This window comes from Mustela erminea, chromosome 12, assembly GCF_009829155.1.
Source record: "Mustela erminea isolate mMusErm1 chromosome 12, mMusErm1.Pri, whole genome shotgun sequence".
Taxonomy (NCBI): Eukaryota; Metazoa; Chordata; class Mammalia; order Carnivora; family Mustelidae; genus Mustela; species Mustela erminea.
The window spans coordinates 60,390,291-60,462,379 of NC_045625.1; the positions used below are offsets into that span (position 1 = coordinate 60,390,291).

The following is a 72,089-nucleotide window of genomic DNA, read 5'->3' on the forward strand; positions in this document are numbered from 1 at the left end:
TCCTGAGTATTTTTTGACATGACTCAGAAGTCTTTGATAGTTACTTTCTTTTCCAGTACTAAATGATGTTTCAAGCTCACTTTACACATTTCTTGTCCTATATCGAGAGCCAGCCATTTCTTAAAAAAACACAATATCCTTTTAATGTAAGTGGAAGAGATCATAATCTGGGCATTAAGGGTAGACTTTGCTATTGGGCTAGTCATTATTTTAAAACATTTGCAGTGTACAGAGATAGGAAAAAGATTCTAAAGATAAAATACATCACTGATTCATATTGGTAATTATAATTCAAACTGCAGTTTATAAAGTTTTGTATTTTTTTAATAACAGCATTGTTAAGATCTAATTCACATCCATACAATTTATTCTTTTAAAGTGTACAATTCAATGTTTTGTTTAGTGTGTTCATAGTTGCATAATTTCACCATAATTTTAGAACATTGTCATTACCACCCAAGAAATCCTGTACACCTCCCATATCTCCACACTTCTCCTTCCCCTGCTCTAAGCAACAATCAATCTACTTTCTGTCACTATATATTTGTCTATCTTGGATATTTTATATAAGTGGAATTATAAAAAATGTGGTCTTCTGTGGCTGGATTCTGTTACATAGTATCAGAATTTCAAGGCTCAACCATGTTACAGCACAATCGGTGCCTCATTCCTTTTTATGGTTGAATAACATTCCATTGTATGGGTATACTACGATTTGTTTATTCATCAGTTGATGAATATTTGTGTTATTTCCTCTGTTGGGCTATCAGGAATAATGTTGCTATGAGTATTCATATACAGGTTTTATTTGAACATATGTTTTCATTTCTCTTAGATATATACCTAGAAGTACAATTACTATATTAAATGGTAACTCTATATTTAACTTTCTGAAGCACTATCAGATAGTTTTCCAAACAACTGCAGTAATTTACATTCCTACCCACAGTGTTGGAGGCAGATAGTTTTCCAAACAACTACAGTAATTTACATTCCTACCCACAGTGTTCGAGGTACTTGACAACGTTTATTACTATCTGACTTTTTTGCTACATCTAACCTGATGAGTGTGAAATGGCTTCCCATTTGGATTTGCATTTCATTGATGACTAATGATGGTGATCATCTTTCCATGTGCCTATTGACCTATTTTATATGCTCCCTGGTAAAAATCTATTTATATTCCTTAACTTTTTTTTTATAATTGGGTTATTTGTCTTTGTATAATTGAGTTTTAAGAAGTCTCTGTAGATTTTAAATATATATTCTTTATCAAATATATGATTGGCAAATATTTTCTCCTATTCTGTGGTTCATCTACAATCAGACCCAAACCTAACTGCCAGATTTTCCTGCCTCTACCATGGTGAACTCTATGGTCTAGCGCATGGCTCACTTTCTGGTCTTCTATTTAGAGTCCATAAATTCTAACTGAAATTTCCCCTCTACTTCACAACTCTAACTAAACTTTCAAAACAATGAAACCTTTTCTGGATGACCTCAAGAAGATAACCCAATCATCTTTCACATATGTATCTCCTGTATATCTAACCTGGTCTTTGTATGTAGTTGACACAAGTAAAACTTACCTAATTATGGAATATCTTGCATGCTATTGACTCTGAGGACAATGAAAGTTCTGAAAAAGATCATATAAATGTGGCTTATGGGAGTCAGAGAAAATATCATGCTGAAAGATGTAAAACTTGATCTAGAATCCTATATAAATTAGAGGTTACATCTTTTTAAATGTATTTACACATTCCAATGGTGAGCAGTACGCATCCTCCTGCCAACCTCATTTAGAGTGTAAATGTATTTTCTGAAGTATAGTCTTAAAAAGAATAAATACATAGCCTGTTTATATAAAACCTTATTAAATTACTTGCAGTCAATGTCTTTACTCCAGGTTCAGGCTTATTTCTCCAATTCTCAATCATGTTTTTTAAAGAGCCTACTTGGATGTTCCTGCACCTGATCCTACAACACTTAATCACCCTAGGAATATTGAATTATGCTTAGATTATCTAAGAATTGAAAATAGCCATCTAACTAAACCTTGTCCATTTACAAAGGGGAGATAATATAGCATGATCATTCTTTGGAGTGTGTTATCAGATTTGTCAGGCTTTCCAGAATCTTATCTTTTCCAATTTCCCTTTTTGAAATAACTGTTGCTCATTAAGACTTATCCCAAACTGATTCTGAATTTATATCTGCAAAATCTTTCAAGGTCCTGATATGTAATTTTTACAATTCAGAAGAAATACACTAATTTATGGCATCTAAGTTCTCTCCCACATCTAATCTTGCTTGAACTTCAAATACCCTTTACCATGTCTGTTCTACTCCTTCCAGAGTTGAAAAAGGAAATGAAGGGATCTGTCATTAGTAAAAAGATCAGTTACCTTTTTTAGGCTTCTTTTGGGAAGATGGTGGAGTAGGAGGACCCTAAACTCACCTTGCCCCATGGATCCAACTACATAACACTCACAGCTGTGTAAATAATCCAGAAAATGACTGAAAGACTGGTGAAATAAACTCCACAACTAAATATAAAGAAGAGGCCACATTGAACAGTGTCAAGAGCTATAAGTTTGGCCACTGGAGGGAAAGAGTTGCAGGCAGAGAATGATGAGAAACAGACTCTCATACTAGGGAAGATAAATCCCCATAGCATTTGTCTTTGGAAATCAAATTTTGTGAGTTCTTACAGCCAGCAGGACTTGAAGCTTGGAACTTTAAAAATCAGTAGTTTCAACTCTGGAGGGCAATAAGAAGTGGAGTCCCTGCCCCTAAAGAGATAGTACAACAAACAGCCCATGAAGATACAGCTTAAATGCTGCAGTTTGAAAAATGCCTGAGGCATACAGGAGGGAGAGTTAGTTACTAATCTCAGAGTTCACTGAACTCTCCATGAACAAAGGCACTTGTTCTCTATGAACAAAGGCATTTGTTCTCCATGAACAAAGGCTTGGCAGATGCCATTTTCCCACCCTGAACCCAGCAAAATCAAAGAACCACCTGTGAGAACCAGCAAGGCATTGTTATTCATTACCCAACTTTCTTACACTGTGCCCCACCCCACCCAGATGGACCTGTCTCAGTCCCAGCACTACAGGTCATCTCTCCCAGAAGAATGACACAAATCTTGCTGATCCTGCATCTCCTGACCTCCTTCAGAGAACATGCACACTTTCTTAAAACTGCACCTCACCCACACAAGCTTAGCAAAGCAGCCCTGGCTGACCATAGTCTCTTCAGCATCTGTGAGCCCCCTCAGTAGCTGTATTATCCATAGACACAGCTTGTAAGCATGACACCCACACTGATGAGTGGTTTGCAGAGCAGCCAGCCAACTTAGTCTCAGCAGCAGCAGCATGTCCCTTGTGGAAGAGGACCAACATGAACTTGTTAAAAGTATGCACCTCACCCACTATTTTCAAGAACAAGAGACATAGAGGATTTTCCTAAAGAAAGAACAGGCACGGAGTTGGAAAAAAAAAAAAAGATGAGGTGAGAGAGGAATATGTCCCAAATGAAAGAATGGGCTGAAATCACAGCCAGAGACCTAGGTGAAACAGAGATAGATAATATGCCTGATAGAGAATTTAAAGAAATGATCATAAAGATACTCACTGGGCCTGAGAAAAGAAGGGAAGACATCAGTGAAACATTTAACAAAGAGATAAAAAAGAACCAATCAATGATGAAGTACAGAATACTTGAAATTAAAAAAAAAAAGCAGAGGGAATAAATAACAGGCTACATAAAGCAGAAAAACAAATTAGTGATCTGGAAGACAGAGTAATGGAAAGTAATCAAGCCAAACAAGTGAGAGAAAAAAAATTATGCAAAATGAGAATAGACTTAGGGAACTCAGCGATTCTTCAAGGGAAATAAATAATGCATTATAGGGAATCCAGAAGAAGAGAAAGAAAATTTATTTAAACACACAATAGCTGAAAACTTCCTGAATCCAAGGAAGGAAACAGATATCCAGTCCAGGAGGAACAGAGCTACGTCAACAAAATCAACCCAAGGAGGTCCATACCAAGACACAAAATAAATAAAATGGCAAAAAATAGAGATAAAAATAAAATTTAAAAACAGCAAAACAAAAGGAGACAGTTATATCAAAGGGAAACCCCCATTAGGTTATCAGCAGATTTTTCTGCAGAAACTTTGCAGACCAGAGAGAGTGCCATAATATAGTCAAAGTGAAAAAAGGGGAAAATATGCAGGCAAGAATATTCTAACCGACAAGGCTATCATTCAAAATAGAAAGAGAGATAAAGAGTTTCTCACCAAACAAAAACTAAATGAGTACATAACCATTAAACCAACCATGCAAAAATATTAGGGAGGATATTTTGAGTAGAACAGAAAGACCATAAGTGAAAGTATGAAAAGTAGGAAACAGAATCAGTAAAATAAATATATCTATAAAAATCAGTCAAGGAATCCACAAAAATAAAAGAATTTTTAATATGACATCATATACCAAAAACATACAAGGAAGAGGAGTAAAGATTGGTTTCAGTTGTAAGCAGCAATCAATTTCACATGCACAGCCATCTGCAGAAGATATTGTATTCAAACTTAGTGGTAACCACAAATCAAAAACAAATGATAGATATGCAAAGAATAAAGAGAAAGAAATCCAAGTATATCACTAAAGAAAGCCAGCAAACCATGAAAAAGTGAAAGAGAAGACAGGATCAGAGAAAAGCTACAAAAACAACCACAAAACAAGTAACAAAATGTCAATAAATACACTTCTATCAATAATTACTTTGAATGTAAATGGAACAGATACTCCAATCAAAAGACATAAGGATAGACATAGTGGATTAATAAAAGACCATGCTTATGATGCTTATGAGATTTATTTAATACCTAAAGACATCTACAGACTGAAAGTGATGGAGAAACATTTGTTATGGAAATGGATGTTAAAAGAAAACCAAGGTAGCAATAATTTAATTAAACAAAATTAATTTTAAAACAAAGACCGTAATAAAAGATAAATAAAGGCGCCATATTATAATAAAGGGGGGAAATCCAACAAAAAGATATAACAAGTGTAAATATTTATGCACCAAAACATGGGAAGACCCAAATACATAAATAGTTATTAATAAATGTAAAGGAACTAATCAGTTGTAATACCATAATAGTGGGGAACACTCCACTTACATCAAGAGACAGATCATCCAAACAGAGAACCAACAAAGAAACGGTGGCCGTGGATGGCACACTGAACAAGGTGGATTTCAAAGATATATTCAGGGTGCATGGCTGGCTCAGTCGGTTAATTGTCTGCCTTCAGCTCAGGTCATGAACCCAGGGTCTGGGAATTGAGTACCACAATGAGCTCCCTGCTTAGCGGGGAGTCTGCTTCTTTCTCTCCCTCTGCCCTTCCCTCCCACTCATGCTATCTGTCACTTGCTCACTATCTGTCAAAAATAAATAAATAAATAAATCTTTAAAAACTAAGTAAAATATATTTGGAACATTCCTTCCTAAAACAGCAGAATACGAATTATTTTCAAGTGCACATAGAGCAGTTTCCAGGATCAATCACAGATTAGGCCACAAGTCTCAACAAATCAAAAAAAATATATTAATTTTTGAGCTCATACCATGCATCTTTTCTGAATACAGTGCTATGAAACTAGAAATCAACCACAAGAAAAATCTGGAAAGAGATTAAGATTAAATAACATGCTATTAAACAATGAGTGGGTCAACCAAGAAAACAGAGGTCAAAAACTTTATGGAAGCAAATGAAAATGAAAACACAATTATCCAAAATCTTTGGGATGCAACAAAAGTGTTTCTAAGAGGGAAGTTTATAGCAATACAGGTTTACCTCAAGAAGCAAGAAAAATCTCAAATGAACAATTTAACCTTATACCTAAAGGAGCTAGAAAAAGAACAACAAACAAAACTCCAAACCAGCAGAAGAAAGGAAATTGTAATAAAGTTTACAGCAGAAATAAATGATATAGAAACTAAAAAACAGGGGCGCCTGGGTGGCTCAGTGGGTTAAGCCGCTGTCTTCGGCTCAGGTCATGATCTCAGGGTCCTGGGATCGAGGCCCGCATCGGGCTCTCTGCTCAGCAGGGAGCCTGCTTCCCTCTCCCTCTCTCTCTCTCCACCTGCCTCTCTGTCTACTGTGATCTCCCTCTGTCAAATAAATAAACAAAATCTTTAAAAAATAAAAAAAGAAAGAAAGAAAGAAAGAAAAGAAAGAAAGAAAGAAAGAAAGAAAGAAGAAAGAAAGAAAGAAAGAAAAGAAAAGAAAGAAACTAAAAAACAAGCAATAAAACAGATCAATGAAACCAGGAGCAGATGTTTTGAAATCATCAACAAAGTTGATAAACTTTTAGTCAGCCTCATTATAAAGTGAGAGAGAGAGAGGACTCAAACAAACAAAATCACAAATGGGAGAGGAGAAATAACAAACAACATTGCAGAAATACAAATAATTGTAGGATAATATTATGAAAAAATACACCAACAAAATGGACAATATAGAAGAAATGCACAAATTACTAGAAACATGTTCCTCCCAAACAATTCCTCCCAAAACTGAGTAAGGAAGAAATATAGTATCTGCACAGACCAATAATCAACAATGAAATTGAATCAGTAATCAAAAACCTCCCAACAAACAAAAGTCCAGGACTAGACAGCTTCACAGGCAAATTCTCCAAAGTATTTAAGGAAGAATTAATGCCTATTTTTCTCAAAGTAGTCCAAAAATTAGAGGAGAAAGGAAAACTTTCAAGTTTGTTCTATGAGGCCAGCCTTACCCTAATACCCAAACCAGATATAGAAACCAACAAACAGAAACTACAGGCTGCTATCTCTGAAGAACATAGGTGCAAAAATCCTCAACAAAATACTAGCAAACAGGATCTGACAATACATTAAAAAAAAAAAAAAAAATCATTGACCATATTCAAGTGAGATTTATTCCCAGGAGTGTTTCAATATTTATGAATAAATCAACCTGTTCATCATACAAATGAGAGAAAGGATAAAAAACATGATCATTTCAATAGCTGCAGAAAATGCATTTCACAAAGTACAACATCTATTCATAATAAAAATCCTCAACAAAGTACGTTTAGAGGGAACATACCTCAACATAATAAAGGTCCTATATAAAAAACCCACAGGTAATGTTAGCCTAAAGAAGAAAATCTGAGATCTTTTCTCATAAAGTCAGGAACAAGACAAGATATCCACTCTTTCCACTTTTATTCAATATAGTACTGGAGGTCTAAGACATAGCAATCAGACAAGAAAAGAAATAAAATCCATTCAAACTGGCAGGGAGAAATAAATCTTTCACTATTTGCAGATGACATAGTACTATATATAGAAAGCCTGAAAGACCACCAAAAAACTACTAGAACTGTTAAGTGAATTCAGTAAGGTCACAGGATACAAAATCAATGTACAGAACTCTGCTGCATTTCTATATATTAACAATGAAGCAGCAGAAAGAGAAATTAAGAAAACAATTCCATTTACAATTGCACCCAAGATAACAAATACTTAGGAATAAACTTAACCAAAGAGGAGAAAGACCTGTAGTCTGAAAACTACAATACATTGATGTGCAAAATTAAAGATGACCCAAAGAAAAGGAAAGAGATTCTATTTAATGGATCAGAAGAACAAATAGTGTTAAAAATTTTATATTTCTCAAAGAGATCTTAGATTTAAGGCAATCTCCATCAAAATACCAATAGAATTTTTCACATAATTAGAACAAATAGTCCTAAAGTTTGTATGGAACCACAGATGACTCCAAATAGAAATCTTGAAAAAGAAAAATAAAACTGGAGGGATAACAATTCCAGACTTCAAGTTTTATTACAAATCTGTATTAATTAAAACAGTATGGTACTGGCACAAAAATAAACACATAGATCAAGAGAATAGACTAGAAAGCCCAGAAATAAACCCACAATTATATGGTCAACTGATCTTCAATAAAGTAGGAAAGAATATGCAATGGGAAAAAGTCTATTCAACAAATAGTGTTGGGAAAACTGGGCAGCCACATGGAAAATAATAAAACTGCACCACTTTCTTGCACTATACATAAAAATAAACTCAAAGTGGATTAAGGACCTAAATGTGAGACCTGAAATTATAAAATCCTAGAAGAGAGCACAAGCAGTAATATTTATCACACCCACCATAGCAATGTCTTTCTTGATGTGTCTCCTGAGTCAAGGAAAACAAAAGCAAAAATAAGATATTGGGGCTATATCAAAATCAAAAGCTTCTGCACATCAAGGGAAACAATCAACAAAACTAAAAGATAGTATACTGAATGGAAAAAGAAATTTGAAAATGACATATCGGATAAAGGGTTAATATCCAAAATATATAAAGACTTTATACAACTTAACACACAAAAAGCAAGTATTCCAACTAAAAATGAGCAGAAGACTTTTTTTTTTTCCCAAAGAAGACATAAAGATGGCCAACAGATACATGAAAAGATGCTCCAGATCACTCATCACCAGGGAAATCCAAATCAAAACCACAATGAAATATCACCTCAAATTTGTCAGAAAGGCTAAAATCAAAAACTCAAGAAACAACAAGTGTTGGTAAGGATGTGGAAAAAAAGGAAATCTCAGGCCGTGTCGGTAGGAATGCAAACTGGTGCAGCCATTGTGAAAAATAGTATGGAGTTTTCTCACAAAGTTAAAAATACAACCACTCTACCATCCAGTAGTCTCTCTCCTGAATATTTATCTCCAAAAGACAAAAACACCAATTCAATGGGATACATGCACCTCTATGTTTACTGCACTGTTTATAATAGCAAAATTATGGAAGCAGTTCAAGTGTTCATCAACAGAAGAATAGATAGAGAAATGACATATACACAATGGACATAAAAAAGAATGAAATCTTGCCATTTGCAACAACATGGATGGAGCTAGAGAGTATAATACTAAAGTAAGTCAGTCAGAGAAAGACAAATACCATAATACTTTCCTCATATGTAGAATTTAATAAAGAAAACAAATGAACAAAGGAATAAAAAAGAGAGAGATGCAAACCAAGACACAGACTCTAAACTGTAGAGAATAAACTGTGCTCACCAGAAGGGAGGTGGGTGAGGATAAGAGTGAAATAGGTAATGGGGAATAAAGAGTAAAAGCATTGAATCACTGTGTTGTACACCTGAACTGTATGTTAACTAACTGGAATTAAAATAAATCTTGATTTAAAAAAAGAGCAGTTAAAAAAGCATATAGTTTTCATTTCTTTTGATGGCTGCATAGTATTCCATTGTGTATATATACCACATCTTCTTGATCCATTCATCTGTTGATGGACATCTAGGTTCTTTCCATAGTTTGGCTATTGTGGACATTGCTGCTATAAACATTCGGGTGCATGTGCCCCTTTGGATCACTGATTTGAGGAAGTGGTGATGCAACATGGGGGGCTTAAGTGGATAGGAGAAGAATCAATGAAACAAGATGGGATTGGGAGGGAGACAAACCATAAGTGACTCTTAATCTCACAAAACAAACTGAGGGTTGCTGGGGGGAGGGGGTTTGGGAGAAGGGGGTGGGATTATGGACATTGGGGAGGGTATGTGCTTTGGTGAGTGCTGTGAAGTGTGTAAACCTGGTGATTCACAGACCTGTACCCCTGGGGATAAAAACATATGTTTATAAAAAATAAAAAATTTTAAAAAAAAAAAACCCCAAAAAAAAAAAAAAACCCAGAAATGAAGGATAAATCAGTTATTGCCATAAAAAAAAAAAAAAAAGCATATAGTTGAGAACCGGATAAATGAGGTGTGTGTGTGTGTGTGTGTGTGTGTGTGTGTGTGTGTGTGTTGTTTGTTTTTGTTTTGTTAATTCAGGCAGTCCCACCATGTAACTAACTTTAGGCAAAGCTCACAATCAGTATTGACTATTTCCTGATGTATATAAAGAGTCAGGAATAGGCAACTCATAGATCCTTCTTCCATGTTTGTCCTCAGAAAATGTACTTCCCACTTTCCAGTTTAGTCACATCCCTTTTTTTTTTAATTTTTTTAAAGATTTTATTTATTTGACAGAGATCACAAGTAGGCAGAGAGGCAGGCAGAGAGAGAGGAAAAAGCAGGCTCCTTGCCGAGCAGAGAGTCCAATGCGGGACTGGATCCCAGGACCCTGGGATCATGAACTGAGCTGAAGTCAGAGACTTTAACCCACTGAGACACCCAGGTCATATCCCTTTTAATATTCAAGTAGATGGCTCCAAGCCACCACCTTTTTCTAGTTAAGTCAGTTTTCTCCTATCCTGAAATTTTTTCAGCTCAAGTTATTGCTAGGAAACTGACAGAATGCTCATATAGACTATGAGTCAGGCATTTCCCTCACTCATATGTGATCATCTGCTTAGAAATCTCAGTCTTTTTTGCAGGAAGTTCTCTAAGATTGCTGACCTTGTTCCCCATCATTATTACACACCCCTGCCATCACAAATAATATGGGATCCCAAATAATATGGGAAATGTGAGAAAAAACAGTAAATTCCATGTGGTGCTACAGTCACAGAGCAGCCCAGAAATCAAAAGCAAGACTTAACAACTGCAAACCCACAGTGAATATCTCCTCAAGGAGCAGGGAAATCTATACTTCTCTCTTGGCCTTGTAAGTTCATGCAATAGAAACTGCTTGAGACCAAGTGCTACTACTCCCTGTTAACAAAATTCTTCACACACCCCCACATACATATAACAATATGTTGGGTAGAAGGTCTTTCAACATCAGACACAAAAACCTCTAAAACTAAGTGCCTCAGAAAACAGAAGAGTCCCTTCCTTCCCTTTGCCTGGAGCTCTCTTTATTGAATTTTGAAAGTTTTTTGATGTGTAACAGACATACAGTAAACAGTACTAAAAGATACAAATGTAGTGATCCAAAGGGGCATGTGCACCCAAATGTTTATAGCAGCAATGTCCACAATAGTCAAACTATGGAAAGAACCTAGATGTCCACCAACAGATGAATGGATAAAGAAGATGTGATCTATATCTATATCTATATCTTTATCTATATCTATATCTATAATGGAATCCTATGCAGCCATCAAAAGAAATGAAATCTTGCCATTTGCAGTGACATGGGTGGAACTAGAAGGTATTATGCTAAGCGAAATAAGTCAATTAGAGAGAGACAATTATCATATCATCTCTCTCATATGAGGAATTTGAGAGGCAGGGTGGGGGGTTTGGGCAGCATGAAACAAACTGAGGGTTGATGGAGGGTGGTGGGGGTAGGGATAGGGTGGCTGCATTATGAACATTGGGGAGGGTATGTGCTGTGGTGAGTGCTGTGAAATCTGTAAGCCTGATGATTCACAGAACTGTACCCCTGGGGCAAATAATACATTATATGTTATTTTAAAAAATGAAAAAAAAATATACAATTTGATGTTTTAAATTATGAACACACCTAAGAAACCATCAACACAATTAAGATAAAGATCATATCTGTCACATTCTAAAGTTTTTTCCAGCCCTTTAAATCCCTCCATCTTGCCTTGTTCTCATGCACCTCTTTCTTGTTGTAAATATTTACTGGATATGAACATCATTTGGGAGCGGGATCCAGAAAGCTTATTTTTAACTGGCTCCCCAACTGATCCCCCATATTACAAGGCTTGAAAACCATGGCCTTAGAGAAAAAACTTTACATCCTCTTGGAAACATTCTCACTTTGGAGCTTCTTTCCATGAAATTGCATCTTTTCTCTCTCCTTTCGTCTCTCTCTTTTTTTTTTTTTTTTTTGGAAAAATTTTCCCTATACGTTTATGATATATGTATATGTTCAACTATTCCCATAACTCTTTTATTTTTTGAAACTCCAATTCAAGATAGCCATATAATCATAATCATAAATACACAGCATCATGCTGTGTAGTTCTAAGAAAATATGGCAGATAATAAAAATTTCTGAACTTCGCAAAGTTCTGAGAAGTTTCTAAAAGGCTCACATTTTAACATACAGAAATTTTCAATCATTTCTATATGCAAACTTACCAAAAATTTATTCTATAATTTTTGAGAGAAAGGATTCACCTCACAGTGCTAAATAATTTAAAAATTCTTTTTTTTTTTTTTTTTTGCAGACACATAGACTAGTGGAACAGAGTGGAGAGCCCAGATATGGACCCTCAACTCCGTGGTCAAATAATCTTCAACAATGCAGGAAAAAATACACAGTGGTAAAAAGACAGTCTCTTCAATAAATAGTGCTGGGAAAATTGGACATCTACATGTAGAAAAATGGAACTCGACCATTCTCTTATACCATACACAACGATAAACTCGATGTGGATAAAAGACCTCAGTGTGAGGCAGGAATCTATCAAAATCCTAGAGGAGAACATAGTCATCTCTTCGACATAGGCCACAGCAACTTCTTTCAAGATATGTCTCCAAAGGCAAAGGAAACAAAAGCAAAAATGAACTTTTGGGACTTCATCAAGATCAAAAGCTTCTGCACAGCAAAGGAAAGAGTCAACAAAACAAAAGAGGCAACCCACGGAATGGGAGAAGATATTTGCAAATGACACTACAGACAAAGGGCTGATATCCAAGATCTATGAGTAACTCCTCAAACTCAACACACACAAAACAGATACTCACATCAAAAAAAATCGGGAGAAGACATGAACAGACAACTTCTCCAAAGAAGACATACAAATAGCTAACAGACACACGAAAAAATGTTCATCATCATTAGCCATCAGGGAGATTAAAATCAAAACCACACTGAGATACCACCTTACACCAGTTAAAATGGCCAAAATTAACAAGACAAGAAACAAATGTTGGAGAGGATGTGGAGAAATGGGAACCGTCTTACACTGTTGGTGGGAATGCAAGTTGGTGCAGCCACTTTGGAAAACAGTGTGGAGATTCCTAAAGAAATTAAAAATAGAGATTCCTTATGACCCTGCAATTTTACTCCTGGGTATTTACCCCAAAGATACTGATGTAGTGAAAAGAAGGGCCATCTGTACCCCAATGTTCATAGCAGCAATGACCATAGTTGCCAAACTGTGGAAACAACCAAGATGCACTTCAGAGGACAAGTGGATAAAAAAGATATGTCCATATATACAATGGAGTATTATGCCTCCATTAGAAAGGATGAATATCCAACTTTTGTATCAACATTGATGGGACTGGAAGAGATTATGCTGAGTGAAATAAGTCAAGCAGAGAGTCAAATAAATGGTTTCACTTACTTGTGAAGCATAAGGAATAACACAGAGGACACTGGAAAATGGAGCAGAGAAGAGAGTTGGGGAGACAAACCATGAGTGACTGTGGACTCTGAGAAACAAACTGAGAGTTTTGGAGGTGACAGTGCTGAGGGGTTGGGTGAGCCTTTTGGTGGGTATTATGGAGGGAACTCCATAATATTGAGCATTGAGCACTGGGTGTGGTGCATAAATAGTGAATGGTGGAACACTGAAAAGAAATAAAAGAAAATAAAATGAAAAAAAAAAAGCCATTTTTTCAAAAAGTGTTCATAATGGTTTTGTAAGTCAAATTTTAAACTATTTAGATTTTACTGAACATATATATTCATCCAGTTTGAATGGGAATATAGAGAGACATCAAATGTGACCACCAAAAACATTAAATAACTTATGTTAATAATATTAAAATTATTAATATTTTTCTTTATATTATTCCTCAAAATGTTTTTAAAGTACATAAAAGTACAATTTTTGGAAAGTCTATTGAATGCATTTATTGTTTATCATTGTAATAAAAACAAGCTGAAGTCCCCCCTCTATAATTAATCCCTTAAGCTTTTATTTATACTTTTGATGATTACAATCTAGGTAAAATTTAGAAAACATTTTTTAAAACCCTCAAATTTCAGGTAGAATCTTTATTATTTTACTCTTGCGTAAAGGAAAACACTGTGAACCATTGCAATCAAATGGAAAAAATCCATATGGTAAATAATGCTTGCTTTTATTGTTGGTATAAAAATATCAGCTCTAAGAGTAACCTAGGAGGCACTGCAAGTGGTTTTCTATAAAAAGAAATAAAACCAAATGATCAATGTGGACACTAGAGTGTAACGCAGACATAGAATCAAGCAGGATTTCCCATATCCTAGTTTTTATGGCCAGCCTGCTGAAAGATGTTAAAATTAAATGGGGTGAGGAGTGAGGATGTAACAGAAGACTTTTGGCTTGGTGTTCTCCTTCTCCAGGAAATGATGCAATCTCTCAAAGATCTTTGGTTCAGTTTGATTATACTTCTGAAATGCTTCTCTGAATTGTAAAGACTTAGTAAATCTCTACAATGGAGTAAAGCACTCTCTAAGATACTCTGTGAATTCTAGAAGAGTCAAACTGAGTATGGCAAGATCCTTGAGCACAGTGTTTTGACATTTCTTACCTAACTGATTTCAGTTAACACCAAAGTATCTCAATAGCAGTTTACTGTTAAATGTTAGTACATTAATATTTTTGTTGGGAAGATTCATTTAGTCATTCAACAAAAGTGTTTTGAATGCCTGCTATGTGCACCTACAAGGAGATTTAAATCTCCTACCTCTTATTTCCACTAGGTGAGTTTATCCACATTGCTCTAAAAGAAGGAAAAACCTTTATTATTTAACCTCTCATTCAATAGCATCTTTTCAATGAAAGCTTTCCCTAATCATTTCAACTAGAAATTATGCCTCTTCTTTATACCATATGGTTATATAACATTCTTACATTTTATTTAATTCGGTTTTATACCTTATCTTTCAATTTAGTCCATAAGCTCCTGCAGAGCAAGGATCCTTACTATGTATTTCTATCTATCTATCTATCTATCTATCTATCTATTCATTCATTCATCCATTCATTCATTTATTCAACAAGAAATGTACTGAGCCAGGCCTTATGTGAAATGTAAATATAAATAAGACATAGTTATCATCATCAATTTGATTTTTGTTTAGTTGGTAAAATAAGACATTACCATGGCATGGGTCCTAAAACTTTTTTTTTTTTAATTTAAAAGTGTGTTAAGCAGAGCTGAAGATTTTTCCTAGCATTCTTGGCCCCTGCTGCTTTATATACCTCACAAAATTTAATATGATGTCATGGACCAAGTAGGAACTAAATAAATATATGTTAAATAAACATTTGTTAAAATAAATTTCAATATTAGACCCATCAAATTTCCCTTTTTGCTCACACATTTCACAAAGCTACCCACTGTGATACTTTATTACATTTGCATTTTCAGATTCTGGTAGCTCATAAGATACAGAGACAGAAATCTTAATAAACATATGAGGGAGCAATATGTAGAGAGAAAAACATTGAGCTTAAGTCAGGGAATCTGTGCTGGGCTTTGGTTCATCTATTTCCTAGTTGTGTTAACTGAATCTTAACCTCTGATTATGAGTCTCATTTTCCCTGTTTGTACAACAGGGATAGTTAATAATCACCTCACAATGTTGTGAGATACAAATAAAATAATGCATTTGAAAGCACTTATAAAGCTTCAAAGCAGTTTAAAAATGATATTGTGAGTTCATGGACTATGTAAGGAGGGTGAAGTGTAGCATGCAGCAGAGGACAATAAGAATATGCCTTGCTGCTACACCTTGCCAGCCTGACTTGCCATTTATACCTATCAATTTAGAAAATTATATTTTTTCATTAAATTTAAGGCTTTTTTTAAGATTTATTTATTTATTTTAGAAAGAGAGAAAGAGTGCATGAGGAGGGCAAGGGGCAGAGGGAGAGAATCTTCAAGCAGACTCCCTGCTGAGCAGGGAGCCTGATACAAGTCTCCAACTCATCACCCCAAGATTATGACCTGAGCTGAAACCAAGAATTAGACGCTCAACCAACTGAGCCACCCAGAGGCCCCTGAATTTCAGCTTTTCTACACACAACCTGGAAAGTCACTTTATAAATGTAAAAGGCTTAATGGAATCCAGCATTCCATTATCCTAACAATATTTGCAATATCTTCAGACATCTTTATAACAAAGGTAATAGGCAAATATACCCTTGCTACTCAAGTACTAATAGCAGCTCTTAATGATAGAATATTTTCCATGTGCAAAGCAGTGTGTAAAGCACTCTATAGATACTATCTTAGCACAGTATATGGGTAGACACCTCAAACTGCAGTCAGAAAATGGCACATGATTTGGACCACATTACACTATAGAAGGAGTTCTGCATCCGAAGACCTAGATTCAAGTCTAGTCCTTATCTCTTAACTAAGTGACTTCTAACACCTGCTTTCTCATCCATTAGAAAATAAAATGGGACCGTTAATCTCAGTTATGGTGAAGACTGAATTTAATTGAAGGAATTGAATTTAATTGAACTGAGTTAGTTTTATTTTTAACTGAATTGAATTCAATATGCAGAGTGTCTGGCTCAATATTAGGTGGTATTTTTTCATCTCTCCAACCTACTAGCAAATTACTTTAGGCAAACTACCTAACCCCTGCAGACTCCAAATTCCTTATCTGTGAAATGGAGATAATGTTACTCTTGTAACTGTATTATTGTATGAAATTTGATAATGTATAACCTGGAAAATACTACAGCTATTTTAATTCATATTATCACCTCATCCTTTTTTATCTTCTATTGATTTATTCTTTATACTAACCACAATAAACTCCCAGTATATGTTTTCAAGAAGGAAATTCTGGAAGAAATTAAAATTCCAAAAATAGTTGCACATTTTATCACCAAGATAAGTTTTGTCCCTTGGGTTATGTCAGCGGCAGCCCCAGAGTTATCTAACTTGACAGTATGATGCCAGGTAGATTAGTATCGGCAATCCTTAGGACACATTGGGCTGCAAGACACCTGGGGCCCATCTCCTCTTCTGATGATTCACTGGACAGCAAAGAACAGCTTTCCCAGATGTTCACCCATGCAATACACACGAGGACTGAGAAAAATTACAAAAGGAATCAATATAAGTTCCTTCCTCATGACACTAATAAGGAGCAACGAAGTTAGAGAGGCATCCTGTTGAAGTGAATAAGTGTTATGGGAAGAACTGAAATAATTAAATCATTTTTTGCTCACAGTTCTAAAGGTCTGGGCTCACTGACATGTACTTGAACAACTATTCCTCCTCAGCTGCGTGTATACATTAGACATTTCTAAGTCAAAAAGATTCAAGACACTACAAAGCGTGCCATTTCTTGAACAAAAGCCAAGCTATTTATTCTTCATCTAATCAATACCAGTATCCAGACCAAAGGAAATATACTGCTTAATAGCCCATATACAATTCCTTGAACTTGACAAATGTAAACAGTAGTAGTAGTAGAGTGGATTCATCTTCTAAGAAGAGAATTTACTTGAACAACATTTTGAGTGACATGTTTAATTTTCGATTCTGATGAAGTGAGATGCCGCAAGGAGTCAATGTCAGTAGATGGAAACAATGTGGCGAATGTACTCGCTGCCATTTTGTATGATATAAACATCCTAGATATAGGTATACAATCATAAGTTAAGAAGGAATCAGTGGGAAATTGTCAAAATTTTTAGTAAACCCCAATTTTAATGCCTTTAACAGTCACTACTATTCAGGTTTTAGTTATATAAACCATCTGTGAATAATAATACACCATATGAATAATATATGTAACAGCACTCTTTAACTGAAAACATTTTACCAACGTTAGTTACTATACCTCTTAACCCCCTAGGACAATGGAATCTGTGATATTTACATATCAATCCATGGTCCACACATTAAGCTGCTTGTCAGCCTCAACTTAAAGTATTTTTCCTCCTAACTTTAATTTGCCTCCATCCAATTAGAAACAATCTTATTTTTTGTACATTCCTTCTAAACTCATCATGGTCTCTGTTCTAATATTTGCCACAGTCTACAGGTATTTGATTTGTTTATGTATATGTTCACTTTCCATATAAGACTCATAAAACCTGGAAGGCAGTTCCTATCCTGCTCATCTTTGTGTAAGCTTCCCAGCTACTTCTCTATACTGGGAGCTTTCACCTAGCTGGTATTTAACTAATTTTTTTAATGATTAAAAAAAAATGTTGCTCATTATGTCAGTTATATTTTCTGATGGTGCTACTTATTTTCTGATCCTTAAAGGGAGAAAATTATGCAACCCACCCTTCTCCGTATAAAACATATGGTTATCTACTAGGCGGACACATGCAACCAGATTTATTTTGTGCCTTTTTCTCAGCTACACAGGACATTCCCTCCTGCAGTTCTTAGGGTGATACTTTCTCTCCATGCTGCCTGTGGTAAGTGGCAAGCAGCGCTTTTCCCTAGTGAGAAGGAAGTCAATAGGCTATATTTTACTGTGACAGCTAGGCCATTTGACTTGAGTCTTATTACACTTGATGGCTACCTTTAGGGAATGTCTTTTTCAATTGTTTATTTTCCAAGCCTCTTGTCAGTTCAAACTATAGAAAACAAAAGGGGTACCCACATTTCACTAATCTTCACATATCTGTACAATATGGAATTTATGGAATTCACTTCATCAATCCTGGGCCCAAGAAGATACTTCAGTCAAATAAAATCTAGAGATATTTACTGAGTACCAATAACTTTATAAAAATGATATAAAAATTAATAAGCTCTAACAGCCCACTCATGGATATTATATTTAGGAGATAATAAGTACATACAGAAAAATTTAAAATTATCTGAAAAAAAAATAGAAGATTTAAAAAAGCCAAAAAATATCCAGTTTGGGTAAGGTTTTAGTAATGGGCACTCATTTCAGGAAGGCAATTAGGCTGTACTTGTCAAGCCATTTACTGAGTTTTTCAAAGGGGAAACTATTGACATTTCAGCAAAGCAAACATTATTGCAAAGAACTGTTGCAAACATTACCAGAGGTTTAGTATCCCTGCCCTTTGGACGCTGTCATTGTGACATCCAGAAGTGCCCTCCTTATATTTCCAAATGCCCTGGAGTAGCACCCCCAGTTGTGAACAAACTGTATCAGCCAAAATAGGCTAGGTTTTGCTATGTGACAAATAGCCTCATATCTCAGAAGCTTTATACAACAAAGGTTTATTTCTCTTTTATCCTACATATACATATGCATATACAAAGCAGGTCAAGAAGAATGTTCTGCTCATTATAATGACGAGGGACCAAAGCTGATGAGGCTCCTACAATACGTACATGTGCAATAACTATGACAGTGGTGACCATGCAAGGGTGGGTATATTGCAGAGAAGGGAGAGTGGAGTACAGGTATTGCAGGTGCAGATGTCAGAATGAGTCAACAAAGTGCAATTCTTTAATGGTGTTGGCAGAGCTTAAATCCCTGCATTCTATGGACCTTCTTTTGCTACATGAAAAAAAGAAGGTAAAGTGACATAAAGAAACCCACCAAAAAGCCATGTATGTAGGAAGCACACTGCCAATCAATATAGGTTTAAAAAAAGACTCTGAATTAAAAAAGAAACCTCCAAAGTTGTCTATTCCATTTGATGAAGGAAAAGAAGGGTACATGAACTCTTAAAAGATTTCTTGAGCTAAGACGATAATCCCAACTGGTCTATAACTCAGTTTTGGCTTGGTCCTGATGTAAACTGATTTTATTATAAATGGGAAAACCCACCCTATCAAAGATGCTTAATAAACAGGAGATCAAAACAGGATGTTCAAGATACACTAAAGAAAAAAGGGGAAAGAATGGAAGACACAAGAAAAATAAATGGTACATTCATGATAACATCTGGAAATATATTATCATGGGGCATATAAAAGTCATGACCAAATATTGCTTGACAAATTTTAAAAATTTAAAAACCAGTCAATTCTATGAAGTAGGAGCTCAAAACACAAATAAAAGAATTTGCATGCAAGATAACTAAACAGCAGGAAAAGATAAAATATAAGTTGTCAGAACTCAACTGAAGCAATGAGAGAAGAAAACGAGAGTATCAAAGGATTTTAAGTACAAAAGTAGAGGAATACAAGAGAGAACAGACATTGCAATAAATACATTAAGGAGCAAAGCTAAAATAAGAAAACAAATGGAAAGAATTTGTAAGAAAGTTAAAGAAGATTCAACAGGGTATATATTTGGAATCCTTGAGGAAAAAAAACAACAAATACTAAAGAACAGGTCCATATTGGCAATGGCACAAGAGGAAGTCCTGTAATGGTTACTTTGCTGACCCCACACCAGACTCCTAGGGCACAGGTGAGGTGTTACAGCAGCATGTCACGCTGCCTTGTCATTCTCCACGTGTCGATGCTACAGCCCATTGCTCTCTTGTCACTGCCCTTCCCAAGGTCTATGGAAGTAATGACAACATCAATAAAGAGAGCCCATTGCTAGCTGCAGAAAAATATGTGGAGTCTATTTCTCGTCATGAAAAGGCAAACATAGCTTTCTAAATCCCTGAGCTGACATGGCCTGGATAGGTCCATTTATCATTGGAATTGCAAATGGACTATAGCACAAAGCAGCTACTGCTCATTCTAGAGAGAGGGAAAAGAGAGAAACACGTGAAAGTATGAAATTCCAGCAGAATATGGACGAAGTTGTTACTCCTCAGGCATCTCCAACTCTCTACAGTGGAATTCAAAAGCCCAGGTCCTTTTTATTTTTATTTTTATATTTTCCAGGAATAGAATGGAGGCTTCCCACAAAGACATACCTCCAGAAACTAAGGGGGAGGGTAGTTATACAAACCTATTTTTTAGATGTAGCAATAGAATAAGCCAACAGAGGCAAGCTTTAGAAACAAAGTTCCAAAAGATGATCAAACACTTACAAATAAGCAGATAACCAAAATTGTATATCTAAAGAGGCATGTGGCATTCCTTGAGGTTAAAACTAAAAAAATGGTCAGTCCTCAAAAAAGCCCAATAAAAAAGGAACCATAGATGTTGATTTTCTAGGGAAAAATCAGAGGTATGGAGCTTGTAATCACATGTAAAAACACATCATCAATCTAGCAGAAGTGTGAAGCAAATATAGGGGTTATCCAAGGACATGCTGATACCCAGTCTTATTTAATTTTCCATCTCTAAAACTTCCTTAGAGGAACATTCCTCTTTTTTTTTTTTTAAGATTTTATTTATTTATTTGACACAGAGAGAGAGCGAGAGAGAGCGCACAAAAATGCAGAGTGGCAGGCAGAGGGAGTGCTCCCCACTGAACAAGAAGCCAGTCATGGCACAGGATCCCAGGATTCTGAAATCATAACCTGAGCCAAAGGCAGATGCTTAACTGACTGAGCCACCCAGTCACCACAAGAATGTTCTTCTTGAGGTGTTCTGAAAGGACTTATATTTAAGTAAAATAGAAGAGCACATAAAGGAGGAAAAGAAGAGAAATAATGTAGTTCACACACAACAACAAAGTTGCCTTGCCAAGATACTCCCCAGAAGTGTTAGTATTTCAGAAGAAAAAGCAGACCCCTGCCTTATATTCACACATATTTTCAGTGTATTTGAAAATATATTCATATATTCAGTGTATCTGATTTGGTAAAAACTAAAGCCTTAGCAGTTCAGTTTATCCTATTGTAAACCAAATAGCTACTAGGAGATCTTTAAAAAAAGGATAAAAAAATTTCTTTTCTTAGGGTTAAAATGTATTAAAATGTATTTTATGTACTAATCTATAATATCATAAAGGGTCATTCAACATCCAATTTTTAATGAAAGCCTAGGGCTATCTGTAATCATTTTGTTATGCAAATTTCATTCATTCATGTGATATGTTTAAATTGCATACCTTTCTAGATTAAACTGCATGTACCACTCTTTGAGATTCGTTAACCATAAAGATTACATTAAGACTAACAGAACTCTTTAAATTTCTATTTTATAAAGAAAGAAACAAATGATTAGTTTTTTTCTTAATTATCAGTTCACATAATTAATCAGGATGCCTTGGTAAATTTAACTTTTTTTTGTTTGTTGTGTAGTGCATTATTTTGGAAAATATGCAATGAATTATCCTTTTGTCTTCAATGATGAATGAGTGAAAGTAACATTAATTGACTGTATTTGGTGGCAAGAAAACAATAAAATAATTAATTGTACCTTAAAAGGCATAATTCAGATAAACATTCTTGAAACAAAAATAAGTGTGTTTGTGTATGTGTGTGTGTGCATGTGTGTGCACACATATGTATATCTGTCTCTAAGATATGGTCTTACATAATATATAATAAATTATATACAACAACACAAGTATATAATAGTATGTATATCATTGTTTATGCCTGGAAAACTGAACTAGAATAGTCAACAAATATATATATCCTGGTAAAATGTTACTGGATTTCAACAACTTGGAAGGGATAGAAAGGGAAGGAAGAAGAAAAATCACACGGGCATCTAGGCAAAAAATCTAGTCACTTATGCAAGAGATTAAATTGATCTGGCCTCAGAATATTCCACAACAATATTCAATGTCAGAAAATTGTGGAGGACATAAACTTCTTAAGAAAAAAAAAGTGCTGGAGTGCCTGGGTGGTTCAGTCAGTTAAGCACCTGACTCAATTTTGGCTCAGGTCAAGATTTCAGGGTCAGGGTATCAAGCCCTGGGTCAGGCTCCATATTCAGCAGAGAATCTGCTTGGGATTCTCTCTTCCTTTACCCACAGCCCCCTCACTGTGCATGCCCGCATGCATGCACTCTCTCCTGAATAAATAAATCTTTAAAAATAAAAAAGAAGAAGTAGAAAAGAACATATTTCTAAAATACAAATAAAGAAATGTGTCAAAGTACCTCCTTCCCCACATCCCGTCCTTCCCCTACCAAAATAATAACATCCCTGAATTAGACAATTTCTCAGGGAAATTCTAACAAAACTTTTTATTTTATTTTATTTTTTTAAAGATTTTATTTATTTGTCAGAGACAGAGAGAGAGAGAGCGAGCGAGCACAGGCAGACAGCGAGGCAGGCAGAGGCAGAGGGAGAAGCAGGCTCCCTGCCGAGCAAGGAGCCCGATGTGGGACTCGATTTCAGGACCCTGGGATGATGACCTGAGCCGAAGGCAGCTGCTTCACCAACTGAGCCACCCAGGCATCCCAACAAAACTTTTTAAAAACAGATAATCTCAAAGGTATTTTAATTGTTCTAGAATACAAAGAAGGAATGCTTCCAAATTATGTTTATGAAATGGGTATAAAAATGGTCCCCAAAGTCAATAAGAATTGCACAAAAAGAAAACCATCAATCACATTTGAAAAGTTCACCAGAAAGCACTAATAATTCAGTGTTAGGCTATATGGAAATTAATAGTCTTCTTGTTTTCTAACAACCACAGGTCAGAAGATACAACAGAAGGAAAAATTCCTTATTTTCGATAACAGCACAAAAGATAAAGTGTCTGAGAGGAAATGTGTGAGATCATTATAAAAAAGACTTTAAAATATTACAAAGGAACACAAAATAAGACACGAACAAAAGAAAAAGCATTCCATGTCCTTGCGTAGGATGACTCAACATCATAAAGCTGTCAATTCTCCCTAAATTAATCTACAATTTTCACACAAGTCTAATAAAAACGTCAGCATCATTTTGTCAGAATAATCAAGCTAAGTCAAAAGTTCATGGGGAAAAATAAACATGTAAAAATAACCAAGAAAATCTGGAACAGGGGGGAACCTGTCTCCAAGTATTAACACATTACAAAGCTTTAGTAATTAAAATATTGTGATACTGGCACATAAATATATAGACAAATCATGGAGCAGAACATGAAGTCCAGGAATAGACATGCATCTATACATGGTATTTTAGAAAGCGGGGCATTTCTAACAGGTGGGGAAAGATGGATCATCTAAAAAATACAGTTGAGAAAAATGGATTGGGGGAAAGAAAACGGAAAAAAAAAGCTGATTCCATTGTAACATCTAATAATAGGAGAAATTCCAAATATATTAAAATTTTAAGTGTTTAAAGAAAGATCAAAGTACCAGTAGAAGCCATGAAAGTAGAAGGTCTTTCTAACCATGATGTGAATCTCAGAAGCTATAAGAAGAAATATAGCTAAGTTCAATTAAATGTTTTTAAAATGTTCATGGTAAAAAATGTAATCTAAGTTAAAAGGTAAATACCAAATTATGAACTTAAAACACAGACTAAAAGTTAATCTCTCTAGTGTATAAAAAATTCTTAGAAGCCAATGAGAAAAAGACAATTCAATTCAAAAAATGGGCAAAAAATGGGGACAGTTCATAGAAAAAGAAGTATGGATTGTCCCTGAACATATATTAAGATCACTAATAATAAGAAAAAGTAAATTAAACCACTTTTACTTATCACATTAGCAGAGATCAAAGTTATTAAATTCATTGTTTGAGGGAATAGGATAGAGAAAGAGATCTCACGCTTGTTGATGAGAGTGTAAGTTGGTACAAAGGGCAATTCAGTAATGTCTATCAAGTTGATAAACACTATAGTCTTTCAGAAATATATTCTAAGATACATGTTTGAGATATGACGTATGTACAAGGTTATTTACTGTAACACTATTTGTAATACCAAAAGACCGGAAGCAGCCTAAATGTCTATTAATGTTCATGAATATGAGACCACTTAAATCCAGTATAGTAGAGTCATACAATGGAATATTACAGAGCCCTAGAAACACATAGAGAAGCTCTTTACATATTGGCTGACATGGAATGACCTTTCAAGTCACTGGAGGAAAGAATATACACATAAACATGGACATCTCTGAAAAGAGATACAAAAAGTTGATAGAAAAGTTGATAAAACTGATTGTGAAAAAAGTTGATAAAACTGTCTGTGTTAGGGAAGGAGAACTGGGTGCCCGGGGGACAAGTGCCTGGGGGACACTTTTTAAGACTTTTGCATTTTTAAAATTTATAAATAAATAGGAGAGGTCATAAGGCTTTGTTCATAAGTGACAAAATGATCTAAAGAGATTATATGTAGTTTAAAATATAATTAATTAATTAACTAATTAATTAATTACAGTAGACAGAATGAAATAAAGTTATCTTTTGACCTTCCCCTACTATGTTTCCAGCAAAATGCACATGCCTTCCCACAATTATACTTTTGCCTGTTTTTATTAACCTCTATCCATATCCTCAGATCCTACTATTTCATTTATCTAAGATGAGTCAACATTTATAATAATTTTCCAATCAAAGTTATATCTCAATCTCATTTCAACAACTCAGTTTCAACATGTGCTATATGCAGTAACAAACCTGAAATCATTTACTTTAGGCAATCATAAGCAAAGAAGCACATCTTTTGGAAAGTACTTTAAAAAAAAGTAGTTAAAATCTTGCCTATTGTTTGGAAAATGTGTCATAGGCCATTTTAATAATGCTTGTTTAGAGAATTAAATATGCCCTCTCCTGGCATCTTTAACTGTAATATGCACAATGAAGAAGGTAAGCTTTTAGATAAAAGATTACTTAATAAAGTCACACGTTAGATAGTCATGCTGTCCATAGAGATGCACAAGTCTATATATCAAGATATGAGAAAATATTAAAATTTATATTTTTATCATTTTTATCCTCATAATGTATAAAGTAATGTGCAATTTATAAATAATAAGTAGGCATGCATAAATGTTATTGTGTGCTTAAACATTTTGTGTGTGTGTGCTCAACCTTTTTACCCATGAAAGTGTATAATCAAAATATTTGGTAATGCTGTCAAATTATCTTTTTTTTTTTTTCACATAAATAAGGAGAAATCACATGCACTATAGAATGCTGAATCAAGGGGTGCCTGGATGGCTCAGTGGGTTAAAGTCTCTGCCTTTGGCTTAGGTCATGATTCCAGGGTCCTGGGAACGAGCTCCGCATTGGGCTCTCTTCTCATCAGGGAGCCTGCTTCCCCCCTCTCTACCTGCTTCTCTGCCTACTTGTGATCTCCATCTGTCAAATAAATTAATAAAATCTTAAAAAAAATGAATGCTGAATCAAGCATAGTGAAAAGCAACAACTACAAATTGTGAATTTCTAAGTGAAATGCTATTAAATTCACTTGGCACAGTGCTAATGGAAAAGAGATATATAGTAAATAACAGAACTTTACAGTTAGGAAAAAGTGTTAGGTATCACCTATTCCAAATCTCTTAATTACAAGCATGAGATAAATACAGGCTAGAGAGAATAAATAATGTTCTCTATGTCATATGACTGACTCGTTGTGAAAAAGCCTGTTATAGAATCCAAATTTTCAAACCCTCTGTCTTACTGGAAAACGCATAGAAAGAAAGAGAGAGAGAAAATGAAATGGACAGTGTCTTTGAAATTAAACAGCAGGCCAATCTATGTTCTCATTATTGTATTTTTTTCCTATTATTTTCTTTTCACCTATTTATCCATACCTTTATTTTTATCTTTTTGTAAGCTTTCCCAAAATCACATCCCATTGTAGAAAATGGAAAGCTGAGTTTATTTTTTATCATGCTAATTTTTAAGCCACTCTAAAGGAGAAAAATTAAAATCTGAAGTTAATCTTATTCTCACCCATCTCCTCTAACAGAAATGACATCTGAACTCTATGCGGTTTTTTCTTACCAGTAATCCTCTAAGAACACCCCCCCCCACACACACACACACACATGCAACTCTACCCAAAAGAAATGAAAAGTGAAATGGGTTAGGAATAGAGGCTATAGAAGTTGAATTGTAAAGAAGCAATCAAAATTTTTAAGTCTATTCTTTAGGAATGGTAAGAATGTAAACCTGCAAGAACAGATCCTATATTAACTCTTTGAGTCCATTAGCCTGATTCTGAGTTTATCTCCCAGGCTCTCAGAGTCGAAACAATACCATGAGCATGACAAAATTGAGATCATGATGTTAGGGGAAAAAAAATTAAAAAATAAAACTTAAGAGAAATGAAAAGTATTTATCCAGGTAATTCAAACCCATTTTTAATACCTTGATTATATTTATGTACTCCCCTCTCAATATTGATAAAGGAAATTTCCAACTTTGAATATTTCCTGGTCTTGAGCTTCCAGGGAAGCTATACTTTGTTCATTTTGCACGGACGATATGTATAGGTGGCATATAAAAACTTTGCATTGACACAGGCATTGGTTTCAACTATGGCAATGCCACTGTAAAGTTTTATTATTTATTGGGAAACTAATATCTCATTGGTTTGGGAAGATTAAATGGTATACTGCAGATAATTGCTTTAGCATATACTTAGGCACATATAAAACTTAGCTGAGTTACACCCCTCCAGACAGGTCAAGTAACGTGCTCAAGGTCTCACTTTTTGTGCTAGGAAAGAAACTTAGCAACCCAGATTCCTCTAAGAACACTAAGAATTGAGACATTTACGGGACTGGCTGAATCATAATCCTGAAAGTGATTGCAGCCAGATGTAGGGATACTCGGGCCTGCACCGTCTATCAGGCCCACCACCATCTTTTTCCGTTGGAGGCAGGCTGGAACTACATTTCCCAGAGACCCTCAAGCTGCTTCCGGTGCAGGCGCGGCCGGGGCTCTGCTTTCCGGCTGTATCTTTTACGTCAGTTCTTCCAAAGAACTCCCACAGCAGAGGCCGAGCGTCTGAACATGGGTTCTTTAGTGACTAAGCCTCTGGAGCCAATTAAGGTTGCTGCGCCTCCTAAGGCCACCAGCTCCGTCGAGCCCGCGCCCCTCGCTGCACCTGGAGCGCCGACCTCTCCAGCGGAAGCCCCTGTATTTAATAACTGCTGGAGCTGTCGCGTGCTTTCAGGGGCGGGGCTTATAGGGGCGGGCGGGTACGTCTACTGGGTGGCGCGGAAGCCCATGAAGCTGGGATACCCCCCGGGCCCAGGGACTATTACGCAGATGGTCATCGGCATCAGTGAGAGTCGGGGCAATGCGGGGCCTTTGGGCAGTGGGAGAGGGAGGGGCGGGTGGCAGCCGCGTGGGCGGGTTGCGGACTGGTCACGTGGCGGAGGTACGCCAACCGAGAAGCAGGGGCGGGGAGGAAGTTTGTTGGGAAGCTGCTCTCGTTTAAGACTGATGAATCACAGTACTGAGAACTCTTACTAGCTTCACTCTTTTTAATCCTAACAATAGTTATTAAAGATAGGTATGATCATAGCCATACTTTTATCACCGCTGAGCACACTAAGGCTTAAAGACTAAGAAATACTGTGTTCAAGGTCAGATAATCAGGATGTGGTACAGCGAGCACCAGACCCATTTTTTTTTTTTCCTCCCCCCTCCAGATCCTGGAGAAAGTCTGAGTGAGGGTACATAATTTTGGTTTAAGAAATAGGGCTTTGAAGTCTCATTTTAGACATGAATTGTGAGCCCACATTCTGTGTGTACCACAGGTAAAGTGGCCCACAGTCCTTATCTGTACAATAATAATTTATTATTATTATAAATGATTGTTAAACTTTCTTACAGTAAAATGCAGTAATTCTTTTTACTCTTCAAGCTAGTTGAATGGGTTTTCAGATCCCTTACTTTTTAATTAGATTTCCCAAATCAATTCTCCTTAAGTCACTCTTGCTTGGGGAGGTAACCGATTTTTTTTTCCTCTTAACTTTCTTTTCCTTTTCTGAGTTTCACTCTTAAGAGAGAAATGTAATGGCAGTGTATCTTGGAGTGTTGTGAGAATTAAATAAGATGGCCTTTATAGAAGCACCTAGTAAACTGAGGTGTAACGTGCATGTAAGGTACAGTTTGTTTTTGTTTTCTTTTTCTTTCTTAGGCATTGCTTGTTGGGGTGTAGTCATCCTTTCAGACCCCAAAGGAAAGGCCTTCCGTGTTGATTGAAAGTACTACCAGTGAATTTCTCATCTGTCCATGTCCCAGGACACCAGAACAAGCATGGGACTTAGGGATATACTGGACAAATGGACATTGACAGACTTTATTCCTGAGGATACCACAAGACTGAAGAAAGGAGGAAATGATAAACCAAGTTGGAAAATGAACTAAACTATTATTTTAAATAGTTCTCTTTACTTTTTCTATAATTGGGTCAATGCCTGTTAACAATCTAACACTGGATTGGCATCATACAATGTGCAGAAGTACATAAAACTTTTTTATCTGTGTATTGCTCATAATTTTTTCATTGGTGGTAAGTGAAACTTTAAAAATAGTCCTGGTGGTTTGCCCAGGGTCATTCAGCAAGTCCTTGGTGCATCTAGGATTGTTTAGTTCTCGTTCTAGTCTTTCAGAACTAGGATGATTTCAAACAGGCAAGAATTACCTTTATGAAACAAAAATCAGTAAGTAATTAAAAGTACCAAAAAATTTGAGAGAAATTCACATTTATCATTAAAAACAATAACATTTGGTTCTTTGTCTACAACTGCTGGAAGTGATTCTGTGATGAAATTGACATGCATTTGAGATAATGATTTAAAATTTGACAGTTCATTTCTGTGCTTCCTACCAGTCTTTTTCACTTCTGATATATACCCCAGCTTTTCCATAAAATTATACTTAACAGTTTTTCAGAGCAGAAAGATAGTTAAGTTCAGCTGCCAATCACAGTGTGTAAGTTTTCAAAGATTGGTTGAGCAACTCCCATCAGACCTGTTGCTCTCTAGTATGTAGAAGTGCCTGGATCTAATGCAGAGTGACTATTCCCAACATTTTCTTAGGTTAATACAAAGTACATGAATCTAACTTTTGGTCTTGGATTGACCTAATGGGTAAATAGAAAAATATCCTTAATATAATATATATTATAATATAAAAATATCCTTAATATAATTTTAATAATTTTAATATCTCAGAATTTGTACTAGTGTGTAAGCAAATAAGAGCCTTTTCCAAATATACTTGTCTGTTCACTAGAATATTGCCAACATATATTTGGTTCTTCCCAACCTGGGGCTGTTTAACTAGGTTTGAGTAAAATAATTCTTTACTATGTCTATGGGAAGTTAAGTGGGAATAACACTCCTCCCCACCCCCAAAAAATAACGCTTGTTATGTTAAATTTGAAACTAACAGTTTTCTTTCTTTTTCTTTTTTTTAAACTTTGGAGAAGTTGCTTTGACTTCTGCAAGTGCAAAGTCAGAAATCTAGTTTGTTTTAGAGATTTAGTTTCATTTTCAGAGACAAAAGGGATATGCCCCTTCAGTCCTGCAGTACGGGAAGTACACACAGTACTCCTATTATCTTCCCTTTTGTTGTGGTTGAAGTGGGGTGAGTAAGGTAAATAGGCTCAAAAATCAGTGGATTATTACTCACTAATGTAAGAACACCTTTTTAATTATGGTTCATGGGCTTCAGAATCTCTTTATCGTATGGAAATAAATTTGCAAAGGCTCATAATTACTTCTAGCAAAGGAGAGGGGATAAAGTACAAATAAGGGTAATTTAAAATGACCTTACAGTTCTCCTTAAAACACAAACCAAAATGTGAACATATATGTGGACACTAATAATGTGCATGATGTCCAAGGTATCTATTAACTAAACGTCTACATAGTACAGACTTAAGTATCTCAATGCAAGAAATTATTACACTGGGGCACTTGAGTGGCTCAGTTGGTTAAGCGGCCAACTCTTGATTTTGGCTCAGGTCATGATCCTCAGGATCACTAGCCCTGAGACTTGAGATTCTTTCCCTTTCCCCTTTCCCCAGCTCACACATGCTCTCATTCTCTAAATAAATAAAATCTTCAAAACAAAAGAAACCCATTGCAACATCTCTTGGTCCTTTTTTGTTTTCCCTTTCCTTTTTTTTTAGGTTTTATTCATACATGAGATAGCGTGAGAATGAGAGCGGGGAGAGGAAGAAGCAGGCTCCCTCCTGAGCAGGGATCCTGATGTGGGGCTCAATCCTGGGACCTCAGGATCATGACCTGAGCCAAAGGCAGATGCTTAACCAATTGAGCCAGCCAGGTGCCCTCTTGTTCCTTTTGTGTATTGCATTAACTAGCCTGGAATCCTGTGACCAGCTACTACCAGTATGTCTTGAACATATGAAAGGACCCAAATAGAGATTGAGCCTCAGGATCTTGCTATATGTTAGGAAGGAGAGGTGAGGGGTCTCTCTTCCCAAGCCAGTTGTTGAGACTGTTATTGCTGGGAGCACTGCAGTGTTCCAAGTCCAGATCAATCTAAAAAGTTACAGAGTTTCACCTGACTGAGACCAAATTCTAGAGACCATACTTACAGGTTAAGCATCTCAGCGGTGATAGGCACTTCAGCCTCAGCATTTGCCCCTTGTTCCTTTTTATTAGTGGCATCTCAGCATGGTTGTGTCTGAATTAGGGGCCTCTTGAATGAAGCGAGCTGATTGGGTAACAAAATAAATTGCTCCTAAATTAAATATATGTTCAGGGCAAGCGTATGTTCAAGTACCCACCCCCCCCCAAACCAGCCTTGGCCTCAACTGATTTATTGCCGGGACTACATTGATCAAACCAACACTTCTCAAATCTTGCTCAGGAATAGTAAGCAATTTTGAGTCGAAAAGCCACTTTTATTTTCAATGGCAGATAAATCCTTGCCTTCATCCAATGGTTATATAGGTGTTAGGGGCACAGAGTCAGAGGTGAAAGACATAATTACACATCATTTATAAGTATCCTAAGAGTATGGCGAGGAAATATGTCACTCTTCTAAATTGGCCTTTCAGATACTCAGCAACTTGTTCATTTGTAGGAGTGTAGAGAAATAACCCAAAGGGCAAATGTTAAGCAGCAATGCTGCTAAAAATCACTGCCCAGTCTTGTGACTGAAATTGCATGTGCTTCGGCAATGTGGTAGACAAGATTGTTAAGATGGACCAGAAACCTGGTGGACACACACTTTCTCCCAGTTACTCAAATACCATTCTAGGCGCTGCTCTGAAGGAAATTTGTAGATGTAATTAAGGTCCCACATCAGCTGATCTTAAGACAGGGAGGTTATCTGGATGGGCTAATCACATAAGCTCATCAAATCTTGTTCTAGAGGTCAGAGATGGGAGAAGTTAGAGATTAGAAGCAAGAGGAAGATTCAGTGTAAGGCCAAGATACTGCAGGACTAGAAGAAAGCAAACATCCCTGTGAGCTGCCGCTGGGGGCCATGTGACTAGGAAGTGCAGGCCTCCTGGAGCTGTTGAGAGTGATAGCTACAAAGGAAACTGCGACCTCAGTTCTACAACTACAAGGAAATAAATGCTTCCAACAACTGTAAGCTGGGAAGAAGGTCTTATGAGACCAAAGAACAGACCCAACACCACCTTGGTTTCAACCCAAGGAGACTCCAAGCAGAGTATCTGGTCATGCTGTGAGATTGTGAAATAATACATTTGTTTTATTTAAAGTCTCCAGGTTTGTGGCAATTTATTACACAGCAATAGAAAACAAATACAATGAGTCAGGTGTGTTTTAAGGTATCATAGTCATAGTAGATGGAATGCCAGACCAAATATGCACCCCCTATTCTGGATATTCAGGAATTAGCAAAAAAAATTCATCTAATAGCATTTGTCTTTACAATTACTGTCTTTACTTGTTCTTTTACTGGCAGCTTTCTTGGATAGTTTTTTCTTCTGTTTTCTAGCTAAATTCTTCCAAATTGTTCCACTGTTGAATACACACACACACACACACACACACACACACACACACACAATTACAGCACCCTTTTTATGTGCCAAGCGTTATGCTAAGTGCTTTGTAGGAATTGTTAAATCCTCACAGCAAGCCCTGTTTTACAGTTGAGCTAACCAAGGCCTGGAGCAGGTAAGAAATTTCCCAAAGCCTCAGGAAACGAAGCAGTAGCGTCTTGGTGAAGAGCCTGAACTGGGAACTGGGGATTCATGTTGTTATAATTACTTTCTTAGCATTCATTCTCAAAATGTTCAGATGTCAAAACTGGAAATTTTGAACTCTGATTTTCCATTTTTAACTTGGTTATCTCTTAGTTTAACATGGATCATTAATCTCTTAGTTTCCTCTTTATAATTGAAATTCCATCACTTGTCACTCTGACAGCAATTTGAATATTAATCCAGGACAAGAAATTCACATCTCCCTGAGCAGGCTCATACATTTCCATGACTTTACCCTAATCTCTCTCCTGACTTTGGACGATTCTCCCTAACTTCACACTCTATTCTCCAGCCACAGTAGGGCATTGACTTGCCTGTCTACAGACACCAGCATCCCAACTTGACCCAGATGAATTTACTTCACCCCAACCTACTACTCCTATTTGCTATCTCTGTTCATGGCATTTCCACTTCATCAGCTGACCATGCTAGAAACTATAGAATAATGTATGGCTCTCTTTATTCTCATTCTTCACCTCTGATCTGTTAGCAAGTCCTCCTTATTTAAACCATTTAATGCTCTTCCCTGGGCATTCCCATTGCTATTGTTTTGGATGCCTTATCATCATTCCTAATGTAGATTACTAGAATAGATTCTTAATTTATACTTGTTTCCAGGAAACCCCTCTCATCCTCCCTCACACACTAGTCAGAGTAACTTTAAAGCACATCCCACCTAAAAACCTTTCAGTATCCCTGCTGCACACAAGGGGAATTCCATCCAGACTCCTTCCCAGGAGAAGGAATGCCCTTCATTAGTTCACTTTCCATATCTTTCCACCTTCATCTTCTACTCCTTGACTTGTTCCGGCCCATGTTCCTGCCACTCTCATTTAGCCAACTCTTCCTAAACATGTCACTCTCCATGCCTTTGCACCTTCTGTTCCTTCAACTGAAAAGGATATCCTTTTGTCTCTGATCCATTTGGAAAAATCCCACTTGCCCTTCCAAGCCCAGCCCAAATGTCACCTCTCCCGCAAAGCCATCCCTGAAAAGTCTTTTTGTCGTTATTTTCAGGACAGTGCAACCATTATACTTTGTATAAACTTCTAACACTACAATTAAAAGATTGCTCAGTAATTATTTATGCATCTGTCCCTCTCTACTGTGAACTCAAAAAGAGGATTGAACTTTGTCATCTTCACGTTTCTGGTCTCCAGCACCAAACATTGTCAGGTACGTGGTTCATATACAGTAAATATTGATTAATAAAAAAGGATTGAGGGGCGCCTGGGTGGCTCAGTGAGTTAAAGCCTCTGCCTTCGGTTCAGGTCATAATCCCAGGGTCCTGAGATTGAGCCCCACATCGAGCTCTCTGCTCAGCAGTGAACCTGCTTCTCCCTCTCTCTCTGCCTGCCTCTCTGCCAGCTTGTGATCTCTTGCCTGTCAAATAAATAAAATTTAAATAATAATAATAATAATTAAAAAGGGTTGAAAAAACTAATGAGGAAGAAAAGGGCAATGTTTGTTCCATTTGACAACTTCAGTATATCTCAGGTATGATTCCAGACCCAGCAGCATGAGTGTCACCCATGATCTCGTTAGAAATGCACATTCTAATGAATACTGTTATGCTGGAAATAAAAAAAAAATAATAAAAAAAAAAGAGAGAAAAACGGCAAAAAAAAAAAAAAAAAAAAAAAAGAAATGCACATTCTTAGCCCTGTGCCAGATCTACCACTCCATCAGAAACCCTGGGGGTGGATTCCCAATCTATATTTTAACAAGCCCTCAGGCTGATTCAAATGAATGTTAAATTTGAGAACTCCTGGTGTATTTGAACCTGACTGATGTGTACAGCAGATCTCAGATGTAATGTAATGAAAACAAATAAAACATCTAATGGAAGCCATGAGACCCAGGTTCTAATGTCAGTTCTGCCACCAGCTCCTAATTAGCTCTTGAGCAAGCCACTTAAACTTTTAGAACATGTTTCCCTCTGTGAAGGCAGAAGACTAGGCAATCTCTAAATTCCTTTTCCATCATGAAGTTTCTCTCTTTGTGTGGAAGAGATATACTCTCTGATGCTAAAGGACAGAGATAGCAGTAGAGAACAGAGAAAACTGAAATAGCACTCTCTGCCGTGATGGTGTGAGCCTGCTACAGAAGCTCAGACCGTTGGTCCTACAGGTTCACTCTCTAGTAATCTGAAGCAGCAAACGCTTCATGCTTCGCAGGAATTTAGTAGTCCCTCACCTCAAGTAATGCACCAGCCAACCAAACAATTCTACAGGGAGGAACAGGGTGTTTTCTGACCCTCTTATGATCAGATCATTCTTGGAAGCATGACACATGTTTACCCTCTCCTCTTGTGTGTAAGTGCTCAGACATTCAAAATATGGGAAATCAGGAAGAGTTGGGATTGGTCGTGGTGTGGTAGTATATGTGTGTGTGGTCTCTATTTCCCATGAACCCAAATAGGAAAATCCCTCCTTCAGTTTCACTCTGCATAATACTGGTTTAGTGATGTGAATTAAATTAAACATGTTATAAAAAAAAAAAAATTAAACATGTTATGTTATCCAGGTTGTGTCTAGAATAACAATAAGCCTCAGCAAAGGAAAATATTCTGTCAGTGAGTGGGCAAAGCAGACCAATAAAAAATGCATATTCTGCCCCGTAGAGGCCAGAGACCAGAGGTACCAGATTTTTATATATATATTTGATATTGTTTAAAGAAATACATATTTCATAAATGTCATATATATGTATTTATTGTTTAAAGAAATATATATTCATAAATATATATTATATCTATTTGACTATTATATATTAATTATTAAAAGGAATATATTTTATAAATATGTATCTCATATATATATATGTATATGTATATATATATATATATATATATATATATGTTTTAAAGAATGTCCACCTATATGTGAAAGTAAGTGGACACAGTAAGTCCAACAAGTGATTTTATCACTCTAATGGCCAACTATAAAAATAGTCCTTTAGGCCTGGGACCTTAAGCCAGTACTGGTGAAAATGCTAGATATCAAAAACGTTTCAATAACTAGAAGAAATATGTCCTCATTTCCTTCAGCGGGATTATCATTTTCAGGTACCTCAGATACATTAGATTAAGATTCAGTCCAATATGCATTTCTTAGTCTTTGTTATATGTCAGAAACTCTGCTTGGTGTGTTAGAAATATTACAGGGTTCCTGTTCCTAGAAGTTGAGTCTAGTGGGACAGACAGACACTTTAAAAAGTGATTATTATATAAGTAAGGATTATACACTGGGTACATGGGAGCAAGAAAGAAGGATATTTTAGATCTTACTAAAGATATACAGAAATCAAGTCTGATATCTTACCTGGAGCAAAGCCCAATCAAGAGTCAGACAAATTCTGGATCACCAGGAGGATGAATAAAGCAGACACCTGTCAGGAGGAAGGACTACGAACACTCCTATCTAGGCATGTCATCGACATCTACTCTAAGGGGAAATTCTCAGAGTTCCTTGACTTGGGGTTGCTTTGAGCAGCATGCTGTGCAGCCGTGCTTAGAACTGTGTGATAGGGAACTGCAAAATGCCTGTCAAAACCCTTGACAAGTGAAAGACAGGCAAACTAGGGAGGAAGCTTTTTCTCCCTCCTCACCAGCCTGTGAACACCTGTTACTAACCGAGGAAGCTGAGACACACATTTGGCACATGTTGGCAGCACCATCAGAGTCAGCCCCTCCTCACAATTGAGTGAAAACGTGATCCTTTTTCTGTGGGTTCTGCTGCACAAAACCCAAGTTCCCTTTGCTGTATAGTTATCAGAAATGAGAGCAAGAGATGATAAAACTCAAGCTGGTTTTACCATGGCTGAATATGGGCTGGCCAAAAATTTTGGCAGCATTCTTTCTGAGATGAGAAAAATCACGCTAACACCATTTGCAGGGAGTTTTTCAACTGACAAACACCTTAATGAATTTATACAGTTGGCTCTATAACAACCTGAGAGAATGGGTACACCATCTCCTATAGTCCCCATTTTATAGAAAAAGAAATGAGGGTGGCTTCAGGCGTGTGAGGGACTGTACAATCTCCAGTAAGAAGCAGATTTGATCGTGTGAGTACAGGTCTTTGGCATGTTTGATGGACATTGGTTCTCAAAGAATTCAGAAAGATGTGTCTACTTGAATTCTAGCCTTCTGGGTAGAAAGTAGTTCAGGTTGCATCTTTCAAAGCAACAGAAATTCAACTCGTCTCCCTCAAAGTGCATTAACTGTTTTTGGAAGCCTTGAGGCTCACAAGGACTGGAAAGATGCCAGCAGAAGGTGTGCTGTTAGCCAGTTGGGAGCCGTCTGCCCCTTATACAAGCTTATGAAATGTGAAAAGTCATTCTGACCAAGTTTTGTGAGGACTGAATACTTCATGAACATGATGCACCAGACAGTCAATGAAGATCAGTGTCTTAGTTTTATAAAATACAAATAATATATGACTATTCCGCTTACCTGCTGATTGAGGACTCTGGGTCTGGATGTAGGGAAGAGACTTCTCTCCTAGTGTTTGTGAAATTGAGTGTTTTTGGTCATATCATGGATTACAGACAGATGCCAGAAAGGCAGAATTTAAAAGCAAAACAAAACAAAACTTGATAACCTGCACATTGCACAAGGCATATTTGTACTTGCAATTTGGCTCAGTTCATTCCAATTTTTTTTTTTTACTTTAGAGTTTCATTTAATTAGAAATGTAATTTAAAATAAACAGCAAATTAAAAATAATAAAAAAAAGAAAAATGACAAATTCTCTCCAGAAAAAGTTCTTTTCAGAGGGGGCTCTAGAGTTGGCTCTACAAAATACCAGCTGCTGGTTTGTTTTATTATTACTTGGTTTAAATATATCCATGGCTGAGGGGGAGGAGGGCAACTGAGAGCAGCTTTGGCTTCCTGTGATGCTTGATGCTTATTTCACCAAGTTGTTTGTGGGACTGACAACATTTTCCATGAGGAAAATTTTCTATGAGGAAACCCCATTAGACATGAGGTCTAAATGAATCTGTAGGTTGAATTATTTCTCCAGCACCTATAGACAGTCTCACTTCCTTATTTGGAAAATAGGGATGATCTTACCCATCTTACCCATCTATGACTTTTTCACATAGATCAAATAAAATAAAGGGATATGCAAGTCTTTGAAACTGTGCATAGGACTGTACTAATTTTATTCGCATCTCTCATTCAGTTGTACTTTTTCAAAAATAGGCAGTGCAGCTCTTCAGAGTGGTGCTACCAGGCATTCTGAATTTAAAACCTTCCAAGCTATCCTGTTCCTGTGCAATATTAGCTATTCTCCTTTGGAACCAATTTAGCTGTTCAAAACACCACTCTGATACTGATTCTTGCATAAATAACATTATTTCTTGGAACTTGCTTTCTGAGAGATAATCTTACTAAGACTTGGAGCTTTGACTCCCTCAAATTAGAGGATGAAACATCATGTCTGCTCCTTCCTTCTCCAAATAGTTCACATACTGTCCTATGATCCTCTTCCCTTTCCTCTGGTTTTTGATATGAAATATGGCATTTCTTTCCACGAGGATGCCATTCAGAGTCCCAGCTGTTCAGGGCTATGGCCACTTCGTCTTAAAAATTGGAGTAAAGGGGCACCTGGGTGGCTCAGTCATTTGCCTCTTGGTTTCAGCTCAGGTCATATTTCATGGGTTGTGGGATCGGGCCCTAGGTCAGACTCCATGCTCAGCAGGGAGTCTACTTGAAGATTCACTCCCTCTGTTCCTTCCCCCACTCATGCACTTTTTCTCTCTCTCTCAAATAAATACAGATCTTATAAAACCAAAACAAAAACAAAACGAACAAACAAAAACTAAAGCTCATTAATAAGATAACTTCATCTTAAAAAAATTGGAGTCAAATGGAACATCCCACCTGGGCCACTCTACTCCTAGTGCACTTCCATGAAGTTTTACCTACTAAAAAGCCTTATGTGGTATTTAGACCAGTTAACACTGATATTATTTCTTGAACTCAACTCTCTCCTAGGGTTTTGGCTGAGGAACTCCATGTTGTACTCTCTCTATATATATGAACTTTATCTGGAACATCATGTCTAGTTGAGGGCTTTTCTTTTGAGGTTTAGAAAACTCTGCTGATCTTTAAAGATTATTATAAGATCTTTGTACTCAGGGTTTTCTCTTACTGAATGTGGCTTTCACTTGTTTTCTTAAATGCAGATTATATATGTATGAGAAATATATATTACATATACTTTATATAAGATATATATTTTTAATTAAAATAATACTCAAATAAGATGCCAGTTTCTAACAAGTCTGTTTTGTTTCATTTAGATATAACTGGTATGGAACAAAGAAGGAGGTCAAGGTTATTTTCTTTATTTGGATTCCAGTTAACATACAGTGTAATATTAGCTTCAGGTGTACAATACTGTAATTCAACACTTCTGTACATCACTCAGTTCTCATCACAATAAGTGCACTCCTTAATCCCCACCACCCATTTAACCCACCCCGCAACCCCCTCCCCTCTGGTAACCATCAATATGTTCTCTATACTAAAGAGTCTGTTTCTTGGTTTGTCTTCCTCTGTCTCTTTTTTTCCTTTGCTTGTTTGTTTTATTTCTTAAATTCCACATATGACTCAAATCCTATGGTATTTGTCTTTCTCCGACTGATTTTGCTTAGCATCGTACTCTCTAGCTCCATCAATGTCGTTGCAAAAGGCAAGATTTCATTCTTTTTATGACTGAGTAATAATAGTCCATTGTGTGTACCACCTCTCTTTATCCATTCATCAGTCCATGGACACTTGTGATGTTTCCATAATTGGGCTATTGTATATAATGCTGGGCTATTGCAGATAATGCTGGTAAAAACATCCAGGTGCATGTATCCTTTGAATTCGTTTATCCTCTGAGTAAATACCTAGAAGTGCAGTTGCTGGATTGTAGAATAGTTCTATTTTTAACTTGTTGAGGAAACTCCATACTATTTTCCAGTGTGGCTATGCCAGTTTGCATTCCTACCAACAGTGCAAGAGGGTTCTCTTTTTCCCACATCCACGCCAACACCTGTTGTTTCTTATGTTGCTGATTTTAGCCATTCTGACTGGTGTGAGGTAATATCTCATTGTGTATTTTTTTGTTTTGTTTTTGTTTTTTTCATGCCCAGCAGTGAAGCCAATCATGGGGCTTGAATTCATGACCTGAGCTGAAATCAAGAGTTGGATGCTTAACCTTTATAGGCCACCCAAGTGCCCCATCTCACTGTAGTTTTGATTTGTGCTTCCCTGATGATCACTGATGTTGAGCATCTTTTCATGTATCTATTGGCCATCTGGATGTCTTCTTTGGAAAAATATATATTTATGTCTTCTGTCCACTTTTAATTGGATTATTCATTTTTGGGGTGTTGAATTTTAGAAGTTCTTTATAAATTTTGGATACTAACCCTTTATTGGGTATGTCACTTGCAAATATCTTCTCCTATTCTGTAGGTTGCCTTTATTTTTAATGACTGTTTCCTTCACTGTGCAGAAGATTTTAATTTTGGTATAATCCCAATAGTTTATTTTTATGTATAATTCCCTTGCCTCAAGAGACATATCAAGAAGAAGTTGCTATGGCTGATGTCAAATAGATTACTGCCCATGTTCCCTAGGATTTTTACAGTTTCATGTCTCATGTTTAGGCCTTTAATACATTGTGAATTTATTTTTGTGTGTGGTGTAAGAAAGTGGTCTGGTTTCATTAATTTGCATGTTGCCATCCAGTTTTCCCCACAACACGTTTTAAAAAGACTATCTCTCTTCCATGGATATTCTTTACTGCTTTGTTGAACAGTAATTGAACATATAGTTGTGAGTTCATTTCAAGGTTCTCTATTGATTTATATGTCTCTTTTTGTACCAGTACCATACTGTTTTGATCAATACAGCTTTGTAATATAACTTGAAGTTCGGAATTATGATACCACATGCTTTGCTTTTCTTTTTCAAGGTTGCTTTCGCTATTTGGGGTCCTTTGTTGTTTTATACAAATTTTAGGATTCTTTATTCTAATTCTGTGAAAAATGCAATTAGTATTTTGTTAGGGATTATATTAAGTATGTAGATTGCTTTGGGTAGTATAGACATTTTACATTATTTTTGTTTTTCCAACCCATGAGCATGAATGTCTTTCCATTTCTTTGTGTCATCTTTAATTTGTTCCATCAGTGTTTCATAGTTTTCAGAGTAAAGATCTTTCACCTCTTTGGTTAGGTTTATTCCTAAGCATTTTGGCACAATTAAAAATGAGATTGATTCCTTAATTTCTTTTTCTGCTGCTTCATTATTGGTGTATGGAAATGCAAGATTTCTGTACATTGATTTTGTATCCTGTGACTTTACTGAATTTGTGTATCAGTTCTTGCAATTTTGTGAAGTCTTTTCCAGGTTTGTATATAGCATATCATGTCATCTGCAAATAATGAAAGGTTTATTTCTTCCTTGCCAATAAGATGTCTTTTTAAAAATTATTTTTATTTTCAACATTTTGAGGAACCTCCATGCTGTTTTCCAGAGTGGCTGCACCAGCTCAAAAAAAAAAAAAAAAAAAAAATTATTTTTATTAACATATAATGTATTATTTGCCCAGGGGTACAGGTCTGTGAATCATCAGGCTTACACATTTCACAGCACTAACCATAGCACATGCTCTCCCCAACGTCCATAACCCAACCACCCTCTCTCTACCCCCTAGCCCCCAGCAACCCTCAGTTTGTTTTGTGAGATTAAGAGTCTCTTATGGTTTGTCTCCCTCCCAATGTCCATCAACAGATGGATGGATAGAGAAGATGTGAAATTACATGTGTATGTGTGTGTGTGTGTATAAAATTTCATATATATGTATATATGTATGTAATCTCATACACACGCACACACACACACTCAGACACACACAATGGAATACTATGTACCCATCAAAAGAAATGAAATCTTTCCATTCGCAATGATGGGGATGGAACTAGAGGGTATCATGCTGAGTGAAATAAGTCAATCAGAGAAAGACAATTATCATATGATCTCCCTGAGGAATTTGAGAGGCAGAGTGGGGGGGGGGGTGCCAATAAGATATCTTTTATTTCTTTTTGTTGTCTGATTGCTGTGGCTAAGACTTCCAGTATAATGTTAAATAACAGTAGCTAGAGTGGTGATCCTTGTCTTCTTCCTGACAGTAGAGGAAAAGCTCTCAACTTTTCCCCATTGAGGATAATATTAGCTGTGAGTTTTTCATATATGGCCTTTATTATGTTGAAGTTTGTTCTCTCTAAACCTGCTTTGTTGAGGGTTTTTATCATGAATGGATGTTGTACTTTGTCAAATGCCTTTTCTGCATCTAGTGAAATGATCATATTATTTGTGTCCTTTCTTTCATTAATGTAGTGTATAATGTGAATACTGAATCACCCTTGCAACACAGGAATAAATCCCATTTGATCATGATGAATGATTTTTTTAATGTATTATTGAATTCAGTTTGCTAGCATTTTATTGAGAAATTTTGCATCCATATTCATCATGGTTATTGGCCCGTAGTTCGTTGCCTTTTTTAGTGGAGTCTTTATCTGGTTTTGGTATCAGAGTGATACTGGCCTCATAGAATAAGTTTGGAAGCTTTTCTTCCCTTTCTATTTTTTAGAATAGTTTAAGAGGAATAGGTATTAAGTCTTCTTAAAATGCCTAATAGAATACATCTGTGAAACCATCTGCCCTGGATTTTGTTTGTTGGGAGTTTTTTTGATTACTGATTCAGTTTCTTTGCTGGTTATCAGTCTGTTCAAGTTTTCTATTTCTTCCTGTTTCAACTTTAGTAGTTATGTTTCTAGGAATCTGTCCATTTCTTCCATGTTGTCCAATTTGTTGGCCTATAGTTTTTCATAATATTCTCTTATATTTGTTTGTATTTCTATAGTGATGGTTGTTTTTTCCTCCTCTCTCATTTGGGATTTTATTTGTTTGGATCCTCTCTCTCTCTCTCTCTTTTTTTTTTTTTTTTTTTAATAAGTCTGGCTAGAGGTCTATAAATATTATGAATCTTTCCAGAGAAACAGCTCCTGGTTTCATTTATCTGTTCTATTGCTTTTTTTTTTTTTTTTCCGTTTCTATATCTTGTATTTGTGCTCTGATTTTTATTATTTTCTTCCTTCTGCTGGCTTTAGGTTTCATTTGTTTTTCTTTTCTAGGTCCTTTAGGTATAAGGTTAGGTTGTTTATTTGAGATTTTTCTTGCTTCTTGAGGTGGACCTGTATTGCTATATATTTCCCTCTTTGGACTGCCCTACTGTATCCATCCCAAAGGTTTTGGACCATTGTGTTCTCATTTTCATTTGTTTCTATTTTTTTTTTTTTATTTCCAGCATAACAGTATTCATTATTTTTGCACCACACCCCGTGCTCCATGCAATACGTGCCCTCTATAATACCCACCACCTGGTACCCCAACCTCCCACCCCCTGTCCCTTCAAAACCCTCAGATTGTTTTTCAGAGTCCATAGTCTCTCATGGTTCACCTCCCCTTCCAATTTCCCCCAACTCCCTTCTCCACTCTAAGTCCCCATGTCCTCCATGCTATTTGTTATGCTCCACAAATAAGTGAAACCATATGATAATTGACTCTCTCTGCTTGACTTATTTCACTCAGCATAATCTCTTCCAGTCCCGTCCATGTTGCTACAAAAGTTGGGTATTCATCCTTTCTGATGGAGGCATAATACTCTATCCCCAGGGGTACAGGTCTGTGAATCACCAGGTTTACACACTTCACAGCACTCACCAAAGCACATACCCTCCCCAATGTCCATAATCCCACCCCCTTCTCCCAAACCCCTCCCCCCAGCAACCCTCAGTTTGTTTTGTGAGATTAAAAGTCACTTATGGTTTGTCTCCCTCCCAATCCCATCTTGTTTCATTTATTCTTCTCCTACCCACTTAAGCCCCCATGTTGCATCACCACTTCCTCATATCAAGGAGATCATATGATAGTTGTCTTTCTCTGCTTGACTTATTTCGCTAAGCATGATACGCTCTAGTTCCATCCATGTTGTCGCAAATGGCAAGATTTCATTTCTTTTGATGGCTGCATAGTATTCCATTGTGTATATATACCACATCTTCTTGATCCATTCATCTGTTGATGGACATCTAGGTTCTTTCCATAGTTTGGCTATTGTGGACATTGCTGCTATAAACATTCGGGTGAATGTGCCCCTTTGGATCACTACGTTTGTATCCTTAGGGTAAATACCCAATAGTGCAATTGCTGGGTCATAGGGCAGTTCTATTTTCAACATTTTGAGGAACCTCCATGCTGTTTTCCAGAGTGGCTGCACCAGCTTGCATTCCCACCAACAGTGGAGGAGGGTTCCCCTTTCTCCGCATCCTCGCCAGCATCTGTCATTTCCTGACTTGTTGATTTTAGCCATTCTGACTGGTGTGAGGTGATATCTCATTGTGGTTTTGATTTGTATTTCCCTGATGCCGAGTGATATGGAGCACTTTTTCATGTGTCTGTTGGCCATCTGGATGTCTTCTTTGCAGAAATGTCTGTTCATGTCCTCTGCCCATTTCTTGATTGGATTATTTGTTCTTTGGGTGTTGAGTTTGCTAAGTTCTTTATAGATTCTGGACACTAAGTCCTTTATCTGATATGTCATTTGCAAATATCTTCTCCCATTCTGTCAGTTGTCTTTTGATTTTGTTAACTGTTTCCTTTGCTGTGCAAAAGCTTTTGATCTTGATGAAATCCCAATAGTTCATTTTTGCCCTTGCTTCCCTTGCCTTTTGCGTTGTTCCTAGGAAGATGTTGCTGCGGTTGAGGTCAAAGAGGTTGCTGCCTGTGTTCTCCTCAAGGATTTTGATGGATTCCTTTCGCACATTGAGGTCCTTCATCCATTTTGAGTCTATTTTTGTGTGTGGTGTAAGGAAATGGTCCAATTTCATTTTTCTGCATGTGGCTGTCCAATTTTCCCAGCACCATTTATTGAAGAGGCTGTCTTTTTGCCATTGGACATTCTTTCCTGCTTTGTCGAAGATTAGTTGACCATAGAGTTGAGGGTCTATTTCTGAGCTCTCTATTCTGTTCCATTGATCTATGTGTCTGTTTTTGTGCCAGTACCATGCTGTCTTGATGACGACAGCTTTGTAATAGAGCTTGAAGTCCGGAATTGTGATGCCACCAACGTTGGCTTTCTTTTTCAATATCCCTTTGGCTATTCGAGGTCTTTTCTGGTTCCATATAAATTTTAGCATTATTTGTTCCATTTCTTTGAAAAAGATGGATGGTACTTTGATAGGAATTGCATTAAATGTGTAGATTGCTTTAGGTAGCATAGACATTTTCACAATAATTATTCTTCCAATCCAGGAGCATGGAACATTTTTCCATTTCTTTGTGTCTTCCTCAATTTCTTTCATGAGTACTTTATATTTTTCTGAATATAGATTCTGTGTCTCTTTGGTTAGGTTTATTCCTAGGTATCTTATGGTTTTGGGTGCAATTGTAAATGGGATTGACTCCTTAATTTCTCTTTCTTCTGTCTTGCTGTTGGTGTAGAGAAATGCAACTGATTTCTGTGCATTGATTTTATATCCTGACACTTTACTGAATTCCTGTATAAGTTCTAGCAGTTTTGGAGTGGAGTCTTTTGGGTTTTCCACATATAGTATCATATCATCTGCGAAGAGTGATAATTTGACTTCTTCTTTGCCGATTTGGATGCCTTTAATTTCCTTTTGTTGTCTGATTGCTGAGGCTAGGACCTCTAGTACTATGTTGAATAGCAGTGGTGATAATGGACATCCCTGCCGTGTTCCTGACCTTAGTGGAAAAGCTTTCAGTTTTTCTCCATTGAGAATGATATTTGCGGTGGGTTTTTCATAGATGGCTTTGATGATATTGAGGTATGTGCCCTCTATCCATACCCTTTGAAGAGTTTTGATCAGGAAGGGATGCTGTACTTTGTCAAATGCTTTTTCAGCATCTATTGAGAGTATCATATGGTTCTTGTTCTTTCTTTTATTGATGTGTTGTATCACATTGACTGATTTGCGGATGTTGAACCAACCTTGCAGCCCTGGAATAAATCCCACTTGGTCGTGGTGAATAATCTTTTTAATGTACTGTTGAATCCTATTGGCTAGTATTTTGTTGAGTATTTTCGCATCTGTGTTCATCAAGGATATCGGTCTATAGCTCTCTTTTTTGGTGGGATCCTTGTCTGGTTTTAGGATCAAGGTGATGCTGGCCTCATAAATGAGTTTGGAAGTTTTCCTTCCATTTCTATTTTTTGGAACAGTTTCAGGAGAATAGGAATTAGTTCTTCTTTAAATGTTTGGTAGAATTCCCCCGGGAAGCTGTCTGGCCCTGGGCTTTGTTTGTTTGGAGATTTTTAATGACTGTTTCAATCTCCTTACTGGTTATGGGTCTGTTCAGGCTTTCTATTTCTTCCTGGTTCAGTTGTGGTAGTTTATATGTTTCTAGGAATGCATCCATTTCTTCCAGATTGTCAAATTTATTGGCGTAGAGTTGCTCATAGTATGTTCTTATAATAGTTTGTATTTCTTTGGTGTTAGTTGTGATCTCTCCTCTTTCATTCATGATTTTATTTATTTGGGTCCTTTCTCTTTTCTTTTTGATAAGTCGGGCCAGGGGTTTATCAATTTTATTAATTCTTTCAAAGAACCAGCTCCTAGTTTCGTTGATTTGTTCTATTGTTTTTTTGGTTTCTATTTCATTGATTTCTGCTATGATCTTTATGATTTCTCTTCTCCTGCTGGGCTTAGGGTTTCTTTCTTGTTCTTTCTCCAGCTCCTTTAGGTGTAGGGTTAGGTTGTGTACCTGAGACCTTTCTTGTTTCTTGAGAAAGGCTTGTACCGCTATATATTTTCCTCTCAGGACTGCCTTTGTTGTGTCCCACAGATTTTGAACCGTTGTATTTTCATTATCATTTGTTTCCATGATTTATTTCAATTCTTCTTTAATTTCCCGGTTGACCCATTCATTCTTTAGAAGGATGCTGTTTAGTCTCCATGTATTTGGGTTCTTTCCAAACTTCCTTTTGTGGTTGAGTTCTAGCTTTAGAGCATTGTGGTCTGAAAATATGCAGGGAATGATCCCAATCTTTTGATACCGGTTGAGTCCTGATTTAGGACCGAGGATGTGATCTATTCTGGAGAATGTTCCATGTGCACTAGAGAAGAATGTGTATTCTGTTGCTTTGGGATAAAATATTCTGAATATATCTGTGATGTTCATCTGGTCCAGTGTGTCGTTTAAGGCCTTTATTTCCTTGCTGATCTTTTGCTTGGATGATCTGTCCATTTCAGTGAGGGGAGTGTTAAAGTCCCCTACTATTATTGTATTATTGTTGATGTGTTTCTTTGATTTTGTTATTAATTGGTTTATATAGTTGGCTGCTCCCACGTTGGGGGCATAGATATTTAAAATTGTTAAATCTTCTTGTTGGACAGACCCTTTGAGTATGATATAGTGTCCTTCCTCATCTCTTATTATAGTCTTTGGCTTAAAATGCAATTGATCTGATATAAGGATTGCCACTCCTGCTTTCTTCTGATGTCCATTAGCATGGTAAATTCTTTTCCACCCCCTCACTTTAAATCTGGAGGTGTCTTCGGGCTTAAAATGAGTTTCTTGGAGGCAACATATAGATGGGTTTTGTTTTTTTATCCATTCTGATACCCTGTGTCTTTTGACAGGGGCATTTAGCCCATTAACATTCAGGGTAACTATTGAGAGATATGAATTTAGTGCCATTGTATTGCCTGTAAGTTGACTGTTACTGTATATGGTCTCTGTTCCTTTCTGATCTACCACTTGTAGGCTCTCTCTTTGCTTAGAGGACCCCTTTCAATATTTCCTGTAGAGCTGGTTTGGTATTTGCAAATTCTTTCAGTTGTTGTTTGTCCTGGAAGCTTTTAATCTCTCCTTCTATTTTCAATGATAGCCTAGCTGGATATAGTATTCTTGGCTGCATGTTTTTCTCGTTTAGTGCTCTGAAAATATCATGCCAGCTCTTTCTGGCCTGCCAGGTCTCTGTGGATAAGTCAGCTGCCAATCTAATATTTTTACCATTGTATGTTACAGACTTCTTTTCCCGGGCTGCTTTCAGGATTTTCTCTTTGTCACTGAGACTTGTAAGTTTTACTATTAGGTGACGGGGTGTGGGCCTATTCCTATTGATTTTGAGGGGCGTTCTCTGAACCTCCTAAATTTTGATGCTCGTTCCCTTTGCCATATTGGGGAAATTCTCCCTAATAATTCTCTCCAGTATACCTTCTGCTCCCCTCTCTCTTTCTTCTTCTTCTGGAATCCCAATTATTCTAATGTTGTTTCGTCTTATGGTGTCACTTATCTCTCGAATTCTCCCCTCGTGGTCCAGTAGCTGTTTGTCCCTCTTTTGCTCAGCTTCTTTATTCTCTGTCATTTGGTCTTCTATATCACTAATTCTTTCTTCTGCCTCATTTATCCTAGCAGTGAGAGCCTCCATTTTTGATTGCACTTCATTAATAGCTTTTTTTATTTCAACTTGGTTAGATTTTAGTTCTTTTATTTCTCCAGAAAGGGCTTTTATATCTCTCGAGAGGGTTTCTCTAATATCTTCCATGCCTTTTTCGAGCCCGGCTAGAACCTTGAGAATTGTCATTCTGAACTCTAGATCTGACATATTACCAATGTCTGTATTGATTAGTTCCCTAGCCTTCGGTACTGCCTCTTGTTCTTTTTTTTGTGTTGAATTTTTCCGTCTTGTCATTTTGTCCAGATAAGAGTATATGAAGGGGCAAGTAAAATACTAAAAGGGTGGCAACAACCCCAGGAAAAAAATGCTTTAACCAAATTAGAAGAGACCCAAAATCGTGAGGGGGGAGAAAGGGGATAAAAAGAGGTTCAAAAAGGAAGAAAGAAAAAAAAAGAAAAAAGAGAAGAAAAAAAAAAGAAAAAAGAAAAGAAAAGAATTAAAAAAAAAAAGGAAAACACCTAAGAAAAATGTAAAAAAGAAAAAAAATATATATATTAGATAAACTAGTAAAAAATCGTTAAAAAAGAAAAAGGTAACAGTTAAAAAAAAAAAAATTTTACCCGAAGGCGAGAAAAAAAAAAAACAAAAAATGAAAAAAAAAAATTAAATTAACTGCAAAACTAAAAAAAAATCACAGGGAAAAAGCCATGAGTTCCGTGCTTGGCTTTCTCCTCCTCTGGAATTCTGCTGCTCTCCTTGGTATTGAAACCGCACTCCTTGGTAGGTGAACTTGGTCTCGGTTGGATTTCTTGTTGATCTTCTGGGGGAGGGGCCTGTTGTAGTGATTCTCAAGTGTCTTTGCCCCAGGCGGAATTACACCGCCCTTACCCAGGGCCGGGGTGAGTAATCCGCTCGGGTTTGCTTTCAGGAGCTTTTGTTCCCTGAGCGCTTTCCGTAGAGTTCCGGAGGATGGGAATACAAATGGCGGCCTCCTGGTCTCTGGCCAGGAGGAGCCGAGAGCCTGGAGCCCCACTCCTCAGTGCGCCCTGAGAGAACAGCGCCCAGTTACTCCTGTCTGCCTGACCTCCGGCCGCGCTCCGAGCTCTCCGAGCCTGCGACCAGTTCAAGGTAACACCGAGCTGTGAGCTTACTGTTGGCTCTGTCTCTGTAGCCGGCTTTCCCGTTCCAATACCCGCAAGGTCTGCGACACTCAGACACCCCTGCTCCTTCTGTGACCCTGCGGGACCTGAGGCCACGCTGAACCCGCGTGGGCTTCGCCCCGGTTTAGCCTCTGGAGCGATGTCCCTCAGCGGAACAGACTTTTAAAAGTCCTGATTTTCTGCAACGTTGCTCCGCCGCTTGCCGGGAGCCGGCCCCTCCCCCCGGGGTCTATCTTCCCGTTGCTTTGGATTCACTTCTCCGCCGGTCCTACCTTTCAGAAAATGGTTGTTTTTCTGTTTCCAGAATTGCTGTTCTTCTTCTCTTCGATCTGCCGATGGGTTTTCAGGTGTTTGCAATCTTTAGATAAGCTATCTAGCTGATCTCCGGCTAGCTGAAGCAGTCTCAGCCTGCTACTTCTCCGCCATCTTGACTCCTCCCCCTCTGTTTCTATTTTTTTTTAATTTCTTCTTTGATTTCCTGCATAACCCATTGATTGTTTAGTAATATACCACCTAACCTCCATGTATCTGTGGTCTTTCCAATTTTTTCTTTTTGGTTAACTTCTATTTCATAGTGTTATGGTCAGAAAAGTTGTATCCTATGGTTTTATTCTTTTTGTATCTGTTGAGGCCTGGTTTGTGACCTAATATGTGATCTATTCTGGAGAATGATCCATTCTGGAGAATGTGCACTTGAAAACACTGTGTCTTTTGCTGTTTTTGAAAGGAATGTTTTGAATATATATTTTAAGTACATCTGGTTCAGTGTGTCATTCAAAATCATTGTTCCCTTACTGATGTTCTGTTAGATGATCTGACCATTGATGTAAGTGGGGTGTTAAAGTCTCCCACTATTATTGTATTACTATCAATTCGTTCCTTTATGTTTGTTATTGTTTTATAGATTTGGGATCTCCCATATTGGTGCATATTACTATTGTCATATCTTCTTGTTGGATTATCCCCTTCATTATGATATAGAGCTTTTCATTATCTCTTGTTATAGTTTTTATTTTTATTTCAAATTTTTATTTAAATTCTAGTGAACATATAGTGTAATATTGGTAACAGGAGTCAAATTTAGTGATCCATCACTTACATATAACATCCAGTGCTCATCATAAGTGCCCTCTTTAATAACCACCCATCTAGCCCATCCCCCAACCCACCTCTTTTCATCAACCTTCAGTTTGTTCTCCATCATTAAGAGTCTCTTATGGTTTGCTTCCCTCTCTCTTTTTTTCCCTTCCCACATCTGTTTTGTTTCTTAAATTCCACATATAAGTGAAGTCAGATGTTATTTTTTCTTTCTCTCACTGAATTATTTCACTGAGGTTAATGTACTTTAGCTCCATCCAGGTCATTGCAAATGGCAAGATTTTATTCCTTTTGTTGGCTGATCTATATCTATATCTATATCTATATATAGATATATAGATATATAGATATATATTTATATCTGCATCTTCTTTATATCCATTCATCAGTCGATGAACATTTGGGCTCTTTCCATAGATTGACCATTGTTGATAGTCTCTGTTTTAAAGTCTAGTTTGTCCAATATAGGTGTTGCTACTCTGGCTTTCTTGTGACATCCATTTACATGACAAATGTTTCTCCATACCCTCAATTTCAATCTGGAGGTGTTTTTAGGTCTAAAATGAATCATCTATAGGCAGCATATAGATGGGTCTCATTTTTTTATTCATTCTGATACCTGAGTCTTTTGGTTGAATCATTTAGTTCATTTCCATTCAAAGTAATTATTGATAGCTATGTATTTATTACCTCTTATTACTTCTTTTGTTATTGTTTCTGGAGATTTTCTCTGATCCTGTCTTATCTTTGTCACTTTGGGTCTTTCTTTCTCACTCAAAGAGTTCCCTTTAATATTCTTGCATGGCTGACTTAGTGTTCACACATTCCTTTAATTTTTTTTTTGTTTCCTTTTTTTTTTTTTTTCCTGGAAAACTCATTTCTCCTTCCATTCTGAATGATAAACTTAATGGATAGGGTATTCTCAGCTGCAGATTTTTCCCATTCAGCACATTGAATATATAATGTCACTTGCTTCTAGCCTGCAAAATTTCTGTTAAAAAAATCTCCAGCTAGACTTATGAGTCTACTCTTATAAGTTAAGAACTTTTGTCTTGCTGCTCAAGATTTTTTCTTTATCACTATATTTTGTAAATTTAATTACAGTATGTCTTGGTGTTGGCTTGCTTTTGTAGATTTTAATGGGAGTTCTCTGTGCCTCATGGATTTAAATATCTGTTTCCTTCCCTGGATTAGGGAAGTTTTTACCTATTATCTCCTTAAATAAATTTTCTGCCCCCTTCTCTCTCTCTTTTTCTTCTGGGACTCCTATGATAAAAATGTCATCATATTTGATGGAGTCACTGATGTTCACTAAGTCTCATGTTCCATAATTCTTTCTCAGATCTTTGGTCAGTTTCATGGATTTCCTTTACTTTGCCTTCTAGGTCACTGATTCATTCCTGTTTTTCCGACCTGGTGTTCACTGTATCAAACATGCTTCCAATCTCATTTATTGTATTCTTCATCTCTGATTCCTTTTTTAACTCATTTATCTTGGTGGTAAGAGTCTCCTTGATGTTTTCTATTCTTTTCTCAAGCCTAGTGACTGTCCTTGATTGGTGCTTTAAATTCTCCATCAGGCACGTTACTTATATCTGTTTTGCTTAGATCTCTTACCATGGCCTTATCTTATTCTTTCATTTGGGATAAATTCCTCCATTATGGCATTTTGTCTAAGTCTCTGCCTTCTTCTCTGTGTTGGGAGAGCAAGTTACGATTCCTGTTCCTGAAAGTAACAACTTTATGAAGAAGAGGTCATGTAGTGTTCAGGACCTGGCACTTCAGGGAATATCTCTGGCATGTCCTTCATGTGTTTTGCTTGTATTATAGCTCCTCTATCCTTCAGGCCAGTCATCTGCAAAAGTTCTCCTTGCCTGCTGTGGGCAGTATTTGGTCTTTGCCCTTAATGTGGTGAGTTTTAACTAGGTGTGTTCTGGTCTCTTTGTAATGAGACCTGATACTACTTCCATGAGAACTGAGGCCCTGTAGAAGTCTCTGGTCAGGAGACATGGTGTGGGCAGTGGTTTGTCCTGGTCTTCTGGGGGAGTGGCCTGCCATGCTGGTACTGAGAAAAGCGTGACTGAGAGGGGCAGTCCCAACAGAGCACAAGGGTGTTGGGCTTGATGTAAGCAGTTAGGCAGGCAGTGTCAGCTCTGTGCTGCTCCCTGCAGGTGGCTCTGTGTTTATGCTGAGGGGTAGAAGAGGGAAGTAGTGTCAGCCAACTCCTTTGTTCCTGGAAAGGCATCTCCTTGAATGCAGCCTCTTAGGGAAGCCCTCTGAGAAGAGTGAATAAATCTCCCCTCTGTGTGCTCCAGGCATTCTTCAAATTGTTCTTTCCACACTGCCTGCCCCCAGGAGCAGGACAGTGACCTCGGGCTCTATCCCAGCTAAGTCTGCTGACTTTTAAAACTCAAGGCTTTAAGCCCCAGTGGTTGCAAGAACTCACAAAATTCAGCCCCCCTCAGTTTCCAGGCCAATGGCTTTGTGGAAGTGTTCTTGTGCATTTCCTTGTGTGCTCCTCTTTCTCTCCCTCTACTCCACAATCACAGTTCTCTCCCCTCTACAGCACCGGTGATCCCTTTCTCCTCTAAACCACTCCGTTTGCACTTCCTACTTTCTTTCATGGGGCCTCTCCTCTCCCTTTAGTTGTCGAGTTTGTTCTGTACTTCTTCAGGTTGACTTCTGGGGTATTTAGGATGTTAGGATAATTATGTTTGTGGGACAAGACAAGCCGTGGGTCCTCCTACTCCACCACCATCTTTCTGCTGACCAACCAGGAAGTACAAGTTTAGACTAATTCTCAGTGATCTTAGATAAACCAATGGTAATGATTCTCAACTTTACACCTCTTGACCCAAAGTCTTCCTGAGCTCCAGATTCATATATTCAGTTGCCTTTTGACATAGCTGCTTGGATGACTAATAGGTGTCTTGAATTTAATACTCCCAAAACCAAAATCAAGAAATTCTCAATTTCTCCTTTTATTTTTCAAATGTGCTTTATCTCTTTGTCCCTTTCTTAAGAAGGGCATCACCATCCTCTCAGTGTTCATAACAAAAACCTAGAGATCATCTCTGACTCTTCCTTTTCTCTTTTATTACATACTTAATAAGTTAATTAACAAAGAGATCATTCTACTGAGGTTGCTCTAATGTCATGGTAGCCTTCATAAACAAACGAAAATGTAAACTTGTAAATGCCTCAAGGTAATGAAATCAAAATATGAAGGACAACCAGTCACAAGAAGCCAAATATGTTTTAACCTATAGCCAATCAATAATTTCCTCTTTCTTCCCACACTTTCTATTATATGGATCTTCTCCCTGGCTTCTGTCCAGAGTGCTCCTAATCACTTCTGGTTTAGCGCTGCCTGATTCAAATAAATTTTTACTCAAATAAACTCTTAAAAATTTTAATAGGCCACAACTTATCTTTTAATACACTCAACCCACAGCAAATCCTGTTAGTTCTATCTTCAGAATATTCCTAAAGTTTGACCCCTATCACCACCTACATCATCCTGCTTCAGGTCACCACAGCTGTTACCTGGCCTATTATAATCCTCTCCTGACTGATTTTCCTTCTTGTCTTCTACCTCCTACACTTTCACCCCACATAGCAGGCAGAATGACCAATTCAAATGTAAATTGGATCATGTCATATTCTTCCTTAAAAACCGCTAATCACCGATCTTTTCATATCACACTTAGAATAGATTCTGAGTTCTTTTGTTTATTGGTTTTGTTTTTTTTTGTTGTTTTTTTTTCTTTTGAGATATTCTATGATTGAGCCCTGGATAGTTGTGTGATCTCATTCCACACTTTCCCTCTTGCTTACAGAGTTCCAAACATATACTTTGCTGTCTCTCAAACACACACAGAACATCTCATCTAAGAGTCACTGACTGTTACCTCTGCCTGGAACTTCTCCCCTCAAATAGTCACATAGATTGTCCTTCACATCAGTCAGATATCTGCTCAATTCTCTCAGAGGGCTTTCTGTCAAATCCAGAAGAGCTCCCACTTCTACTCCTATTACTCTATCTTTTTTCTCTACTCTTACTCTTCCTAATACCCTTCACTACCTGACATTCTGCTCAAACACATACCCACACTTGTTTATTTCTCAGTCAAATGTAAGTGTCATGAGGATAGAAGCTTAGAGTGGTGAGTTTACAACTTTATTCCTGGTAACTAGAATAGTGCCAGGTATTCAGTAAGAGCAAGATGAATAATTGTCAATGAATGAGAGCATGCAGGTTTGGATCAGTTTCTTTTCTGTAAAATATGGGTTTCAATCAGATGGTCTGTAACAATATCACTAGCCTTAAAAGCCCAGGATTCCTTGTTTTATTTTTGGGTTTAGATCTTGCTGTATTATGCACAGAAAGTCAACTGTGCCAAAAAACAGTAGCATAGGGCACCTGGATGGCTCAGTGGGTTACGCTTCTGCCTTCAGCTCAGGTCATGTTCTCAGGGCCCTGGAATCGAGTCTTGCATTGGGCTTTCTGCTCAGCAGGGAGCCTGCTTCCTCTTTCCTCTCTCTCTCTGCCTGCCTCTCTGCCTACTTGTTGTGATCTCTCTCTGTCAAATAAATAAATAAAATCTTAAAAAAAAAAGTAGCATTGGAGGCAATGAGCTAGCTATCATCTTACAATAACCCTTAAGAACTTGCTCTTAAATTTTCTTCTGATTAAATGTCTCATTCCTTAGAATTTATGTTTATGGAGTATAAATTAGTATAGCTAATACCATGGGTACAAATAATCTAAATGTCCTCAATTAAGCAAACCAAAATGTTGGTGAGGTCTGGAGGCTTAGGGCCAACCTTCCCATTTCCAGAGGGCTTTACACATGTAGCCACAGAGGCAAGGACAACCTCAAATCATTCTGTTTGAGTTCCTAATTTTCAGGTACTTCCCAAGCAATGTATTATAATCAAATGAACAGTCTGATTCTGATTACCTGTTCCAACATATCCTGTAGGTGTAGTCAAATCATAAATTATCTATTGAATGGATTGTAATGAAATAGATTCATGTAGAAATGAATCTGTGTATTTAAGGTGGGGAAATAGACGGACAGACCTCTTTCATAATGTTCATGACAGCCATCTCTTTTTGGCTTCCATTCAACATGAAGAGTTTTGAAGTTAATTTATTTTTTTAAATTTTTAAAAACATTTTACTTATTTATTTGACAGACAAAGATCACAAGCAGGCAGACAGGTAGGCAGAGAGAGAGACGAAGGGAAGCAGGCTCCCTGTGGAGCAGATTCTAACACGGGGCTCCATCCTAGAACCCTGGGATCATGACCTGAGCCAAAGGCAGAGGCTTTAATCCACTGAGCCACCCAGGTACCCTGAAGTCAATTTAGAATAATCCCAGTACTGTTCTTTACTAATGAATAAAAAGGGTGGCACCATTCACTTTTAAATACCCTTACTTACTTACTTACATACTTACTTAAGTCAAGTGCTCACAGAGAACACAGAGGATGTAAAAATTGTCCTTTACTCTGATACACAACTTTCACCCCATAATCATCCCGAAGACAGAGTAGCTTCTTACATTTCAGAGTTGTCTACCCAGCCTACCTTCAGAGTCTTTAGAAAGCAAACCCATCTCTCTATGATTGATGTCTATTTGACCCCTCTGCCTTTCTCTCTGGAGGCCTTCCTCTTCTTCTCATGTATTTGATATAAGTTACAATTATTTGTGAATGGGGATGTGTGTAGTGGGGAGGATAGTACTTAGGATGCTGCAAGGATTCTGCCAGAGGAGAATGAGTAAAACAATAGAATAGTTCTAGCCTACCAAAACAATCTCTGCATAGGTAGAGTTTCTGTTTCTTTCCTCACTTGATATGCACTACCAAATTCTTCTTCTTTTTTTTTTTTTTAAAGATTTTATTTATTCATTTGACACAGAGAGATCACAAGTAGGCAGAGAGGCAGGCAGAGAGAGAGAGAGGAGGAAGCAGGCTCCCCGCGGAGCAGAGAACCCGATGCGGGACTCCATCCCAGGACCCTGAGATCATGACCTGAGCCGAAGGCAGCGGCTTAACCCACTGAGCCACCCAGGCGCCCTACCAAATTCTTCTTTTTGCGGTCCTGATTTTAATGTGTCTATTCCCTGTAAAGGAGGAAGAATGGGAGAGAGAAATAAATTTATCATATCACAATTAGCAAAATCAGAAGAGGAGGGTTTGGAGGAGACTTACTCATGACATTTTTTTTAGAGAAAACCAATGCAAGGGTGTCAAGCAATAATAGCAACAACAACAAAAAAAGTTGGAAAAGATAAAAAGACAAGGTTTTAGAACCCGGCATGTTTTTTCTTATATTATGAAACAATACAATACTTGTGTACATTCTACACATTTGCTCAGAATCCCACCTGAGAATGTCCCATAGATCTAGTTCTGCTTTGGCAAGTTATAAGTGAGAGAGAAGAACAGAAATTGCAATGGTTAGATTAGCTCTTGACTGGCAGCTTTGTTGCCAGAATTACAGCCAACGTTAAACCCAGGGTTCATGAGGCGTATTACCTATGAACTGAAAAGAAAAATCCACAACACATCGGGCACCTGAGATTAGAAAGTGCAAACCATTGTGCTCAGCATTCCAACTATAGTCCTGAAATACGTCAGACAGAGTGGGGAGCCATAAAATGTGAAGTCCAAAGGCTGACTGAGTTGTCACTGGAAGGTTCATTACTAACTCTGATGTGCTCCTTGGCATTTACCCAGACAATCTGAGGCTATGACATTAACATGCAGTTCTTTATGTGAATCCAACAGCTTTGCTGTTTCCCTAGAAAGAAATGTGAGAGGGGCAAACCTAAAATATTTTAATTTCTTTTGCAGTTTCGCTAAAAGCCCAGAAAGCTTTGGATATATATAAAAGATGTCATTAAAAATAGAAGTGTAAGCCATTTTGTAATTTCATTCATATATTTTTAATGATAAATGCTATCCTTGTTTCAGTTACTTTTCAAATAAATCTGCATGTGCATCTTCAAAAATATTTAAATGACTGTAGAAAAGTGAACTATTCCTTCATACCACCAAAGATTATTAAATTTAAAAGAAAAGATAGGGAAAATGGCCTTTCTGCTTTTTATAACAAAGCAATCCAAAGGTCTTTTCCAATTGAGAAGAGCAGCTTCCAAACATGTATCTAAACATATATCTGCGTCCAAGGTTTGGACTGCTTTTTGACAACACATGACATAAATCCTGCTTAGGGAATAATTGCCTGGGATTGTGCCGAGTTACCAGGTCATTTAAATCGATGCTATGTGCTATTGCACACTTAAAATTATTTATACTGCTCTTATCCTAGCTACAATCTGTTCTCTCTCACTAATGCAGTGGAGAGCAATTTACTCCAGAATACCAAAGTCCTTCTGATTTCATTTTTGCTCCCACATCTGCTGCTGTGAGCGCAAGTCCTAGAAATAAAACCAAATAAAGAAGCACATGGAAGCTTTGGGGAAAAGTGGGTTTTAGAGTAAACATCAATGAAATCTTCAAAGTTCTGTTTCTGACACTTGGTTCTAATTAACTTTAATGGTTGCTTGCAGTTGTTCATTTGAGTGGTTTGGAGATCTTTCTTTCCTCTATGTCCTTCCCTCTTTCCCTCCCCTTTTTATTGTTTTTGTTGACACAGACATTTTGACGCAGGATTGAGGCAGAGGGTACACTTTGGTGTTATTCATTTGAAATGAGGCTGAGGTCTGTGACTCATGTTACTTGCTGCATTAAAGCTCTTGGCTGTTTGTGAAAAGTGAGAGTTAGTGATCAGCAGAACTCAAACTCTAGAAGATATCAAACATGAACATTAATTTAAATCTCAGTTGTTTTATTCTTAAACCTTCATGTTAATTATACCCACCTGCAAAGCTGTTGGATTTCTTAATTTTGTTTTTTTTTGTTTTTTATTTTTTAGTTTAGTTTTTGTTTTGTTTTGTTTGCTGAAGAAAAAGTCAGAATCTAGTTAGAAATGAATTGAAAAATCAGACGCTATAGTTTCTGGATAGTTAGTGGAAAATCAAATTATTAAATTAAATTAAGAGGCACTTGGGTGGCTCAGTCATTAAGCGGCTGCCTTTGGCTCAGGTCACGATCCCGGGGTCCTGTGATTGAGCCCCACATCGGGCTCTCTGCTCAGCGAGAAGACTGCTTCTTCCTCTCCCACTCTCCCTGCTTGTGTTCCCTCTCTCTCTCTCTGTCAAATAAATAAAATCTTTAAGAAATTAATTAATTAAATTAAATGAACCTCCTTATTACTGTAAACTAAAATCAGATGTGCTTCTGACTATTCTGTGGTTCCACAGTGGGAATCTAGGAATTGCAAACATGCTAGAGACTAGAATATGAACAATTCCATTAGTTTTCCAGAGCTTTTCATCATGAATGACCAAGAATCTTTTAGTAGTTGGTTGCCTATCCCAAACCCACGTCTTTCTTCTCTGCTAATAACATGATAACTCTATTCATGTGTCTAGCCCATAGGGAGGAAATATTGAATATTCTAGCAACAAACAAACAAAAACCTCACAAGATTAACTTTTTTCCCTTAAGAGTGAGCATGTGATCCAGTTCTTTCCAAGAGATTAGAGGTCAGCTTGATGAGAATCTTGTGAGAAGGGTTTCCTCAGTATTAAAACAGATATACAGAATGAGATGGACCCTCCTCTTCTTTTGATTTTTGGGTATTTGATGCCTGGCACTGCTGTAGCTGTCCTGTGACCATGGAGAGAACCAGTGTGAGGACAAGGCAACAAGCTATTTATGGCACAGCAGGATGACAGAAAGCTATGTCCTTGATGACATTGTTAACTCAATGAAAACATCTTATTTAAACCTCCTATGGCAAAAAAGTAAAATAAAATAAAAGCCTATCAGAGAGGATTTTGAGGTGAACAAATTTGATATGAAGTTGAAGCAACTTTGTGGAAAAAAAAAAAATCAAATTAAGTGTCATTAGCTCAATACCCAACCTCCTAAACTCCACCGTAAGAGATTTCTGGCCAATTTCTGTGCATATGCACAAGAAGATATGACCAAATAAGAAGCACATTACTCCACTCTCTGGCAAGACACAGAATCTAGAAGTTGAATCCATTTAAAACTTTGGAAGCAGAAGACAACATAGAGCTAGATGAAGAAAGTATTCTTCACTGGCAGTGTAACCTGTTGGAACTAGAAATAGAAAATGGGGCCAAACTGAGCTCCCGGATTTGGGAAGTTGAGAGCAGAAAACCACAGCAGCCTCAAAGGTGCTTCCATCAGTAGCAAAGTAGTACAGAGCCAGGACACACCAAGGATAGTTTCAGAGCAATATTAATACAAACTTTAAGATCAAGAAAGAAGATGAGACCCTCTAGGGACCACATGAAAGCATATATGAAATAACCTCTGGGGACTTCCTGGATGCCTTGGGAGGCATTTGAGAATGGTGTTGCTGGGTGTCCAGCCAGAGAGCTATTCTTTTGTTAACTTTATTACATCCCCAGATCTTTGTGACAAGGAAAAAGAGAGTTCTCTGTTATCAAGCCAGTAGTCACTTAGATTTGGGTTAGAACAGAAATCTGATGTGTGCAGAGACCTCCTTTACCTGGCCAAACTCTGATTAATGGTATATTGGTGGTTTGTCCTTGCTGTTTTTTAATGGAGCTCATTAATATTGCCTATTCATAACACAATGAATGAATGCATTCCAAAGTAATGGAATGGTTACCTATTTGAGATCTCACACAACTTAAATTCTGAAGTATTATTTCTGAAACATTAGTGCACCTAAGTCTCACCTAGTGTTCTCATTTGAACTGCTGAATTCTGAAGTCTCATTATGAATATCTGGGGTGAGGCCCAGGAATCTGAATTTATAACAGGTTCCATATGTGTCTCTACTATAGGTGATCTGTGGAACATACTTTAGGAAATTCTGCTCTAAGAATTCTGCATTAAAGCACAGATGTTATAAATAAAAACATGTAGTTTCCCCTCTAAGAGGGCTTTGCATTTGAAATATTGTTCCACAGTTAGGAATGAAGTGGATACTGAATAGTCCTCTTGGGATCCACAAATAGTCCATGAGTTGTGATTTAGCCACCCAAGAGCTATTACATAGCAGTTATTTTTTTCTTCATAGAGGTTCCTTAAACTTTACAGAAGGAATTACTTGTTATTGTTGAGGGAGGGTAGGATGAGAAATATGGAAGACAATGTTCACTACATATTTCCTCCCTCACTACACATAGAAGCATAAGAGGAGGTCAAAAGCCCACCATCCTTGAGACTAAGAAGCAAAGTGTTGATTTGTGATTTTCTGAAAGCAGAGTTTGCTATCCATCTTTGCATTCCCAGCACCTTGCACATAATAGGAACTTTCTAAATATCTGCCAAATGTTAGTGGACTTGGGCCACAGTTTCTGGTATGAACTTATAATAACCCTGAGATAGCAATAGATACACCCTAAATTCTTATCTCCAGGAGGGAAGTGAAATGCTTTTTGTTTATTTGCCCACAAATAAACAAATGTTTGTTGAATAAATGAAAGAATGTATGAGGGTGTACAGACCCTAAAATTTTATAATCACCTTTTACACGACATTAGATTTCCAAACTAATTTTTCTAGTAATGGGACCCTCCTTCCAAATAAAAACTCATGCAGGATCCCTTCAGATAAGACAGACAAAAGCAAAATTGGGAGATTGAAGTTAAAGATTCTTCCTTTCTGTATCATTACCATCTCTCAGCAATAAATAGTCTTTGAACCAATTCCTCTTAACCTAGTTTAAAATTTTGATCAGTATAATCTTCACAAGGTACTTGTGCAGCTTTCTGCACTTCTATATTTTTTACTTTTGTGTCATAGGTTATTAGAAAACTAATTTTTGCATGGTCCATCTTTGCAACAATAATCAGGGAAGATTTTTTTTTTCCCTCATGGGTGACAAACATTTAAATCTCCTAACTATAAGATGTACACATCCTGTGTTTTCTTCCTTTATAAAATCTAAAATAAAATATTATATATAATAGGAAACAAAGTTATACTAAACATTTATTTTTAATTCATTTTACAGAGTACTTCTATCATAAATCCTATTTATTAATAATCAGCTATAGTAGCTATAATTTTTACTTTCTTTATACACTTTCTCACCAGATTTCTTCTGGCTTCTATGGTGAGCTGATAGGACTAAAATTCATGGTGTGTCTGACTCCAGCCCCACCCACTACCACTAACTACCACCATTAATACTGTCATTTAAAGGTACAAACATCAACCAAGCCAGCCTATCAAAGTATTCACCTCCGTAAGTGAGATGGCTCAGGAATGAGCATGTGACTTGAGATTGATAGGTAGGTTCTGGGAGGGAACATCTTCTTTCTATTCTAATGCTATGCTATAAATGTGGGGGTTTGGGTATACTGGTGACCATGTTGCTCACCACATAGTGGGGAGCAGAACAAGATGAAAAATTAACTCCTGGAATCTCTGTCACATGCTATTCCACTCCTGATTCATCAGTTGTTTGAGCTTAAGCGTTCACTTTTATCTTAAAATAGATTGACTTGGTTTCTGTCACGGCCAAAAGATACCTTTTAAATAAAACATTAATTGTATTCAGAAGAACAAGAGGCATTTATGAACATCTAGACAACCGAAGAACATTTACAATATTGAAAAGAACTTGCTCCTAATTTCCTCCTTATTCATTTATAATCTCAAAAGGACCATGTAACTAAATATGAGATTATACTATAAAAAAAAAACTTAGTAGTTAATAAAAATTTTTTCAAATAGCCTCAATTATCTATGGAACTACACGGATTCTAATATTTTATTTTAACAAATCTCGCTGCATGTTTTGTATTATATGTACTATTCTAGATAAGAGGTTTGGAGACAAGTTAGAAATGGGTATTTTTATTTATTTAACATTTCTCTAGGGTTTTTTTTTTTGCATTTTCCAAACTTTAAACAGAAATTATGCATTAACATTTAAATTGATTTTAATAATTTAATATTAATAACAATTAATTGAAACTTAAACTGTGCTTGATACATGCCAGCCTAAGTACTTATGTGCATTAGTTATTCCTAACAATAAACCAGTAGGGTTGGTGTGGTCCAGCCACCAAGATGGCTTCAGTGGTCCTTGCCTTATGATATTCATACTCTTATATAGTCACCACCCACACTGAATAGAACTGACTTACATAAAGAGTAGAATAGTGTGGAAAGGATGATATAGGACTTCTGAGACTAAGTCATAAAATACAATGCAGATTCTACCTTCATCTTTCTTGGATTACTCACTTTGGAGGATGCTGACTGCCATATTGTGCGGGCATTTAGGTAGCCCTGGAAAGAAGTCTGCACAGTGGAGAGTTGAGACATCCTGCTAATAGCCAGCACCAACTCATTATGAATGCAAGTGAACAGATCCTTCAGCTTCGGTCTAGTCTTAAGATGACTGAAACTCCAGTCAACACCTTGACTACAACCTCACGAGATGAAGTGAACCAGAACCATCCAGGTAAGCTGCTTCCAAATTCCTGACCCACAGAAGCTATGAATAATGTTTGTGTGTGTGTGTGTGTGTGTGAGTGTGTGTGTGTTTTAAACCCCGCTAAGATCTGGGGAAGTTTGTTATGCAGCAAGAGAGAACTAATACAGTTGTTACCACTGCTATCCCCATTTTATAGGTGAAATAATTAAGTTTTATGGAGGCTATAAAATAAGCCCCAGATCACAAAGAAAGTAATTGAGGGCACTGGGATTAAAACTAAAGCCTTTTACAGACACCTGGGTGACTCAGTCAGTTAAACTTCTGCCTTCTGCTCAGGTCATGATTCAAGGGTCCTGAGATGGATACCCTTCCTGACTCCCTGCTCAGCAGGAATCTGCTTCTTCCTCTCCCTTTGTCCATCCCTCCACTCATGCTCTCTCTCTTGTTCACTCTCTCCCAAATAAATAAATAAATAAAGTATTTTAAAAAATCAAAACAACAACAATAGCACAATCTGAAGCCTTGGAACCCTTTTAGATTTCAAAGCCTTGCGCTACATATTCTGGAAGAGGAACAATAGAAATAAAAGTCGTTTCTAAATGGCTCCCCATACAGCAACCACTTCAGGTGTTGTCTATATCTCACTAACTCCAAACAAACAAAAGGAAAACAATTTTATAGTTTTAAAAAGTTGAATATTGGTGATTTCATACTTATTTACAAACTTATAGAAAATATACCCGCAGCAAGTGCCTCCTTTTCCTGTAGTACAAGTCTGTGACATCTTTTATAGTTTATACAAGGTTTTGAGGTAGAAGCAAAGTGTTTCACATGTAACATTGCTCAGTAAGGTTTAAATTAATAAACACCCTATATATTAACTCACAAATAATAATGTAATTTTTAAAAAGAGTTTACTCAGAAGAATGATTCACAGTAAATGAGAGGGAAAGTATGTAGGTATGTATGTATACGTATAACAGAGGCAGCTATGTGCAAGGAAATCTGTTGTCTTCTCTACTCTCCCTGTCCTTTGCTACCATTTCTGTCATTGCACTTCCCAAACCTTTGCCTTAAATACTACAGACAGATTGAGCCCCAGCTGCCATCCTCAGGGTTCCCACCTTTCTCTATTCCAGCTACATATGCCAACATATCTCAGTTGTCCTCTACACACACACTGCCTGCCACAAAAGGACCGACACCCTGTACTGCAATAAAAATGAGGCTACGTATGTGTGTATATGTGAGCCACTCTGCACTGTCTATGACCTGGCATTATCCACCCAGCTGCCTTTTCAGCAGCTGCAGTTAATTCTGCCATAACAACTCATCATTCCTTTTACTAACTCCCAGCACAGCCCACTTAAAATTATCCCTGCATTTTTCTTATTTCAAGAATGTTTAAAGCAGAACCCTGCTGGCTGGAACAGAACCATATAAGCTACATAAAACATGAAAATGAAATAAAAATGAACCAGCAGGACAGATAACAAACAGAAATAGGCACTGGGACACCACTAATCCTGTGGGAAAACTTCAGGGAAACTAGAAGCCCCCAGCAGCTTTGCCTTGAAAGCAATGAGATATGGGACATTCAGAAAGCAAATATTTTGCAAGAAAGACTGGTTTAAAGTAATAGTTTCTTAATTTTTTTAACTACCACAGTCATAAAATGAATGTATATGAGGAGAGGGGAAATAACATTAAATTGAGTATTCAAAATGTACTATTGGCAAATTTTCCCATTTTTCTGAGTTCTATATTTTCCTCTATGAAAAATGACTATAAGGTTCTTAATTTATTTCTGCTCTAACATTTTAAAAATATTAATTGAGGAAGGAGCCACAATTTTAATGAAAGTTGAAGAAAATGAGTTCATTATGGAAAATTCAAAATAATTATATTTTAGAAACAGTTAAAAGTGAATAAACAATGGTCTTTATTTTAATAAAGGAGTTTTTTTTTTTTAAGATGAAGATCACCTGAACTTAATCTTAACTTTGGTCAGCATGAGAGGAAATATTCTCTATTTGCTGAGATAGTTTTAACAGGGACTGTGTTGGATGCCAAAGTTGCAATAAGCAATGGAAAAGACAACTTTCAAAGAGCATATGTAATTATCTCTTAAATGGCCTATTCCAAACACACACACACACACACACACACACACACACACATGCAGGTGGTCTTTCATGATTCGATTTGATTTCACATTTGATTTCATAAGTTACATGAACAGAGTATTTGATGTAAGAGATTAAAATCCTTACTTTTAGCCCTTATTCCCTTCTTTTTCCAGCATCCATCTGCCTTCTGTCTCACCTACTCCCAGTGTTTGAGAGCAGAAGACAGATGATTAAAATTCAATGGTAAAACAAGTGCCATAGGAAGTGGTTTGCTAGTAAATGTTTAACAACTGACTCTGGGGAGAGGCGGGTGGTTTGATTTGTAGTGCTTGCCAATTTACATGGTGTAAATACTCCCAGTGTTGTTGATTTCAAGCAGACAATATGGTATCAACTAGTTGAAAAATTTCTAAACACTTAAAAGTCAGCTCTTAGGAGGAGTGTAAGTCACTCTAGCACACCACTGAATAGGTATTAGGAAAGTGATTTAGAAGGGCACTACTAGGGCACCTGGGTGGCTCAGTGGGTTAAGCCACTGCCTTCGGCTCAGGTCATGATCTCAGGGTCCTGGGATCGAGTCCTGCATAGGGCTGTCTGCTCAGCAGGGAGCCTGCTTCCTCCTCTCTCTCTCTCTGCCTGCTTGTGATCGCTCTCTGTCAAATAAATAAATAAATAAAATCTTTTTAAAAAAAGGGGGGGGGCACTACTAATTTTCAGAGGAAATCTGTTGTCAGGGGCTGGCATAGCAACCTGCAGAAGTTGTGAAAGCATGATGAATTAGGACACAAGTAGTTTGTTAGGGCAGGGTGCTAGGTTTGTGGTGGGTAATTCAAATAGGAAAGCAGAATAGGAAATCTTGTGAGGGGCCAGGTAAATTATACTAAGGAGTTAGGGTTTCATCTTGAGAGCAGAAAGAAACCTGAGACACAGGTGGGGGTTCAATGCAGAATAATGATAAAAAAATAATTTATTTTAGAAAAATAACTCCAGTGTGAATTATAGACACATTCTGAATTCAACTTGAATTGTTTTAAGCAAAAATGGGGAAATTACTGTAATGATTACAACTTTAAAGCAATGCATATGAGTCAATGAAACCCAAAAGCCACTTGGACTATACCCAGCACTGGAAGGCTGCTAGGAATCCAACACATGTTTTCTCTCTCTCTCTCTGCTTTCTGAGTTTTTTGTTTGTTTGTTTGTTTGTTTGTTTGCTTTTTGCCTCTATTCATCTCCCTCTCTTTCTCAGAAAAATGGTTTTCTCTGCAACTTCATTTATATGGTAAGAAGACAAATGTTCCAAACATCCAATTTAAAAAGGAGGAGGAAAGGGAGAAGAAAGTGAAGGAGAAGGAGGAAGCAGAGGAGGAAAGAATAATTTTTTTACCTAGTTCTGAACAGGTATCTACCTTTTATCAAATCATCTTTGCCATGGAAAAAGGAAAACCAATAGGAAAAGAAAACCAAGTATGAACTATAGCTTTAGGAACACAAAATGATGGGTGCTTGTGTGGGGAGAAGTTCTCACAGAAAGAGGTCATTAGAAGCTGAGTAGATATTCTCAAAAGAATCTAGTAGAGATTGGAAATGAGAGAGAATAATAACGAAGATCTATGTTTGAATTCAAGTTCTTTAACACATATTATATGTGACCTTTTAGCAAGTTAGGTTACTTCAAGACATAATTTCCTCATGAATAATATGAAGATAATAGTATCAATCTTAGCAGGTTACTGTGAAGAATTCCTGAGTCAACCCACCTTGAAGGAACTTAGCACAGTACCTGGTATGTACTAGTCTTAATTAAATATTTATTGCCATTATAAATGTTATGAATTTCAAGTAAAGTAATAAATATAGGAAAAAACTAAATAATTTGTAAAACACAAAAAAGCAAAAAGACATATTAGTAAATGAAAGTACCTACATTCCTAATATCCAGAATGTAACACTGTTAACATTCTAGTGGAGAGCTTCTAATGAGAGCCATTTTGCATTTCTAAATGGATATTGAAAAACCCTTCCAACCATTAGAATGTAGTCAGTAAATTCATTAGGGTTATTCTGGAGGTTTAGAGTTTAAGCTAAAATAATCCCCACACAATTATTCTTGCATACAGCAAGTAACTTCTCAATTAAGATTTGAGACATCTCATACACCATTACAATGGATGAGGAATGTCCTCTCTAGGGGGCACAATGATTTTGATCACTAAAAAGTAATACCTAATATAAATAGGTAAGAAATATGTCTTTACAATTTTGCCTCTTATAATATTGATTAATGTAAATCAGCCCCTGAGTCTATAGCCAAGGTCAAATCCAAAGAAAGATTTATCACTGGTTATACAAGACCTTCAATGAATAATGACTAAATTTAGACCTAATTTTATATGATAAATATTATAATTTTAAAATTACATAATTTTATGACTTTTTCTCTCATAAGTAAGACCTCCATTTTACCCTACCCTCCAACACACACTGAGTAAAGACCAACATTCATATTTATTATAACTATGTCTGTAGAAAGTAAAATAATCATCATCATAGTTAACAAAGTTTACTATATGAAAGTTTTATGTTGAAGGCTTAATAAATAATCTCATATATCACTCATAGTAACTACTGGATATGAGAATTATTGTTATTTCCACTTTTCAGGAGAGAAATCAAAGACTTGAAAAGGTTAAATGTCTTTTCCAAGGTCACACAACTAGTAAGTGATAAAGCCCAAATCTGAACCATGGTGATCCAATTCTAAAGTCTTCTTATAGCCAGTTTCCAGAGGTCTGATTCATGCAGTCCCCAATTTGAGCATGACCTTAAGACCTTTATTCAGGAAATAATCAGGATTCAGTTGAGAATCAATACACAAAGGAAAATTTCATTTCTTACTTGCAAGGGTAATGACCAGCTCTGGCATAGGCTGGTCTCTATACTGTGACTTTCAAATGCCTTTGTGACCCACAGTAAGAACTATATTTTACACTGCATCCAGGGTCACACACCCACACACCCCTAACAAACAAAACTTCTCAGAAGAGTACTTATTCATAGTATGTGTGATATACTCTGATTTTTCTATTCCACTCTATTCCATTCTATTTCATTACATCAAGACTCACTAAACTGACTTCCTGACTACAATTTTGAATAATGCTCCTTTGTGCAATTCCTCTAAATGTATGTCTCCAACTACATCTCCCCTTGTTTTCATCCCAACTTAGACTGCAATATAATTAATGTATTTTGTGAGAGACATGTATTTTAGAAATACTTCTACTGAACATAAAATTTTGTCATTTCTTATTAATGAGGAACATTAATTACTTGCCAATAATAGATATCTCATTCCCTTATATATTTTGTGAGAGACATGTATTTTAGAAATACTTCTACTGAACATAAAATTTTGTCATTTCTTATTAATGAGGAACATTAATTACTTGCCAATAATAGATATCTCATTCCCTTATAATGCCAGATAAATAAGTTTCTATGAATATAAAATTATGCAACAAAATTAAATAACCATGGTTTAAATGATAGTATTTATCACATCTATTGATTATTCTTATTTATTAATATAAACATGAATATAATAACTAAGTTTCCAACTATGTCAAAAGCTTCTGAAAATACTTGGATAAAATTTCACCAAGTTGAGAACTTAGGACTTTCTAACCTCAAAAATATGTGGCTCATATAAAATTCAATGTTAAGGTCTCTGAGGAACATGTTAAATAGTTAGCTGCCAAACTAAAACTGCTTCTTATTACAGACAGAGCTTCCATATTGACATGTCACAGACAGTGGGTTCAAATATGAATCCCAAGATGAAAATGCAAATCTTAAGGGACAAATGTTGTAATCACAAATGTTTGCTTCTACTTGGAGCTATTTCTCACATGGGCCCTTTTAAGTAGAGCAAATGGCAATAGGAATTTATTGACCATTCTGGACAATAAGGACACCACCTAATGTTTACTAGGATATTTGGGGGCATAGAGATTTTTTTTTTCTTCTCTGCTACTGAGGGAGAAATAACCAAGAAAATAAGAGAGTAAAGCATAAGCCATATGGAGGAAACCTGAAGCCTTATTTTGCAGAAATAGCTACAAAATTTAAAGAAAAAAAATGCTTACTTTAATTTTTATATAGCTTACATTTCTGAAATGTAAATTCTCTCCTTTTCCCTAAATATTCTTTTATATATAACCATAAAGTCTTCATAAAGAATTTGTTGTTTTTAATTTTTTATTGTTGCTTGTGTTCTGAACATCAAGTAAAGGGCCTGAGTTTTACATCTGGGTTGATACTGTGAGTCCTAAGGATAGCACATTTGGGAGACAGGAAAAAGTATAACTGAACTATTTTAGCAGAAGCAGACCTTGGGGCTGTAGGTGACCATGAAAGGCAAAGCCTGCTATGAATTTACAAAAACATTTTCTGATGGCACTGGATCTTCCATAGAATCCAGAGTGGGGTTTTAATTGATTTTATTTAGATCTGAAGGAACAGTGACCCCAACTGATGACAAGTATTCAATTTTAAATAAATAAAACCACATGAGATTTTTAAACTTCTGTTTAAACCCAAAATAAACATATATTACTTCACTTCAAAGAAAAAGGTATCTATCAAACAAGAAGACAATGTTGGTAATTTAGGCTGGAAACATTGTTGTGGATTTAGGTTAATCATGATATTAACAAGTGGACCTTCTGCAAAATATTTAAAATCAAGTGAATGAATCCAGGACTCCACAGAGTTCGTACTTTTATATTTAGTTTAAGGATTTCTAATTGTAAGATTCTTCTCAGTTGAAAGAAAAAAGAAAAGAAAAACAGAAGAGAAAAGAAAAGAAAAAGAAAAGGAAAGAAAGGGAGGGGGCAAAAGAGAGGGAGAGAGGGAGGGAAGAAAGAAGGAAGGAAAGGTGGGCAAAACCGGAGCAGTTCCTACTTTAAACAATTTCTATATAAGTTCTAAATAAGTTCTAAATAAGTTTTTGTCCTGAAAACCTGATTAAAGGAACACATACAATGGTGGTTCATGCTTTTAAGACACTCTCATCTTCTGTTCCATCTGCCCCCTTTGTGTATTAGCTTACTGGAACTGTGTGTCATAATATTAGAAAAAAAGGTCTTCTTATTTTCTAATGATTAGTTTTAGCAATGTTCACATCTTTTCTATAAGAGTTTGCCTAATAACAAAGAGAAATAAGTAGGTGCAAAGGCGCAGAAAAGAATAGAATTAATGTCAGTCGAGTTCCTATGTGTTGCCCATTGTATAGCTCTTTCCTTCATATATTATTTCATTAAATTAACCTGGTCCTCATATATCATTATCCCCATTTTATAAAGAAACCCTAAGAAAATTAAGTTACAAAATCACATAAATGATAACTGACATTCACTTATAACCATGCCCAGTTTTCCAATGTCCTTCGGTTTGTCAATTAAGTATGTCCCAAAGAAACTAAAAGTTACTTGATCATATAAGTTGGTAAATGCTGGATTAAACAACACCAAGAAGGTCTCTTCACTATAAGACTTTTCTGAGTCATTAATATAATGAAGTTGATTGTCAGTGTCCAAAAATATAGTAGGCAGAATTTTTTTAAAGTAACCCCTATAATTAGTGTTCAGCAAATTACTCAATTTAAGAAGTAAATACTATACCAAAATACATTACCTTCAAAAAATAAATAATTAAATAAAAAGAATTCGATCGCTCTAGAACCAGAGCAATGACATGATCACAATCTGCCAAAATATAGTTCAAGCCAGGTGGCAGATAACACATCAAACATGCCCAGCAATTCAGAGTACAAGTAAGGAGACTTTATTGATTTTCTCTGGTTGCTTGACAGCCAAGCCCATGGGTAAAGTAGGGCTACAAATCCCATCAAATTCACAGGAACTTTTCAACAGACTATGTCTGCCTCCTGCACTGCAGTGAAATGGTTGAACCCTTCCTGAGTTTATACATTGATTATAACCTTGGATATTATACCACTGAAATTTATAACTTTCTGGTTGAAGAATGAACCCTATTGAGAAAAATAAAAATAAAAGACCAATGGAATTTTCCTCATCTCTGAGGCATGTTTATCTTTTTTTAATTGATAGCTTTGTTTAAAATGTAATTGTATCATATTGTAGTAATTTTGATTGAAAAAGCATTTTTATCACTTTCATTTAAAATTCTGGCAACAATTTCAAATACTATAAAAGCATATGTAATTTTTAAAAAATTCTGTCTCCCAATCTGCCATACTTGTCTTCTTTTCCAAAGTTGGTTACTGAGACCAGTTTCTTGGAAAATTTTTCAAATGTCCTTTCTCTATATATACATGAGTGTGTTTAACGGTCTTTTTGTAGGGAGGTTTATGTATTGAGAGTTATTATACACAGTGTTCTATTCCTGATGTTTAGATATCCTGAATGAAGATCTTTTCAATATAATTTAACTCGAGATAGAATGGACTAATATAATCCTTTTCAAGTAAAATTCCAAGTTTTTGACCAGCTAGATTAATCTTTTTAAGAAGTATACCCATAGTAACTGATGCCCCACACAACTAAAGATTCTGTAAGACTCTGCCACCGTTCTGTGATCTGAGTGTTAATCTTCAGGGAAACAGAAAGTGAGCAAGGGATTAGGGCATGAATGTGAAGGTAGAGAGGAAAGCAGGAGCTGGTAGGCCATACACAGAATGCGGCCGTTATTGTAAGGTTAATATGAAAATACCTGAAGGTTTGACTGGTAATTGGGTGATTATGCTAGAGCATATCCTGTGTTGTTCAATACAGTAGCCAAGTAGCCACAGTAGCCAC

General features: G+C 36.7%; 1 protein-coding gene across 1 annotated transcript; it reads left to right on the plus strand.

Moving 5' to 3' along the window:
• The first annotated feature begins 27,560 nt into the window (after positions 1-27,560).
• Positions 27,561-29,110, plus strand: DMAC1 (distal membrane arm assembly complex 1). Its single transcript, XM_032308424.1, has 2 exons — positions 27,561-27,893; positions 28,755-29,110. Exons 1-2 carry the CDS (start codon positions 27,620-27,622, stop codon positions 28,817-28,819), a joined length of 339 nt encoding a protein of 112 aa, XP_032164315.1. The 5' UTR covers positions 27,561-27,619; the 3' UTR covers positions 28,820-29,110.
• Positions 29,111-72,089: the final 42,979 nt, after the last annotated feature.

Bases quoted from the DNA above. Each gene is read 5' to 3' on its own strand.
- DMAC1 (XM_032308424.1), top strand. From the start codon at position 27,620: ATGGGTTCTTTAGTGACTAAGCCTCTGGAGCCAATTAAGGTTGCTGCG. The intron at 27,894-28,754 runs GTGAGAGTCGGG...TTTCTTTCTTAG, and splicing joins GCAGATGGTCATCGGCATCA to GCATTGCTTGTTGGGGTGTA.